At 38.2% G+C, this 72,089-nt stretch overlaps 4 protein-coding genes and 1 pseudogene across 4 annotated transcripts; 4 read left to right on the plus strand and 1 right to left on the minus strand.

The window, feature by feature from the left end:
- The first annotated feature begins 1,345 nt into the window (after positions 1-1,345).
- On the plus strand, positions 1,346-4,024 carry LOC113282802 (probable clathrin assembly protein At4g32285). The gene has a single exon (XM_026531899.1). The coding sequence runs from the start codon at positions 1,776-1,778 to the stop codon at positions 3,717-3,719; it is 1,944 nt and encodes a 647-aa protein (XP_026387684.1). The 5' UTR covers positions 1,346-1,775; the 3' UTR covers positions 3,720-4,024.
- Positions 4,025-21,317: 17,293 nt separating this feature from the next.
- On the plus strand, positions 21,318-26,036 carry LOC113282804 (phosphatidylcholine:diacylglycerol cholinephosphotransferase 1-like). Its single transcript, XM_026531901.1, has 3 exons — positions 21,318-22,058; positions 25,004-25,141; positions 25,576-26,036. Exons 1-3 carry the CDS (start codon positions 21,660-21,662, stop codon positions 25,870-25,872), a joined length of 834 nt encoding a protein of 277 aa, XP_026387686.1. The 5' UTR covers positions 21,318-21,659; the 3' UTR covers positions 25,873-26,036.
- A 151-nt stretch (positions 26,037-26,187) lies between these two features.
- On the minus strand, positions 26,188-36,423 carry LOC113282803 (WD repeat-containing protein 11-like). Its single transcript, XM_026531900.1, has 20 exons — positions 35,298-36,423; positions 34,628-35,099; positions 33,649-33,736; positions 33,336-33,517; positions 32,991-33,127; positions 32,227-32,293; positions 31,776-31,944; positions 31,526-31,640; positions 30,852-30,927; positions 30,581-30,763; positions 29,936-30,096; positions 29,631-29,736; positions 29,030-29,234; positions 28,633-28,916; positions 28,326-28,447; positions 27,889-28,033; positions 27,702-27,794; positions 27,520-27,593; positions 26,983-27,036; positions 26,188-26,757 (listed from the first exon to the last, which is right to left on the minus strand). Exons 1-20 carry the CDS (start codon positions 36,305-36,307, stop codon positions 26,439-26,441), a joined length of 4,062 nt encoding a protein of 1,353 aa, XP_026387685.1. The 5' UTR covers positions 36,308-36,423; the 3' UTR covers positions 26,188-26,438.
- A 1,908-nt stretch (positions 36,424-38,331) lies between these two features.
- LOC113277839 lies at positions 38,332-40,035 on the plus strand (annotated as a pseudogene).
- A 14,645-nt stretch (positions 40,036-54,680) lies between these two features.
- LOC113282805 (berberine bridge enzyme-like 8) lies at positions 54,681-56,500 on the plus strand. The gene has a single exon (XM_026531902.1). The coding sequence runs from the start codon at positions 54,746-54,748 to the stop codon at positions 56,339-56,341; it is 1,596 nt and encodes a 531-aa protein (XP_026387687.1). The 5' UTR covers positions 54,681-54,745; the 3' UTR covers positions 56,342-56,500.
- The last annotated feature ends 15,589 nt before the right edge of the window (positions 56,501-72,089 follow it).

The raw sequence follows: 72,089 nt of genomic DNA on the forward strand, positions 1-72,089 counted from the left end.
AAGATGAAACTGAACATTGAGGAGATAAGAAATATATATAGAAGATTATATGTAATACCATACTAGTACCGTATTTTTACGGAAATTTCATATATATCCTATGTAACAGGTCTGACGTATTTTTAAAATATGTTAAAGTTTGCGGGCATCCAACTCAAAATCAATCGGCAATGAGTGGAGTGACCCTTCCATATTATTAAGTTAATTATGAAGAATCTAGCGATGTAAGACTACGGTACTTTCACAAAACAACACCCACATACAATGTAAAATTCATTAGAACCTACCAATGGCATCCATGTCCAGTCCACTGATATGCGAGTCGCAGTCGCACGCACATCCACCAAAAAACCGCATGGGCGGCATCAGGATACATTTTGGTTCTACATTTCTAATCTGGTAGTCACCTGATTGCTGCTTATTCTAGGAACTAATCTGGTTCTGCAGTTCTGATCATGTTTGATACCAGGAATTAACAGGATGGAAAGTAACGCGAGGAAAAGCAGATTTAACGAATTAAACTGCTCAAACTAATAGTCAAATATTGTATCTGTACTTAAGTGCCCACCAACAAAAAACACTAAGATAATGATAATAATTCTACAGAAAAATGAATAAACAAGGTTAGCTCAACAACTTCACCAAGGCTACATTCCTCATGACATTCTACAAGCGCCCGTGACGTTATAGTTTATCCCCACCATCGTTTAACCGGGCTTGTTAATTTTCTACTCGTAACACCAAGAAGGAAAAAACATTGATCTACATCTGAGACTAGGGAAGATCAATGCGACATCTCCTCTCTTGTTGCCAAATGCACAGAATACGCCTATGCTCGTCTCCCATGGAATGTTTTCGTATTCATTTTTCAAACTATGCCACCACACAAGACTAATTGGAACTCAAATTCATGCATTATTTCTAAAATGAGGTCAAATAACATTTAAATCTTGCCTCTCTATTTTACCTCACGGGTAGTTTAGGAAAGATCTATATTTTCATATGCTCGAATATATAATGAACATGCAACACCGAGTCATCAAAAGATTTAATTACGCAACCGCATATAAAAACAGATATTTATAACTACTTAACCAATCAAACAAAAATGAATACTACTATGAATATCAGACTATCTCGAAGAAGAGTGATGTCATATTCAGTACATTTACTCACAATGTAACTCAATTCATGGTACATCTTAACCGACAGAACCCGACAATTTCTGGAACCAACTCAAGTACTTACACTTACAAATGTACGACTATGATTAAACAATTCAAACAACCACAACCGGATCTTAAGCTCTCGATATAATCCCATCAGATCCGCTTCTTACAACAAAATAACAGCCCAACAAGAAAAATTTAAAAAGCCGGCGCAGAACAAATCGGGAAAAAAACCCTTAAATAAATCCTCTGTATAACGCGTATTCTCTTCTTCATTTTATTTTCTTCTGCTGAATAGATCCAGCTCAGAGCTTGCTTTTGCCCTAGTTTCTTCAGCTCCGGTTTTCCCCGATCTGATCAATCAAAGGGTCTTCAATACAGATCCAGAGCTGTCAATCGGAGCGGTCGAGAACCGGAATCATCGGTAAAAGATCTGATTTTTTTTATTTTTTGAATTTTCCTGGTTTTTTTTAGGCTAATTTGAGCTGTTGAAGTCATAATCAGTGATAGAAAATGAATGGGTTATCTTGAATAATATAATTAAGAAGTGGGTGGTTGTTAATTAGATCTGAAATTAATAGTAGTGAGAATCACAGTAGTGAGAAAATGTCAATTAGGAAGGCACTTGGAGCTGTAAAAGATCAAACAAGTATTGGTATAGCAAAAGTAGCAAGTAATACAGCACCAGATCTAGAAGTAGCAATTGTCAAAGCAACAAGTCATGATGATGATCCAGCTTCTGAGAAATACATAAGAGAGATTTTGCATCTAACATCTTATTCAAGAGGTTATGTTAATGCTTGCGTAGCTACTGTATCTAAAAGATTAGGTAAAACTCGGGATTGGATCGTTGCGTTGAAAGCATTAACACTTGTTCATAGGTTATTAAGTGAGGGTGATCCTGTTTTCCAGCAAGAGATATTGTATGCGACAAGGAAAGGGACTAGGTTGTTGAATATGTCGGATTTTAGGGATGAGGCACATTCCAATTCGTGGGATCATTCCGCATTTGTCCGTACTTATGCACTTTATCTTGATCAGAAGCTTGAGTTTCTAATGTATGAGAAGAAACAAGGTGGTGGTGGTGGGGGTCGTGGGGAGGATGATAGGTTTGATCGAAGAGAGGATCGGTTCAGGTCACCACCGCCGAGGTCTTATCATGACTCTGGGTATGGTGATTTTAGAGATGATTCTGGTTATGGTGGTGGGTATGGGTCTGGGTCGAGACCGCCGCAGAGATCAAGGTCTTTTGGTGATGTAAATGAAGCTAGTCAGGGCAGAGGTGATAAGAAGCCAGTCACTCCACTTAGGGAAATGAAACCAGAAAGGGTTTTAGGTAAAATGAATCAGCTCCAAAGGCTTCTCGATCGCTTTTTAGCTTGTCGTCCTACTGGTACCGCCAAGAACAATAGAATGGTGTTGGTTGCAACTTACCAGATTGTTAAGGAAAGTTTTCAGCTTTATGCTGATATATGTGAGGTATTGGCTGTATTACTTGACAAATTCTTTGATATGGAGTACGCTGAATGTGTCAAGGCATTTGAATCTTATGCTAGTGCAGCAAAGCAGATTGACGAGCTAGTTTTGTTCTATGGTTGGTGTAAGGATACAGGTGTAGCTAGGTCTTCAGAGTACCCAGAAGTTCAGAGGATTACTGATAAACTCTTGGAGACTCTAGAAGAGTTCATGAGAGATAGAGCAAAGAGACCAAAGAGCCCTGAGAAACGAGAAGAAACTCCACCGCCTCCAGAGGAGGAACCTGTCCCTGACATGAATGAGATAAAGGCACTTCCAGCTCCAGAGACTTATACTCCGCCACCACCACCACCGCCTGAACCTAAACCAGAACCACCTCAGCCTAAAAAGCAGGACACAGGGGATCTGTTGAATTTAAGTGAGAATGCTATTTCAGCCGATGATCAATCAAATAGCTTAGCCCTAGCATTGTTCTCTGGACCAGCCACTACTAATGGAAACGGTTCCTGGGAAGCATTCCCATCAAATGGGCAATCTGAAGTAACCTCAGCGTGGCAAAACCCAGCAGCTGAGGCTGGTAAAGCAGATTGGGAATTAGCACTTGTTGAAACAGCTAGTGGTTTATCTAGACAGAAGGCAGCATTAGGCGGAGGGTTAGACCCGTTACTTTTAAACGGAATGTATGATCAGGGAGCAGTGAGACAACATGTGAGCACTTCTCAACTGACTGGAGGAAGTGCCAGTAGTGTGGCATTGCCGTTGCCTGCGAGGAATGGGACTCCTGTACTGGCTTTGCCTGCTCCAGATGGCACAGTGATGCCCGTTAACCAGGATCCGTTTGCAGCATCATTAGTTGTACCTCCACCATCATATGTGCAAATGGCAGATATAGAGAAGAAACAACACCTTCTACTGCAAGAACAGCAATTGTGGCAGAATTATGCGAAGAATGGAATGCAAGGTCAAGCTAGTTTGGCCAGGATGAATCCCGGTGTTGCTCCTGGTATGAATCCGTATGGGATGCCACCCACCAACGGAATGGGACAAGGTGGATACTACTACCCTCCATACTGATTTTTTTCCCCTTGTTTTTACATGTATGAATTATTAGTCGAAGATGATGCTGAAACTCTTTTACATTTTCATTTTTTTTGGTTTTCTTATGTTATATTTTTCTAAATCCCATTGTTCTTGATTTGTGCACTTCTTGTGTGTGAAATGTGAACTTTTGTAAGGGAAGGCATCTTTTCATATAAAGAATTAGAAAAGAAGAGGATGGTGAGTGAAGGGAGGAGGGGAGGATTTGTACTTTTGTTGTTTGTAATCTTAAAAATGTTTAGTTTTTTGAAATCATAATCTTCTACTGCATTTTTTTTTTACTTCTCCTGAATCTTCTTAGTTTGTTTTTGTTTCTTCTAAAATCTCTTTTAATTGATTTTGGATCATGATGAGACTTGGACAGGTAATTGGAGACTGTACTAGTGTGAGCCAGTACTTGGTTTTCCACTTAGAGAACAGCCTAGGTAAGAGTCTCACTTATAGAATAGGAACGCACTGCCAATCCAGCTCCAAATCATCCCTTCTGATATGCAACGTCAGGCTTGATTGGTTAAAGCTCTAGCAAGTACATAATAGCGATTCATCCAACTTTTCATTTTGGATTCATTGGTTTCAAATTTTGTGGGTAAGAAAAGGACGTTAAGATAGGATATTGCTCCACGTCATTGAAAATACCACTTCAATGAAAGACGAAGGGAGTAGTTTTTTTATTTGTTCTACGAAATAAGGAAGTATCGAGACTTCAACTCACGGTGGACACGATCGCGACTGCACGCAGTGACATTGACACGATGAGGGTATTTTTTGGAAGTTAGGGACAAAAAATCCTTAAATTAACACCGTCCTGTCCTGTGGCACAAATGCCACAAAATCTAAGAAAGTTTTATGAAATGGTTGGACCCTTTCGTATTAAGTTTAGTTCACAACAGCTATTTATTTTGGCCTGTATAGGAACAATAATAACTATATTATATCAAAGTACTACACGGTATAGAATACTAATTAAACACTAAAACTAACTGGAGAACGTGTTGAAGAGAAATGAAAACTTACTTTTGTGTTTTCATTTCTTAATTTAGTTTCTTACAGTACAAAATAAAAACGATCAATGGGCTATGTATATAGGCTGATATGTATGACTTGTTAAACACAAGAGCAACATGTGCTTGTCTATTAGGAACAAATCATTATCTTGTTGGAATGTTTATCTCGCTGGAATCTAGAGATATTAGATTTTTCTAATAATCACATTAGTGCCCAAGTAAATCCCATCAATAGTACCCCATGGGTTTTTACGGGCTACTGTGGAAACCCATGTACTACCAAAGATAAATTAATTCTTGGAAAATGTTTGAAAAACATTTTGGAAATTCTAAGCTACTTTAGCTCATAATGGTTGATTTTAACTTTGTTCTTCGTGATCATTGAAAATTTAGTAACCATTCTACTGATAACATTGAAGCTGACATATTTAATGGAAAAATTAATGAGATTGTCTTCACTGATCTATGCTACACTGCTTGTCCATTTACTTGTACAAACAGAAGAACTGGTGATCAGCTGACTGAACAGAGACTTGATAGAGGTCTAGATTCTGATAATTGGCTCACCTTGTGGCCTAATAGTACCATATCTAAATTGCTGGCTATTGGCTCTGATCATAACACCGTTCTTCTCAATACTAATCCAACTTTGAATCGTGGTCACATGCCCTTCAAATTTTTTGGTCCCTGGCTTGACTATAAAGATTGAAATCATTTATAAGTGATGGAAGCAAAACTATTCTGGATCATCTGCTTTCATAATTACCAGAAAGCTGAAGGATGTCAAGATTAAAGTGAGAATCTAAAACAAAGAGATTTATGGAAACATTAAATCTATTCTTGATGTGTGTAGAGCTAAGCTGGAGTGGATCACCAAAAACATCTTCAACAACACTAGAGGAGCTGCCATCAAAGAAGCCAATGGGGAGAGCAAACACTAGTATGACATTCAAGAAAGCATCTGGAAAACCAAAATTAGGGATCAAGCTATCAATTTGGGAGATATAAATACTAAATACTCCCATGATTCTGCTAGGAAAAGAATGAGGAGAAATAAAATTGATGTTATTCAAAATGACAAAGGGAATCGATCACTGAGAGTTCTGAGATATCCACTTGTTTCACAAACCACTTTGAAAAAATGGCCACAACTGAGAAAACAACCATAAACGCTTCCATAATCAACCTCATACTCTCTACCATTACCACTGCTGAAAATGACTATCTCCTGTTTGTCCCTGATGCTTTAGAAATTAAGAATATCCTTTTCAGCATGGAAGGTGATAAAACTCCTGGTCCTAATGGTTTCCCACTAAATTTCTTCCAAGCTAACTGGAGCACTGTAGGAGATGGTATTGTTCAAATGATCCAAAACTTCTTCAACTCTGGGTACATTCTGAAAGATATGAACTCCACTTTCATTTCTCTCATTCCAAAAAATGAAACCCCAACTACACCCTCTCACTCCAGACCCATTTCTTTATGCAATACCACCTACAAGCTCATAGATCAAAGATTAAAACATCTTCTCTCAAAACTCATTTCCCCTTTTCAATCAGCTATTATTCATGGAAGGCAAATCTTTGACAATGTTGTCATTACCCGTAAAATTATTCAAAACATGACCAAAAAATATGGTAAAAAGGGTAACAAAGGTCTCATGGGTATAAAAATTTATATGGCTAAGGCTTTTGATAATGTGGACTAGAATTTCTTACTTGCCATCATGAAACAGATGGGATTCAGTGACAAATGGTGTATTCGCATTCACCGGTGCATCTCCACTACAATCTTAGTTGTTCTGGTGAATGACTCTCCTTGAAAAAAATTAAACCTTTCAGGGGTCTCATGCAAGGAGATCCTTTATCTCCTTACCTTTTCCTCTTCTGCATGGAGGCTCTTTCTAGAAGTCTGACAAATGCTGAGAAACTTGGGCTGATTCATGGAACCCAATTATGTTCTGGAGCACCCCTATCAGCCACCTTCTCTTTGTTGATGACTACATGGTTTTTTGCAAAGCTAATATGGAATAGTGCAACAACTTAGTTAACATCTTCAACAATTTCAGTAACTCATATGGTCAGATGATTAACTTCTCCAAATCTGGCATCTTCTTCAGCAAAAATATTGATCCTAGCATTGCCAACAATATAAGCAGTTTCATGCAGGTCCAACATATTGATATCAAAGACAAATACTTAGGCTCACCTTTGTTCACCAAATAAAAGTAAAATACAAGCCTTCAAACCTTGTACTGATTGGATGAAGTTCATACTGGCTGGATGGAAGTGAATTTTTTTCCCCAAATGGCAGAGCAACTATGATAGCTCGTGTTAGTTCAACATCCAGTGTTTATCAGATGAATTGCTTCAACTTGCCAAAAAAAAACTTGTCAAGAGATTGATAAGATTTAGATAGATTTCTTCTGGAGTAAAGACCGTGAAAACCCTAAAGGTATCTATTTCATTGCTTGGAGCTCTGTCTACAAACCTAAAGAGTTAGAAGGGCTGGGGTTCAGGAACATGGAATACTTTAACAGTGCTATAATCACCAAAATAGCTTGGAGGCTTATTTCTGAACCAAACTCCTTATGGTACTCTACCATGAAAGTTAATCATTTCAATGATACTGAGGTGATAAGAATGAACACTGAACCAAAAAGGACTGATTCTTGGTTATGAAAATGAATTCTTGAAGGGGTGGATAACATCCAGAAAAATTACAAATAGGAAATAGGAAATGGTCATCATATCAAGATTTGGGATGACAGATGGATTCAAAACAAGGAAGAAATAATAGCTAAACCCCAACAATTCCCTCAGGATCTCAACCATTTCAGCCAGTTAATCTAACTCTGGGGAAGGGGATATGGTCCAAATCTCTCTTTTATTCAAAGATGAAGACCAAATTAGTATTCAGAACACCATCATGAACAATCAGTAAGAAGATAAAATTATTTGAGGCCTCACTGACAATGGTGACTTTACTGCCAAATCCCTCTATGATAGGAAGATTAATGATAAGTATAAGGATGACTCTCTAAACCAAGCCTGGAAGAAGATATGGGAAACTAACATCTCTTCTTCAGTCCAACTGTTTATCCGAAAGTGTGCTCATGATATCCTTCCTACAAATTCAAGAACTATTAGCATCCTCAGTTACATTGATCCTATCTGCAGTCTTTGCAAATGTGCTAAGGAAGACATAACTCACACTCTAATGTCTTGCCCTCATGTCTCTGATGTTTGGATAACTCTATTTGGTCCCCAACATCAATACTTTGGTGATGCTGCTAATTTTGATGATTGGCTAAATCACTGGTCTATGCAGCATTACCAGCTTGAGAACTGGATACCTATCTTTGCTGCCATTTGCTGGTTTAAGGTAGATTTGATCTAGTTTTCTAAGAAATCAAACCTTTGGCTTCTGTTATTGCTACAAGAATCAAGCAACACCTCTGCTTTTACAGAGAGAAAACATTAACTTCCAAGCACAAGATGATGCAACTCTGAAGGAAATAGAAGAGGAGTATAAATCTAAAGTCCAAGGAAGATTCAACCTGGGTTACCATCAAATGAAGGATGGAAATTTTGAAGCGGTCTCTTTTGTTATGGGAAAGCTGATAAAAATCACCAAGGAACAGAACATTATGAAACTTAATTTAGCTAGTTTATCTTCCTGCACTAGTCGTCTAGACAATTTCAATTGGAAAGGTCCAGACCTATCAAGTTTAATAAACTATTTAAGGTCTACTAACGAGTTAGAACAGGTTACCACTCAGCAGAATTATCAAACGTCCTTGCAAGATGCTGGAGACAGCTCTACAGGCCTATCTTATAATACCTGAGGTTCTGCCTTTTCTTTGGGTGGAAGTATCATTTTCTATTAAAAAAAATTAAAAAAAAAATTAAAAAAAATCAAAGAATTGAAAGTTCTTAACGGGTAAAATGATGGTCCAACATAAACGTCATGCTTACATAACATTTCCTTTTGGACTATCATTCTAAGAACATTGCCCCATTAAACCTTTGCTTGTAAAATCCAATGGGACAAAACCCGGCAAAAAGAAAAGAGTACAACTGAAAAGGCGAGGGTACCCAAATATACCTCAAGCTAAAACTTTTCCTTCCTATAAGTCCTTTCTCCGAAAGTGATTGTCTATGGACTGAATTGAGACAATACAACAAATCGGCTCATACTTTGTGTGATCATCTATGGATACGAGATCGAGATAATACAACAACGAAGTATGTTTACTTGATACAAAGGTTCGGACTTAACCAAACACAATAGGATTGCTTATCAAGTAAATAGAAATTAACGCTTGTGTAATTTACTTTAGTTATAATAAAACAATTATAATGCGGAAATATAAAGTAAATGACACAACAATATTTTGTTAACGAGGAAAATCGTAAATGCAGAAAAACCCCGGGACCTTGTCCAGAATTGAATACTCTCAGGATTAAGACGCTATACAAAATAAACCAACTTCGTATAGTTGAGACCAAGCAACTAAACCTATAGTTCACCTAGTTCCGTCTGTTTTCCCATGCCTCCGACCTGTAAACAAGTCACGTACTTGGACCAATTCCTTTGGTTCGTATTCCAAATAATAAAGGAACAACAAATCTGTTTGGTATCAACTCTCTTCAACCAAGTGATATGAGTTGGACAAAGGCTCTTCTGTTTATCTTAACATAAACTCCTTTTCCAGGTTCCAAGATCTATCTTATGTTCAATTACCAAAAGGTAATCGTTAAGATTTTGCAATCAATACCTTTAATCCCAAGGAAACGTATCGATTTCGATCTACATAACTATTCTATCAAAATACCACAAGGATAGATCGATTATAGTTGGATCATCTTTTACCGAAACAAGTATTGTGCACACCAAATATTTATATAACCAAGTCAGAAATCTTCTATCTCTTCTTTGTCTTCAAATCTTCTTAGAACTTCAATAAACACCTTCACACAACTACTTGAATATCTTGTGATCAATCACACACAGAACGGAGTCTGTAAACAATGGATTATCACAAGATCGTCGTTAGCACTAACAACAGTCTAAAGATCCCTGTCGAAACCTTGAACTAGTTTGAGTGAATCTTATATCAGAAGAGAATATTCTCAAGCATAAACAAACTAGGTGCAATCAAAGTTCAACCACCGTTAGTCAATCAAATCAGTATGAAAACAAAAGATAAACCGCAATTATCTAGTTTCCCACCAACGGTACGCGCTAGAGCTTCTCAATCCCAAAGAAGACTTTAAACTGAGTGGTCGTAAGAGATTTCGCCTAATTAGGTTACTCTCCTCTCCGAATAGGAGGCTTCACCAGTATAGTACAACAGAGGAAGTTTACTGTCACAAAGGATTAGTTTGCCCGAAATGCAAACTTCAAGTATTTATAGACAAGGAAGTTTGGACACCAAGGAATTTCCAAAACCGAAAATATTCTCAAGATATTCTATAATAATTTCCATATTCGGTTTTCATAATTCCTGAGAATGCTCTGCCCAATATAATGATCGAAAATCTCCTTGGAAAATCTTTAACTAGCAAATGCACATTACTAATTCTTATTTTCCATATATAATTAAAAACCTTAATTAAAAGATTCTTAACTTATTTAATTTTGATCCTGGGATTTACTTCCTTCTTAGCCGTTAAGGAATATCTTTGAACAATAAAAAAATATACGCATTATTGCATGTGTTCAAAGTGTGTCGACATCCTTTCTTTGTAAGTCCTTTTTCATACTTACTCACTTGAAACCGATTTACCACACTTCCAAACAAGTTTAGAATTGTTTCATCTGACATTCAAGAGCTATGTGATTGATTAAGAACTTCTCAATCACAAATCATGGGTTTAACGGTTCTACCAAAACAAGTTTCGGTTCTACCTCCATGTGAGTATTGTGCATAGTCACACTAGTTTCCCAAAATTCGGTTGACTAGGTACTAGGATCGGTTCCCCACATATATATGGTATCTAACTCATATGTGTTGCACATGTCCATAGGATAGGTTCCCCTTTGCCTAAAAACGTGTTGCACATGTCCATAGGATCGGTTCCCCTTTGTTCCGTGTTGCACCTCTTACTAGGATCGGTTCCCATTTACCCAGTGTTAGGCCTTACAAACTGCACAAACTCGATCATACCAACAGGTGATTACTTAAGATCGATTTCACTAATAAAAGTCATACCAATACAAAAGTCAGGCCTCATGTGAATAGTTTTACCAAGAACACAAACAAGTCATGAGCGGTTATACTAATCACATATATTGGTCGTTCATAAGATATGCAATGAAGAACAACCCCAATAACGCCTGGCGATTTCCTTTTGGGTTCACAAACAAAGTTCATGAACTTACTTCCTTAAAACACATGTAACAACATTGTTTCCTAGGATGAAATCCCCACCTCATACCCATACATAATCACAATAACATTCATACGATTATCTTGATGTCTTATCTACAAAGTTTAATTGTTAAGCAATAAACCTCGTATTGAATTCATTAATACTATGTCTATCTAGAGTGTTCATGCTTCGCAGTTTTGTTTTCAATATGCACGACTTGAAAGATACGTTAGGGAATGAAACAGTTCAAGTCAAATATCACTAACCTCAAGTGGAAGGATGATGTTGTGGTTGTAGCTTCGTACTTCTTCACTTCTTCAAGTCTTCGCAATACTTGTAATATCTCATATCCTAATACTTTCAATCTAACCTATACGAAGTTGACTCTAGTACATTTAATCAAGCGAATCTTAAATGAGTTTTGGTTCACTAAAATATGACAACCAAACTTGACATACCAACGCTTGGTGGGTTCAACCGAGCTATGCTCTAACAACAACAGAAAATCTTAAAACAGTGTTAGACACACAAATGCTGTCTCGTTAAACTTTGTCAAGGAAAACTGAGTGGGACAAAACCTTGGTGAAGGAAAAAAATACATCGTATTATTAGTCGATAACAAAACTCCCACTGAGTGAAACCTCCGTTAATATTTTATTGCTTGAACATGTGGCGCATTTCGATACCATAAACCGGCTTCTAAAATACCTTCGTCAGTAAGGACTTGGTGAATAAGTCAACATAATTCTCACAAGATTATTGTATATTCTGTATATCAGTCTCGTTGTTTTTCCGGAGATGGTGAGAGTAAAATAATCTCGACGGAATATGCTTCGTCCTATCACCCTTGATGTAGCCTTCTTTAATTTGTGTTATACATGCCGAGTTGCCTTCACAAATTATCGTTGGCGAACTGGTAATGGAGGTTATAACGAAAGAACTTATATTATGCTCAATCAATGACCGTAGCCACACACATTCTCTGCTTGCTCCTGAAGAGCAATTATTTCGGAGTGATTTGAAGAAGTAGTTGGTATGCTTTGCTTAAAAGAACGCCATGAAATTACAGCACCACTGCTAGTAAAAACGTACCCTTCCTGAGAGATTCCTCTATGCCGTTCTGACAGATATCCAACATCCGTATATCCTTTTATCTCGAATGAGCTAAAAAAAATCGAGTAAACAAACCCATACCAATAGTACCACGAAGGTAAAGAAAAATCTTTTTGACCCCTGTCCAATGTCGTTTCGTTGGCACAGAACTATACCTGATTAGAAAATTTACGGCAAAGGAAATGTCAGGCCTAGAACATTGAGCTAAATAAAACAAAGCTTCAATCGCACTCAAGTATGGTACTTCTGGATCAAGGAGTGTTTCATCCTCCTCTTAAGGACGAAATAGATCTCTTTTAGAGTCAAGATATCTAACAACCATTGGTATGATAAGCATATATGCTTTTTCCATCTTGAAACGCTTCAAGATTTTCTCTGTGTAAGTGGATTGGTGAACAAGAATTCCGCTCTCTTAATGATCAAGTTATAGGCCAAGATAAAATTTGTTTTACTGAGATCTTTCATCTCGAACTCATTATTTAAGCATTCAATTTCTTTGGAGAGTTTATCAGGAGTTCCAAGAAAATTGATTTCATCTACATATACAATTATTATTACAATTCCACATTGTGTATTTTTAGTGAAAACACAAGGGAAATTAGGATTGTTCACATATTCCTCTTTTATTAAGTATTCACTGAGGCGATTATACCACATACGCTCAGATTGTTTTAATCCATATAAAGATCTGTTTAATTTGGGTGAATACATATGACGTGCATGGTTTCTCTTCAAGTAACCTGAATCCTTCCGGAAGTTTTATATAAATGTCAGTATATAGCTTGTCATATAGATCCGCAATAACCACGTCCATTAGATGCATGTTAAACCTTTCAGAGACTGCCAGACTTATTAAATATCGAAATTTAATCGCACTCATAACAAGGGAATATGTCTCTTCATCGTCAATCCCAGGTTTTTGCAGCTTGCCACTAGTCGTGCTTTATAATGAACAACTTCATTCATCTCATTACGCTTTCTCACAAACACCCATTTGTAGTTTACAGGATTCACATTTTCTGGTGTTTGTATTTGGGGACAAAAAATTTGCGAGAGAGTCCAGTTGAATTATGATTTCCACTTTTCATTTTGGCCAATCGTCTATTTGTCCACAATCTTCTATAAAATTTGGTTCAATACTATCATTATATGTGGTAATTTCAGTAGCCACTGAGAATGAAAATATAATGTTTACAATTACTATATTACGATCCCACACTTCTCTGTTGCATGCGTAATTTATGAAAATTTCTTCATTCACATGTACCTGTGTCTCGGCCGAGACCTTATCCTTTTCAGGTTGTTCGTCAGAGAAAGTTGATCGTTCTTTGATAATCTCTTCAAGAGTATTATCTATAGCCTCTTCAGGAAAATTACTTTTGAATGAGACATATTAGGTCTTCCTCTTTCGACGGATAAAATCTTTTGAACCAACTGGTCTTCCATAATTTAGGCATGGCACTGATGACTCGTTTGCTTTTGTGCTCCCAACTTGTCTTGCCGGTATATCAATCTGAGATGGAGCATTTCTAGCTGGCACATACGATTTTATAATTCGACCAGTATCAGTAAATGTATCAGGCATTTGATTTGCAATATTTCATAGATGTATAATCTTTTACACCTAAATTTTAGATTGATTTGTGCAAGGGTCAAGATGACACAAACTTGGTGTGTACTAATATATTTCATGTCGTTCTTCTGACGACATACCTTCTCCCCCTAACAGCGGGAAAAGTGTCTCATCAAATTGACAATATCTATAAAGACATCATCACCTGTTAAAGGTTCTAAATACCTAATAATTAACAGACGGTGAATCAAAACCAATATAAATGCCAAGACGGTGTTTTGGACCAAATTTTTAGTTTGTTGTAGCGGTGCAATATGCATATAAACAACACAACCAAAAATACGTAAATGCGAAATATCTGGTTACTTCCCAGAACAAGTTGTGAAGGGGAATACTTATGGCTAGAAATTGGTCGAAGCCGGACTAAGGTCGATGCATGTAAAATAGCATGTCCCCAAGATGAAATTGGTCATTTAATCCTCATAAGCATTGGTCGAGCAATTCAATGAATATGTTTTGTAAAAGACTCAACTAAACCATTCTGAATATGCACATGATGCTTGACATCGATACCAAAGCCTTAGACGTAAATTCACTAGAGGAATCAGTTCGAATGAATTTAATAGGAAAGTCTGAAAAATGGGTACTCAAACGAATAATTTGGGAAAGCAGCTTGGCAAACACAACATTACGTGTTAATAGTGTTAAGGAATGTCAGAGTCTGTTTCTAGGTCAGCATCAATGTCAGCATCGATGTCAGAGTCAATGAATCTGACAGGGATTTGACGTAGCTGAAAAGAAGAGATTGCATCAGTCTATACATGTTGATGTACACTAGAATGGTCTTCATTGTCCACTTCATTTGCAGGCAGATTCCATTCAAAAGTAGTTCTTTCGAAATCCAAGGACATGTTAAAATCAAAACCTTGTTGATTATAACCCTCATGAGAATATTCACCATCACTGTGTTTTTTAATATTTATTTTGTGTTTGATATTGATTCTATTTTATTATTTGTTTTTTTTTTATAATTAGGCATAAAATCAAAATCGTTTATTTTGATTACTAAAAGAAAAATTGAATTAGTTGGAGATAATATAAAAAGGTTAAACTTTCTAAGAAAAATCCTTACTTGGTATTAACCGTTGAAGAAATATATGTAGGTGAAAATCCAAATATATAAGCATTTTAAGAGAATCCACAATCATGAATGAAATAAGTTATCTCAAAATGTGACATATGCTATTGCAAAAAGTGTCTCATGTATGGTTGGTGTTTTAAACACCTTCTCACACATCTTCTCATGTATGAGAAGAATTTTAATCGATGCACAATATTTTAAACACCTTTTCTATGGGTATGTTCAATGTGGAATAACTACCTCAAAATGTTCATATTCTTCTAGAATCCCAAAGTTACATCCATCCTCTCGTCACTCCAGCTCCGGATCAACCCTGGCTATGCACGGGCATATATTTCCCCCTCACCCGGATGCGAGAAAAGACTTTTGGAATGATTTTCCAACAATAATCTCTAACATCAACAATGCATCCTCATTGTATTAGTAGGATATTTCAATGAAGGTACAGACGAAGCTGAGAAAAAATGAGGAAGACAAGTAAGTTTTTTGGAAAAACACAACCATTCACTACAATTATCGATAACATGGATTTCCTACATCTCGGATTTAAAGGCGATCCATTTACATGGACAAATAACCAGCTAGGGCAAGATAACATAATAGAGTTATTCGATAGATTTATCTCCACCCAGCACTGGTGTTTGCCAATCCGCATGCATGTGTTACTTGTCTTCCAAGAATAACCTCTGACCACACTCCAATTCTACTACAACTAAAGCAACTGACTGGCAAGGAAATAAAAATTATAAATTTGAGCACATGTGGCTCACTCATCTGCATCTCAAACAGGTGGTTGATGCTGCTTGACTCAACAACATGACGTGGAGCCTGTTTTAGATCTCTAGCTAAATCTCATCACCGCTGGTCAAATTTTATTAGATTGGAATAACAAAACTTTTTGACACCTTCCAAACAAGATCAGGAAATCGAGGCTCAGATTAAAGTAGCAGAGTATCAATGTGCCACCAAAAAAGGCAACGAACTGGAATAATATATTCTTCAAGAAAGCAACTTATAAGCCACCACCTAAATCTCCTTTAACGCCATGCGACATACTGGAAACAAAGATCCAGAATTCAATGGGAACAATCGGGAGAGTGCGTTACCACATTTTCCACACAAAAGCAACCATCCATGGAAGCTGTAATAACATGCAACAACTACATGACCAGTAAAAAAAACTAAGTCAGTAATAAGAATGAAGTAATTCACATCATCCTTGATCATTATACTGACCAATACACAGCTCCAAACACATTAATAGATGAAACATTATTTGCGAAAATCGCATAAAGATTAACTTCCAGACAATGTGCCTCGCTCACCAAGGAAGTAACCCTGATAGAAATCAAGCAAACTCTTCTCCTTATTAGTTCTGAAAGTGCTCCCAGTCCAAATGAATATACTAGTAAGTTTTTCAAATTTTTCTGCGGTAACACCCATACTCAATTAATATCCATGGTCCGTAGTTTTTTTCATTTTTTTAAATGTTCACCCCTTCATGAACCATACAAATATTTTCATAATTCCAAAGGTTGATCACCCGTCAAAATCATCACAATTTAGACCATTCGACATGTGCAATGTTACCTATAAAATTATAGCTAAAATTCTGGAAAATTGCATCATACCGCTGCTCCCATTTTTGATAAGCCCACACAAAAACGCATTCATACCCTAAAGATCAGTACATGAATATATATCAATTGCTGGATAATTATTCCACCACATAAAATCTTTAAACCGTACTAAGGACCCCGAAAATCACATTTAAATCATATATTCAGAAAAGCGTAATATAGTTTAGATTGAGGCTTCACCAAAACAACATTTAAAAAATTAAGATTCCCAGCCATCTTTTTGGACTACATTATGCTCTGTATCACTAATGTCACATACTTAATCATCACTAATGGTACGTCACATGGTTATTGAATACGCAGGGGATACCAAATACACTCAACCTTTTAGTTCGAAAACCTGTATAGATAAAAATTAATACAATTGCAAGTATACCAACTTAATGATCGTTAACAATATGTATATAGAATTGATATCGCAACCTTTACTCAATCAATATGTATTAGACATGTACACAAGGTCCGTGAACCTGATTGTTAAGCAAAGTACTTGGACGATCTCAAAAATCATTATCCAAGTTCAATCTAGTCGTATCCAAATAATTTAATTGGAATTATGCCACGTGATTAAACTTGTTATCTATCTTTCAAGATACGAATTCTATAAGAAACTAACAGTCTCGTAATCGATTACAATTAACCCGACCTATCTAGTTAGATTGAAGACGTACAAAGACGTGTAAATCATATTATATAGGTAAACAATATAATGCGGAAAAGGAAAAACACAAGATACCAGAAATTTTGTTAACGAGGAAACCGAAATAATAGAAAAACCTCGGGACCTCGCCTAGATTGAACACCATACTGTATTAATCCGCTACCGACACTAGCCTAACTGAAATGCAATTGAGACTGAATCTATCCTCCAAGCGATTCAGTTACAGTCGCGTTCCTTACGTCTGTTGAACCTCGCAAGGTTCTATGCACTTGATTCCCTTAGCTGACATCTTTTACATCCTAAGAGTTGCTTCAGCCAAAATAAAGACTTTTGATACCAATCCGCCTCTAACAGATAAGCCTATTTGATTTTCGTTTAGATCAAAGATCAAGGTGCGGAAATATGTTTGCAATAGACAAGCTAGCAAACCTGATAAATCCAGAAATCACGACTCCCAAAGAACAGCCTATATTCTTAACCAACTCTCAAGAACAATGGTCGAAAGATCAACTAAGATCAGTCTTTAGATATCTATCTTGAGGAATCACAAAGTCTAAGACGAAGAGAAATTTGCGATTACTATCTATCTTTCCTGAAAGAGATTATGAAAACCTCGATAACAAAAAAGAAAGATCAGGATTCACGAACTATCAAGGTAAAGATAGTCAGGCATGACTTCACGAATCCCTAAGCGAAGTCTTTTTAGTTGTACACCTAAAAGGTCAATATAGGCGAATCTAGAATCAACTAGGACACAAGGTGTCAGGGATTCAATATCCAAGTTGACAGAGATGCTTAATTTATATTTTTTAAAGACCAGAGTTAGCTTAGAATTCAAGCTAAGATAACTTGAGAAGCAAGAAAACAATTAGGTCTTCAAACTACAATAGAATACTATACACACAGGTTTGATTACATAACCATGTATAATGACTGTTCGGTTTTGGAAAGTTAGCCAAAGAACTAAAAGATATTTGATGTTCATTTAAACACCTAAGAAATTAATCCTAATTCACATACATTACTGTTTAAGTGATCAATGAAGTCTTAAAAGTGTTTAAGAGAGTTCTAGCAATGCTAAACATATTAAAATAATAAGTCTTTAAGCATCTGCTAAACATTGTCGGGACAGTTAGTACAACGGTTTTCCAACTGTAGGGCTTGTTCACGAGTTAGAGTGCTACGGTTCTTGAACCGGGTTTGCCAACCCTACTAGACTACCAAAATTAGTTGACCACGGTTCGTGAACCGGGTTCGCCAACTGCTAGCCAATTTAACCAACTTATAAAATCAGTTCGCCAACCTGGTTCGTCAACAGTTCCCAACTGAACTTGTGGTTTGCAAACTGGTTCGCCAACCTTCCTGTATTTATTTGTCTTAGATATCTGTGGTTTGCAAACTGAATTCGCCAACCTACCCTGAGTAGAAGTTATAGTAAGTTCATATTTCTCTCTTATGATGTTTGAAATATTCCCAAGTGATATAATCATTTGCATGTGCAATTTTCAATTGATTCACAAATTAATTCATAGAACTAATATTGTTAAGGACCTTTGAACATCAAATCGCTAAAATTATATTTCGAGATTTTTAACAAGACAAGCTTGAATGGAAACATTTTCTTTGTGAATCTACTATAAGTCATACGACATAGTCTCAATAGATAGAATTATGGTATAATGAGCAAAATAGAATAGCTCTGTCTTCACATACCTGATACAGAAGTTCTCTAAATGTCTTCGTCGATCTTCAGTCTTCAAGGGTGATATATGATACTCAACTACAATTCTAACCTATCTGAAATCTGATTTAGTATACTGGAAATCAAGATATAGTTTTGATCACCTAACATTGGCAACAAGCTTGAGATAACAAAACTTGTGGGTTCAACCAAGCAATTCTCTAACAGTTATATCACGCCAACTAGAGGTATTAGGCAGATAAACCCACTATCATCCCATATCTTCATAATTTATTTATGGAAATCAGGTGAAATTCTTTCAAGGTCGGTAGATCAGGTCGAGGTATGTGCAGAAATTCTATCAACAATTTGGGAAACTTGGAAGCATGAAACATAATGAAGGACTACGTATATTTCATAAGGCACCTCCTACTTTACATATGATGTGTGCGGATGACCTCCTCATCACTCACAAGACTTCAGATAACAATCATCTAAAATATTTACTCCAAGCTTATAGCACTTCAGCGGGACAGGTAATTAATATAGAAAAATAGACAATTATCCACCGTCCGAGATTGGCTCAGCAAGTACTGGACAATATACATCAACTATTCAACATGCCAACCACCTCGACTCCGCCAATATATATAGGATTACAATTCAAGAAAGGGAGAATCTCTCGTCACATCTTCGCACCATTGCTACGACACGAAAGGCAAAAAGGGTGGATAATAAAATTCCTTATGCCTGCATGAAGGAAGTAATCTCATACCATCCTCATCCAACCCTCAAAGAAAGAAAATGGCTTCCCTCATACCTACCCTCCAGCAACACTTATTTCATCGCATTGGAAATGGGTTAACAACCCCTCTATAGGAAAATTGGATTCCTCAGTTTGAAACTCTCAATCACACTCAATGCTACCTGTTCCAAATAGTAGCTGATCTCATCGAGCCAAGTTCTCATTCCTGGAGGCAAGGTTTGCTAAATAACCTACCTCCCAGGAAGCCCAACGAATTTATGAATATCCACCTACATTTGGACAACCATCCAAACAGGGTCATTTGGCCGCATTATAAATCTAGAAAATACAGCACTACATCAGGCTACAAATGTCTGAATACCAACCAACATTATCTCAACCCACACTAGTTACCAAATTCTTGTGGATATTACCTTTCCCACCAAAAATACAATCTTTTTATGTGGAAATCAACCAACAAAGGATTACCAATCTTACACCGCATCAACCTCACTAACTCCAACCTTTGTCCTCGATGCAATGCCGAATCGGAATCAGCCAAGCACATCTTCCCTCACTGTCCAACTGTAACTGTAGCATGCAAGACTCTCCTCTCTTATCACTTAATCAACCCATCCATTAACCACATTTCACCAATCACCCTAAACCCCTAGAAAACCATTGCGTAAAAGCCGTAAGGAAATGCCCCAATATTTTCCATTTTTTTTTTTTTTTTTTTTTTTTTTTTTTTTGTATCTATGGATTTCCATAAACGAAGTCATATCCGGCAAACAAATACAACTCATGACGAAATCCTAATGAAGCCTTAAAGCAAAAGCAGAAATTCGAATGGGCAAAACAAATTTCTCCCCTAATCCTTCCTGGAGATCCACCGACATGAACATCATCAAAGAATCACTGAACAACAACAACCATATTGGATGGCCCAGGACGGACAAAGACTGGATCAAAATCAACACAAATGGAGCTACTGGAGGTCACCCTGGTTTCACTGGCGCAGATTTCATATGCCGAGATTCAGAAGCGAAAACAATATTGGCTATTGCGCAACCTTTGAGAATAACCACTACTTTAACAACAGAGACTTGGGCCACTCTAATGGCATTTAGAATCGCCAAAAGTTCTTTTTGAAATAGACTAGGAAAATCTCATGCGCTGCGTAAAATATACTATCTGAACCACCATGGTACTTATCTGAAATAATTGCCGAAATAATACAGAGAATGAGTCAGGTTCTATCCTGCGATATTCAACAATCAACATAACTGTAGAGAAGGAAACCAGACGGCGAACGACATAACAAATTATGCAGCGGATGAAAGCCAAACTGAAAAACATTCAATAACGATTTCGGACCAAGCAATCCCTATCCTCCATTTTTTATAGGTTAGAATAGAACAATGGTCCCTAAAACTGCATTATGATTTATGCTACTGTAGGGGTTCGATCCCCAACCTCCCGTATGAGAGGAAACTTGAAAACCATCCGTCTAATTGATGGTTCTCGTACCCTCCATCTTTAAGAAAAGAAAAAACACCTCTCTATGGGCGGTGGTGTTTTAAACACCTTCTCAAATATCTTCTTGAATGTGGACGGTGTTTTAAAGTGGGCTGGCTTCAAAAATGCTCACACTTTACTCGAAGAAAGTGACTTCACTATTCCCCATTCATTCATTCAGCAATAAATGAGAAACCAAAAGGAGTACTGTTTACAATCCTACACCCGAGAACACACAGAAACAGTCTTTTCCATAACAAGTTAAGATTTATTTCAGGTACACACTTGCAGAGAAGAGTCAGATCTCAAAATAAAAACAAAATCACCAAACCAAAACCCATACCTTTCTTTCTTTTTCTCTCCTTCATAGATAAATCCGCCACCAACCAACCACCACACAATCTCTTTTGTTATATACTGTACATCTCTCATCCATCCACAATGCCAAACTCTCCTACCCACTATGAATGGAACTGCAAAAACAACCTCACATCTCAATGGCAATAACAACCATTCTACCACAACTTCTGAATCCAATCTCATTAGAAAAAGACCCATTACAGGAACTCATCATTCAGGAGAAAACAATAACAAGATCAGTATGACTGTTAAGAAATCAATACTAAGTGATGCATACTTCATGAGTTGTTCAGTGAAAGATGGTTTGGATTTGTTCAGATATCATCCTATACCATGCATTTTTGGTTTGGCTTTACTTTTCTTCATGGGTGTTGAGTATACTCTGTTTATGATTCCTTCTACATCTCCACCGTTCGATCTAGGGTTTGTTATTACTGAACCACTTCATCAGATGCTTATCGCTCAACCTCTTCTCAACACCATTTTCGCAGCTCTCAATACGGTAAATATTACTTAATTTGACTTTCTTTATTCTTTATATCAGCTTTTGACTTTTAGGACTACGTGGCTAAGCTTTTAAATTTTTTATACCATGAGTCATGTGATTATCATATTTATCGAGTGATTTTGCACCGACTGCGAGCATGTTTAGACGTAACATTATGTTGGTTTCGAAAGTTATGTACCTAATAAATCGAAATGATGTAAACCAGCATTTTTGGACGGGTACAGGCTCCCGGTGCTGGTTTTATATTTTAGTGCCAGTGCTGTTAGATTATTAGCACATAATTTTTACATTCAATTTGAAGTCATGTCCTCAGAAAAACTTACTAGAATTTTTTATTTTGGATTTCTCCCCGGAGGATATAGAAGGATTCTTTAAGAAAATGAATAATCATAAACATTATAATCGTCACTAGCAAGCAAGTGACTATCAAATGAGTGGTTTCTATTATTTTTATTATATAAAATAGTTTTTTGGGGAGGAGAAAGCAATTGAAGTTCGAATATAGCATTGTCAACCATTAAGAAAATAGCTTTCTTATTCACTGTATTCAGCTTTATTATTTCTCGTAATTATCTTACTTGCTAGTTGTATATATATCTATCTAGAGTAAATGGGATTTTTTCGTAAATTTTTTTAGAACGTGGTGTTAAGTTGACTGTGAAAGTTATGTGTCCAGTAGAACCAATATTATATTAAAATTTGAGAGAGAAACCTTGTTAATTTTGATTCCGCAAATCTGACAGTTGATTATGAAATTTGGGATTACTGGTACATGATTTTCACAGTCAATTTAAAACCACGTCTTTAAAAAGTTCTACAGGAATTTTCTCCAGGATCTGTCTCTGCAGGTGTAACTTTTCTTTTATATTATGGACACATGATTATCATGTTTATCTCGAGTCCATTAGTTTTTCCTTAAAAGACGGTGATCTTAAATACAAGTATAGAAATGATTGAAAATATGATGTGTTGCAACGATACGCCTAAATTGTTTTTTCAGCCGTATCGATACGTATTTACACGGATACGTATTTACACGGATACACGTAGTAATATTCCGGATACTTCAAGATACAACTCAGTTAGAAAACTTTGACTAAATAATAGATATCAACAGCTGTCAAGATAAATGCTAAATCTCAGTACCTTAATATCAGAAAATTTAGATATTTTACTAGACTCTATGAGAAGTTTTAACTATAGTGACAAAATATGACAAAGTATTAGTTCCAAATTTGTTGGAACTACTGATAATATATTATAATTTAATATATATCCAGACCTTTTCTCTCTCCAGTGAGGTTAATCATACATATTATAATTTAATCATGCAAACACATATATAATATATTTATGTTGGACTACTGATCAATATTGAGTATGCCGTATCGCCGTATTTTAGATTTTCAAGTTGGCGTATCCGTATCGTTGCAACACAGAAAATATGTAACTTGATAGTTGGTGCTAGCGTGATAGATTTTCAAGCATATATTCTTTTTCAGTTATATGTATTTGGCTAGATGAGTTTTTCGCTCAATGGTGATTAAGGTGTCCAGTAAAAGTGTGTCTAACCATGGCCTCATAAAGACGTGCACTTTAACCATGTCTTGTTGGTGTTATGCAGTTACATTTGGGTGCCCTAATTTCTATTGAACTGAAGACCAGTTAGCTAGAAATTGATCCCACACAGAAATGGTATGAAAACAATTGGGAAACAACGGGCCACTTTTAAATTAGTTTGAGACCATTTAACATGGTTTCGAGCATTTTCAGTTGACCTTGTTTTTTTAAGGTGTTTAACCGTGGTTGAAAAACTCATAACAAATGAAGGTGGAAACAATCTTTTTCTTTTTGACAGGCAGTTCATTTGAATGGCCCTAAAAGTTGCAAATCTGAATTTGGACGAATAAGAATGTTTCTGAGAATGATCCCATATGAATGCTAGTGATCCACAAAAAGTAGCGCATATAAATTGGTTTTGGAAGAGTTTGTTTGGGCGGTATATTAAGAATTGTTGAGGTGGAAAACCTAACTACTCATTGATGGAAGTGCAAAAATAAACTAAAGAACAAAACTTTTTAACTACTGCCCAAATAAACTCTCCCAACAATGTCTCTTTCGTGACCAATTTCTTTTAGTAGGTTCTACAGTTTTTATATGGATCTCATCATTTCCCAAAAGGTTTTTTATTTGTCCAATTCAGGATACACAATTTTGGGGTTATTCAAATGAGCAGTCATTTAAAAATACCTAGTTGAAGACATATAAGATTTATCGGGAGCTTTTTACTAAGAACAGTAGAATATAATATGAGGTCAAATTCGTTAAATGGGCCATCTGTTAAAAATGACAAGTAGAAGATATATGCATTGCAGGTGAGTAGTTCTAAAATGCAAGTTCTGTGCAAGTTTTGTTCATTGGTGTTCGAGGTATAGAATTTGACGAATTTAACCTCATATTAATTTTATTGTTTTTAGTAAAATTCTCTAGAAAAGCTCTCTGCAATGATAGCAGAGATGGATGAAAAGAAAAATGAAGTATGACTTACTTACAGATATCTTTGACGTTTGATAACAATTTTGGGGTGGGGACGTGAAGTGCTCTTTTTGATGTGAACTAAAATGGAAAAACACAGTACTGAGTTACACTCTATAGACTTAAGAGGGTTTTTGTTTAAAAAAAGAAAGAAAAAAAAGACCGATGTGTTTGGGCAAGTGGCAACTTGAAGTAACAAGAGAGCTAGCTAGTAAAAGTTTTTTAGTGGAGGAAAAAGCAACTTAAGTTAATAATTAAAGCACTTCTCACTTTAAAAAAAAGTTTTCTTTGTTTTTTTTTGTTGGTTTTGCAGCTTTTGCTCTTTGTTTCTCTTTTCTTTAAAAAAGATTATGTATTTCTAATCTTATTATCCATTTTGTTGGGTTGCTGCGATGGTGGTCCAGGTGTTTGTACTGATGCAAACAACGTACATATTATGGACATGGCTAGTGGAAGGAAGGCCAAGATCTACCATTGCCACAGTGTTTATGTTCACCTGTAGAGGAATACTTGGCTACTGCACTCAACTTCCACTGCCTCAGGTACCCTAACTACCTTTCTTCCAGTGGTTTCTCATTTTCCTTCCAGAGTCCATGGTCCAAAGACTTTGCCTGTTTAGAATCTCATTGCAGTAAGTATGGATAGGAATCCGCTGACCATACCATTGCCCATAACCCTTCACTAAGCGCGCCAATGATGGGTGGCAGATGATTTATGTATATGTGACTAGGCAAAACCCTGTCATAAAAAAATTAATCTCTTCCTCCATCACTGCACAATTAACTGGTTGTGGCTGAATGTTGATCACGTCATTGTTACAACTCACAAGGCAAGGGTTTAAAGAGAAACCCATACATCGTGAATCAGTATTTTGGCGGTCCTTTTCGAGATATCAAATAACTCATATTTATTTTAATGGTCCTATGTTCCAATCCAATTCATAAATTATAACACAAGGTCAATTTTGATGGCACAGGGATTCTTAGGTTCGGGTGCAGATTTTCCAGTAGGAAACGTATCCTTCTTCCTGTTCTTCTCAGGACACGTTGCAGGTTCAGTTATTGCATCAATCGACATGCGAAGGATGAAGAGATGGGAGATGGCGTGGATGTTCGATACATTGAATGTACTTCAAGTGGTTAGATTACTTGTGACTAGAGGACATTATACAATAGATTTGGCTGTCGGTGTAGGTGCTGGTATGCTTTTTGATTCACTCGCCGGCAAGTATGAAGAGAGCAAAATCAAAAAAGTCGCTCATAATAAGGGATAGTTCTGTTCTGTCTTCTTAGATAAAATCAGGACCAACAAACTAGGGGGTTGAGCTAATGAAATGTTACTGCAAATTCATCTTTTTTACCATCTAATAAATTTATATGTTACTGCAAATCCTCTTTTATCGTATAAATGCGACCTACTCGTTCACAATTTCAACTATATCAAGGTCCATGTGTGTTGGTCGGATTGCATGTGCATTTGCATTGGTAGTTCAATTGCTATTTAAGAGGAAGACTTTTAAGAGAGGAGAATCACAGCTTTGAGTGGGGGGGACCTTGGACCTATGGTACATGTTCAAAATTCTCATAGCTGTTGAATGTGTTACTATAATTATTACACCTTCTTTCGAGGACAAGTAATCAAGCGATTTATGTTTACAAAAATTCAGCCCTTCTGTCCTCTTCATAACAATAATAAGCCCCCATGAGGGGTGTAAGTGGACTGTATACAATAATTTACAAGATTAAGAAAAAAAAAATAGTAGGCCCTAAATAATTGGGGTCGAAACGAATCTACACTGCTGGTACCAAATTATGGAAGACAACCGACTGCATACTATCATTAATTGAATAGTGGTTGGGAATCCATGCAAAGATGTACTAATTTTCTCTGATATTGCCCAAAATACTCACTGACAGCAATTACCTCTTCGTGGTCTGAACCCAATCGTGGCAAGACGAAGGACGGTTTCTCTCTGACAGGAGAAGGCGGGTTTGCCGATGGTTCGTCAGTAATCTCTTCTGACTTAGAGGACAGTAGTTCTGCATTGATCTCGTGGCATGCGAGTAAAAACATGGCGGCTGTATCTGCCTGTTGCCACTCACGAAGAGCTGCTAATGCCTCCTTCATGGCACCAGCTGCAACGTACAAAATTAAAGCCCTGCATTGTTTTGACAGGGTCAAAATGGTAGAGAGAGAAAAGGTTGGGCAATATAGAAGAAAATTTGTGATCATGTTGACCAACTTTAAATTGGGTATGATTGACATATGTGGACAACTCATTTCGCAGTCCTTTTATCCCAACTGTCATATTGTGGAGAATGCTTGACATGTTTGGTCTGGCCCGCACTATCAAACTAAGCAATATGACAAGAAGATTCTTTACCTCCAAATATTGTGTTCTACGTGGAGAACCTGATCTGCCCATCTCAGCAACACCCTGTGTAATTGAGAAACAAATAAGATGAATAGAAGAAGTTACCCAAAAATCACAGATTCAATCAATTAAAAATTAGCTCAGTGGCTTAGTTGTTGGTGGCGACTGCCATATGTATATTTAAGGATCGTGCTCTAACACAGCTAGAACTGCTTCTTGATTATTACCTATCGTGTTTATGAGTTTCATAAAGTACTTGGAAAGCTCGTGACTTGCAATTAACTGATTTTCATAGACCCAATGAAACCTACTTAATGCCTCTAAATCTATCAGTTGATACATACTTTTTTTCCTTTTTGCCCTTTAGAAGACCCTGGCACTCCTTGCCAAGCTTGTGCCATGCCCATGATAGACGTTGCCATGTTTATTGAATTTATTTCATCTCTTTTAGAGAAAAACACGAAGTACCCAGATAGTAGTAGACATAAACAAACATGGGATATAATGATGACAACTACGTGGTGTACAGAGTGAGCAGAACTGAACCTTGCATAATCTGATCCATGCAAATGTGTCGCAGCTAAAGTAGCTGCATCTGTCCAGCATCCAGCGTCTTGTAGCTACAGTTCCACATAAAAAATAAATAAAATTCAAAAGTGAAAGAGGAAGTCAAAGGTACACATGAAAGCTGCATGTTCCAGATAATGACTTGTCAGTCTGAACCCAACCTGCGAGCATGCTTCCTGATGCCTTCCAACGGCACAGAGAAGATGTGTTCCAGATAATGACTTGTCCGTCTGAACCATGTTAGCGGCAACAAACTGCACAATCACAGAGAACGATAAATGAGGAGAACCTTAAACTACCTCTAAAGTTACACAACTCTGGGAATATCTGTAGAGAATGAATGTTTACCTTCACAGCTAGTTCAAGTAGAGACCTCGACACAGCAGAGGATAGCACAACTGCACGGAGAGCATTCGCATAGAAATACGAACTTTCTGGAGGGGTGGAAAGTAGCAAACTAACTGCAGCTTCTAAGTCTCCAACTGAAACAAGCCTGATCATCAAAAATCGCCATCAGCAGCTGATCATTTTAACTTATATATTTTCAAATAAATATCAATTATAATATAATCAAATGCTTTTCAACAGCTCATCAGATCAATTAATAGTCTGAAAAATCATCAATCATAATACAAGAAAAAGAAAAACGAAGAGCACGCCAGAAACATAATGATCCACGGCATTTAAGTGCTTTACTACTGCAGAGTCGTACAAACAGATCTTATTAGATACATTTCAGGGAGGGGGACTACTTCCAAAGAAGCAATGAAAAGAAAGGGACTTACTCATGTACACGGTTCTGAATGGACTCTTCTCCCTCCAATTTTTCATGCCAAGGAATACGCTCATTAGCACATTCCCACAACTCCTCCTGCTCAAACGCCATCAACTTAAGTCGACCGTAACTCTGCTCAAATAGAAAAGCCAAGTCTTAGAAAATTGAATTTAGTTACAACAGAACAAAATCCTTGAGCATCAATGACTAGTTATAGGTCTATATGCAGCATACTGCTTAATTAATTACTAAGTAATTCTAAAACGCAGAACTAACATGAAGCAGCAATACTGGTAACTTGAGAAGCAGAGACGAACCATATTATTCTTCGTAGCCCTTCCTAATAATGATCTTCCTTTGGATGTTAACCTACTGAGCATAGAAAGGTCACCAAGATCTGGATTTGCCGACAAAGAGGGTTTCAGAGAGGACTTATTTGTTGATTTGTTAATTAAATGAGAAAGTGCTCGCGGTAACTGTAGCCAGAACAATGCTTCCGATGCTTCACCAAAGATTGCTGCAGCAAAGGCAAACCTCATAGCAGCACCTTTATGTACTACTGCAGCATACAGCCTTCCCCTCTCATCATCAAGTATGCAACCTTGATAAGAGAAAATATAAATTTACTCAGAAATTGGTCAGAATATTACAATAAACTGAAACACAATCTCTAATGAGAATAACCAGCATGTAAAAATACCAGAGAGAACCCACCTTCTTTTCTATATGGTTCTAGTACTTTGAGTAGTAATTCTGGCACCACGGCGTCACCAACAGTTGGAAGTTGCGACTCAATCATGTAACTGCGCAAGTCTCTGGAGGATGAACCAGCCCTTGGTACCGCAGAAGCACTCCCATCTATACAAGCTGCATTAAACCAAGTGGGCTTTACACCAAGTTGCAAAACCATTCGCAGGGCCTGCAGTGGACAAACAATAATAAACATGAAATTAGTAATGTTTAGACAGAGTTGTGTTCTAGCTAATATTATTTGATTTCTCCTCCATCAGATGCGTAGTTATAGAACATCAGACACAAGGAAACATGGTTACAGTGCAATCGAGTGGGGATTGGATTAGAGCCTAATGCAATACCATTTAACTTGTATCAGACACAAGGATACATGGTTACAGTACAATGGAGGAGGGATTAGATTAGAGCCTAATTGTTTTAAGAACACTCAATACAAATGCAATACTTTTAACTAGTATCCACTTCACTCCTCAGGTCCAAAACATCCCTGGTGAAGAAGAAGATATGACTAGTTACTAAAATTGCAATAAAGGAAGCAATCAAAAGGATAAAGAGATTTTACCAGAGCATGAGGGGTAGGTAGTAAAATAGGAGAGCACAGGGGAATAGGTCGAAATCTCTCTTTAATAGCTCTAGGCAAGGATAGCGGACCAGATCTTTTGTCATTACTGCATAAAAAAAAAACCATCAATCTGAATGTAACATTAATCAAGAGATCAAGAGATCATGACCTGCCAATACATCTCTTGCATCTTTCTCAAGAGATCATAGCACACACTTCTCCTCTCAACTCTTTCAAAAACTTTCTCAAATGATGAAGAAAGGGGAATAATTTAAAGGGAAAATAAGAGAAGATTCATAACGCACATATTGATCTCAATGAGACGAAGACTACTGTCAGCTCCAGCAATGCACAGTACCAGTGGTTCATTTTTCTCCGTTCGCAGAGGTAACCAGTCCAATTCCAGTACAAGGGTTCCAGGAAATTGAGGCTGTAAAAGCGAATTGGCTAATGGATCCTGTGAATCCTGTAAATTAAAACACGGATACCAGTAATCAGTTAAATTCATTCACAAGTGTGTGGAGGCAAAAAACCTAACTTGATTTCATCTAATTTTGCTTTATAACCAGTCAATCTCAAATATCAAATTAAAAGGCTGGGAATGCTTTGGCAAAGTTCACAAGACACAAGCCAAGGACCAACAGAAAACCAATCAACAGTTAAAAGGTGCACGGCCATCATTAGTGTTGTTATATATGATAAATCAAACCAATTCACTTATCTCAACTGAAAAAGCTAATCTCGTATATAAGATTTATGAACTAAATGAGGAACTGGCAAAACCAAACAGGCAACAGCTATTCAAGTTTATCAAATTTTCCTGTTTTACCAGTATAAAATCATTAACTTACAGTGTGTGTGATTTATTTCAAATATCAGTATGTATGATCGAAGATGATATTGAGCTAATACGGTTTCTACGAAGATGAAAGAAACATCAGTGCACTTACGAGATCAAATATGGAAAACGTGTTATCATAAAATAGTACAGCAATACGCCCTCGACTACGGTCACCAACAACAACAGGTGAGAATTTTATCCTTCGGATTCCTTCTCTGTGAGTGTTGAATGAGGAAGAAAACCCAGTTGTCACATCCCACCAACGTATGTTCCCCGACCTGTCCCCCATAACCTAAGAAGGAAAGAGCCGTTTCCATATAAAGACAAGCATCTAAATGAAAACCTTATCTTCCTGAGAATAGCAGAGACATGTTACGTACTACATGAGGAAGACGGTATGCCATCGCAGTAACTAATCCATCTGAGGGAACAAATGAGGAGGATGGCCATTTGGGTCTGAAACAATTGTTAGATCAATCTTCCATGAGATTCTATAACCAGATTCAAATTAAAAGCCCCAGAAACAATCTATCTGATTAACAAATTATAAACAGTACGGCGTCATCCCAGTCGAATGACGGTATTAAGCACGAGATATAACAAATTAGGAGTTTCCAGATCTTTTATCCAAACTCTAATTTTGAAGGCCTTCGACATTCAACCTATCATAAAATTAAACTTTCATGGGAGCTAATAGGTTTTCGATATCTCTCACACAAGCCTTAGGCTCCAAGAGCAGAGATAACCTTCAATGCTGCTTCAAATTATTCCAACACACATTCCTGGTTTACTATCATCAGGGAAAGAAACTGGAAAAAGAAACAGATGTTTCTTGCTTCCTTCTTTTGTCAAAAGTGAACAACAAATTTGCAAATGCCATATGAAAATGCGATATACTCTCCAGAATGGTAACTATCGTCAATGGGAATTAGTTGTTTACTGAGAGCGCAATTAACTTGTTAAACTAAGTATAGACCAATTCGTCAAAAACAAACGAGAAAATAGAAATATCTTTAGAAGCATATACAAGTGGTATTTTAGACAAACATTTCACCTGAAGTCTCGGATCCTTCGACCGTGAACCTCAAATACACCAAGTGCGCCATTGACTAGTGCAAATGAAAAACTTTCAGTAATTTCATCTGTAGATCCTTCTGAGCTCGTGGCCTCTGGAAATTTTTTTGAAAAACATTTCTTAATTTTTTATTTTTGGAAGGGGGCTCACAGGTGAAAAATTATGAAAAAGTAACACAAACAAAACCTAAGCAAACATATAAAAGAATACCACAGGCCAACAAACTCACTAGGATCTGCTGAAACTGCTTTTGTAGGGGAGGCTACAGCAGGTGAATCAGACACTGCACGATCTTTGGAGGAAAACGATGATTGTTTAACAGGCACATTTTGAACTGGCTTTGGAGCTGTTGGAAGTGTCCACTCTAATACTGTGAATGGAAGAGCTAATGATCTAAGCTACATGGAGAAATAAAGGATCATAAATTTCCCGAGGAAGATCTGGAAAGTTTCATGAGGTAGTTCATCGAAGTGAGAGAAAAACAACATTTTTTCATAACCAGATGTGGGATTCAAATAAAACACAACAAAATAGTAGTGATAAGTACAATAACAATAGCAGTAAATGCAATTCTTAAGCTACAAAGCATTCACATTTCCAAACAAATTGCCTTATTAACGAACGACGTTTAAATATAATGATTATAAAATAAAAAATTAGAAGGAACCAACTTCACGTACCATAATGGGGTTCTTTGTCATAGCCCAGACCTCCACAGGAGCATCACGAAACAAAATAAGAAGATACCTAAACAAGAATTTGAGTCATCTTGAGGTTATTTAATAGTTGCTCATGAAACTAAGGTTGAAAAAAATATCAAACATCAAAAAATCTAGCCAAATAGTTACGTAGCTAACTAAAAAAACCCATGAGATATTTACAAGTAAGCGAACTACGTGAGTGCAAAGCAACCAGTCATACGCTGGCAGTATTTGCCGACAGCACCAATTTCAAATAAAGGATACCCTATCTAGACTCCGAGATTTATTTTAAACACTTCTCCATGTCTAAGACTCATTTTTCTTTCTTCTGTTGGGTAATTGAAATATGTAAACAACATTCCGATGTCTTCTTTGTTGCATAAAACAATAGCCAGAAGTTTTAGTCCAAAACTATAGATAGCTGGGACCGTTAAAAATGAACTGCCGAAATAGCTGATCTATTGGACAATATGTACTTCAATTTTAAGTGAGATATATGGAGTAAATAGTCAATTAAGGAAAGGAACAGCCACTCAGAAATTAAGAAGCTACTCATTATTAATATCACGAAGACAGTTGATACTCTACAAGTCCAGGTAGAAACACAGTAGTCTCACTGTGTCTGACATAACCATACAGAAAACAGATAATATTGAGTGTCAGGGAGATAGTGTGATATTAATTAATCAATAGTTCAAAAGACATGAAGAATAAAAAAGAAAAATCATGGGTTCGTAGTCAACCTTCCTGATGAAGAAGCCCTCAAAGCTCTAATTGGAGCACGTTCAGGTTTTTGTAAGACACGAAATGGTCGATTAAGACCACTTCTAAGACATGTCACAACAAGTCTATTTGTATAGCCACCAGCTTTTTCACTCACCTGAATAGGCAATGATGCATATCAGCACAAGAACATAAATGAACTAAGAGGAAACACAGTACATGCAGACCTAGAAAGAAGTGAAAACATAAAGCATTTAAAAGGGAGTATGTCACGAGAGAGCATCAGAGAATTGAGTCATTAACAGGGGAGAAAAACGGCTCTGTCCCGTTCACGGATATTTACAGCTTAACTGAACTGCATGTACCTGAAAATATGAGAATGAAACAAGACGAGAATTTCCAAGCCACCTTAATCCCCTAATTATAGTATTATGAACAGAAAAGCTTGCTGCTACAGCGTTGGCAGAAACATCAATGACATCAATGCTCCCATTTTGAGTTCCTAACGCAACCAGTGGAACTGCTATAGCAGGACTATTACCACCACCTTCATGTAAAACAATCTCATTTAATTAACTGATTTGTCTTTTATATATTTTTAAAATGACAATGTAGAAGAAGACAAATATCAACAGAACGTAAAAGCGAGAGTGAGAGAGAGACAGATGCAATACTTACGAGCCAAAGTAGCTGTTAAAGAAGGGGATGGTACGGCAAGCACTGTAACCGTTGAAGACAGAAAATGGAGTTGACCAACTAAACTAACCTGCACCAGTGACTGACACTTCAGAATTGACAAGTTAAACAAAAAGAATTAAAGACATGAAATGAGCTACGAAGTCGAATACGCTAGCCAGTAAGAACAAGAGCTTGAGATGTAAAGATGGGGACGACTGTTTTGCACGACTATCCGAGGAGGAAGAAAACCATACCAAGGGTGACTTAAATTATTGCCAGGTGGACTCACAGAGCTCTGAAATACGTAGTTAGTAATAGCAGGTTTACACAATGGGTTGACCCCGAGATTGCACTACATCCACTGGCCTTGATGATACTTAGTACTTCTATCAAAACTTCCTTTAGATGCATGTTTTCCAAATGCAGATATCATTAGGCTCAAAGCAGGGACATACTTACGAGTTTGCTGAGAAATTATTAATACGAAAAGAAAAGAATCCCAAACTTCATAGTCTTCATTGTATATAGAGGAGTTTAGTAAAGGGAACGATTCGCTAGGAACAAGATGGAGAGGGTATTCCAATCAGTGTTTATATCTACATGGCTCAAATGGAAATTTGCTTCTACTGACCAAAAAAAAAAAAAAGTTGGGATGATGGTAAAGGGCATGATAAATTCTCTAAGAAGACATACTAATGGAGGAGCATCTACTGTTGTACAAATACATGTTACACGAAAAAAACATTGCTTCATTTATGCAGGATCAATATCCAGAGAAAATTTTATAGTAGAAGGAATTAAAAGACATATTGAGAGTTTATAGTTTGTACAATAAGTGTCAGTTACATGGAATGTTATTAGCAAAAAAAGCAATTTGTCATGCCACTCAGTTTGTGCTATATACTATCTTATGTTGGGGAACCTTTAACAATATCGAGTGATGCCAAAGTGATGATGTATGGGAAACTGAATGACTAACCTTGATTAACAAATCTTCAATGTAAAATTTTGAGTTGAATCGACGACTAAAAGTGCTATTTGCAGACTCAGATTGTTTAACTTCATCGAGTAGAGGTCCTGAGACGGACGAATCTGTCTCGTTGTTTGTCTCCGGATCTACCACCACGTTGTTATCAGTAATCCTACCCAAGTTAAGAGTATCTACAGTACCTTCAAGTGTCAGGCGCCAATCCCATACTTTCCCATCATCAGTAATGGAGATCAAATGGGTGTTAGAACCAAGATATGATTCACTGTAGGAATCCAAGGGAATCTCAGAATCCATAGCAGGCGAAGAGGCAGTAGGTACACCAGAATAAAGATTTGCGAGACCTCGGAGTGTAGATTCTGATAGGCAAACTACGACAGAAAGAACGGCAGGTGAAGGAACAGATGTGCCAATTGATGGCAACAATTCTTCTGATGCACACATGGTGTACGCCTGCTCTTCTCTGCAATAATAAGTGAGTAAGTTTTGCTTCGTCTAAGTTCCGAAATATGCCAAAATGATGAGTGTGACAAAGTTTTAGTTCCCATGAATAATGAAAAGATGTATGTGTTTGTGATATAGGCTTGCCAAGGTTTAGTATATACACTGAAAAGTAATTGAAAAGAATCGAAACGAACAGTGCAGGTTGAGATACACTTACTGTTTCCTTCTCCAAGTACTAAGTTTCCCATCAAGGTGAGAACAGTACAATAAATCATCGTCTGGATCAGGTGCAACATCCATAAACTTCCCATGTCCACGAGGCAACCCAATCGAAAACAATGTAGCTTTATACTTCAAATCAAACACTAAGAACTCTTTGGGAAATGTTACAAACACAATATGTCTCCACTGAGGAGAAAAACAAAATTTCACATTATGAAGTGGAAAAACAGCCAATGCAGGTGAAGCAGCCGAAGAAGAAGTCTCTTTCTCTAATCTCTGTAACTCACTAAAATCATTAAACGTAGGAATCTGAAACTCATTAATCACAATATCATCTTCCAAATCACCCAAAATTTTCACAGACAGTAAAAAACCTTTCAAACCTAAAACACAAAAATGCCTAAAATCAAACGGATCACGACGAATACAAGAAAGAAACTCAGGAGAAGCATCATATTTCCAAATACATCTCCCAGTACTGGTATTCCACAACGAAACAAGTGAAGGACCATTAATAGAAGCTAAAATCCAAGTATCAGGTTTAGAACGAATCCAACAAAGATCTTGAATCCCTAATTTCTTATTATCAGAATCAAAATCTAACCAGAGAAGAATTTGATGAAGTCGAAAATCCCACAATGCAATCCTCCCTTGTCGATCACCAACAGCCAAAATCAGATGAGAATTGTTAGGTTCATGAGTTAATAGATCACGACGTAAAGGCTGTGGAGTCCAACGAATTGATGAAACAAATGGAGTCAGGGTTAATGGATTAGTAGATGGTGGTGGCATTGGTAAAACTGTAATAAGCTGCATTGATTTAGTATCAACGATAGTGATACTACTACCAGCACCATATGCGAGAAGACCACTTGAACTACAATCTGCAGATCCGCCATTGTTACGACTTGGTGGACCTGGTAACATACAATCCCATGAACCTTGTGGTGGTAATCGAGGTGCTGTAACACCTGAAGAAGATGAAGAAGAAGATGCAGAAGACATTCTTTATGTCTGAGCTGGGGAAGAATTAGAAAGAGAAGGAAAATGGAGTTTTTTCGAGGTGAATCATTTTCTGATGGATGGATGTTCTCTGTCTGTGGGTACTGTCAGTTTCTGTAAATGCGTTGAACGTTATTAGGAAGATATGTGTTATGGGCTTATTTGTTTTGGATTTAGGCTACCATGTTCGATGTAAGCCCCATCCATCCCGGTGCGAGACGTGACTCAAAGCTAAAGCTAGCCAGAGGCATATATGCCAATAACGCCTCCGGATGGTTCAAGACAAATGTTCTCCAATCTAAAATTTTAAGGAAAAGATTTATGCCTCCAGTCCAGTGTGAATGGCAAGATGCAGGACTTCCACGGCCGAAGAAGAAGAAGCTTTAGCTTTGTTGAAAACAACGGATGACCATTACAAAGGAACTACAAAATCTGGTCATTGAGGGAGACAATAAAGCAACTATTAATCATCTACAAGGACAAGACACATCTATCAGCCGGCAGAGTAAGGCAATATTAGAAGAAGTTAGAAAGCAAGCTTCACAACTGGTTTTTTTTGGAGGTTTTCAGCTTGTCAACAAAAAAGGAAACAAAGTAGCAGATCTTTTGGCCAAGAAAAGGAGAACAAAAGCCTCTACAGATTTAAGTTTTTCTGAAACACCAATGTTTTTAACTCCCGCAACAGCTTATGACACTGTCAAAGCTTTAGAATTATGTAATATAAATGCAAACTCTGTACCCTTTTCAGTGGATGCTTATCACTGATTCAGTCATCGGCCGGACTGCTCAAACAGAGCTTGTTCCAAATGAGACTGAATCTGCAGATTAGTCTTCCCTGCAGTAATGTATCCTTTTATCTTCAAAAAAAAACGTCCAGTGTGAAACCCCTCTCCTTGAAATGGGCTTGCGTGCCTCTCAAGCATTTTTCATCAAACACCATCCGTAATTCTGAAGCACTTGGAGTTGGATGTGATATTGCTAGACAAAAAATGACTTAGATTCCTGAGCTCATTTGAGACTCCAAATTGAAGCGATAATGATTCTGACAGTAAAAAACAAAAAATCATCATCCCTTCAAAAATCGAATAGTTTAAGATTTATAATAAAATAGCTTCGCATTTTCCGTCACACATTGAAAAATCACCTCCCACTTTGGAAAAAACTGAAAAAATACAGGTAACTTTAATAGCTTGTTTGGATATTATTTAAAAATTAGTTTTCGATTTTTAAAATCAAAAAATCTAATATTTGTGAAACAAAATATTTTTACTTCTAATTTCTTTGATTGAATTGTGTTTCTGGAGAAGCATAAGCATTTTTGCTCCTAATATCCAAACACCCACTTAATTTTACATTCACTTCCTTCTCTAAATTCTTGCATGACATCTGTTTTGAAATTACGATTTATATGGGCTGATACCAGATTACTAGGAGCTGATACCATTTTATATAGGACGAAAAAATCTTAAACGATCCTGATCGTTGGATCGGCTAAATGGTATCAGCCCATATAAATCATGTTTTGAAATGGAATCCTTTTCCAACCATGGGGTCTGCTCTAAAGCGCTTTAGTCAATATATTGCTAGCTTAAACAAATTTTTTTTCCTGCCAAAGAATCAATCAGTTTAATAAAATATAAAATATACTAATAACACTTTTAATCCATCCAAGTTTTCAAAGTTCATGCATGCACCGCTAGGAAATTATGACATTAGATTAGTATTTTATATTTGCTTGATCAGTATATATAACATTAGTGATTGTAAACTTACTTGCCCAACAAATTTTGTTCTTTGAAAAGATAACGATCAAAATTCAACAATCAAAACTACCTTTAAAAATACTTAATAGTTTTGGACGGATAGAATATTGTTGTGTCACTATACTTGCTTAAGATCCGGCATATGATAGTTTGTTGCCTACGTTTCGGGCCTGTACTTCAAATTTCTAAATGCAATGCCAAGTTATTCACACTATATATACACTACAAGTGTATATGATCTCCTTTCATACGAACAACAAAGAGCAAATATGAGTACCACTTCAGTAAGATCATCCGTTCTCTTAATATTGCTATCTTTCTTTAACTTGGCAATTTCCATGGGAGCTTCAAGCTTAACTAATATGGAGATTTCATCAAGTGTCTTTCGGATCACTCTAATACTTCCATCCCAGTCTACACCCCGGAAAATTCTAATTACTCATTCATCTTGCAATCCACTATGGCAAGCCTGAAATACAATACATCCACGACTCCTAAACCATTTCTTATACTAACACCTTTAAAAGAATCTCATGTTCAAACAGCTGTGGTTTGTTCGAGAAAACATGGAATTCAAATCAAAGTTCGCAGTGGAGGTCATGACTTTGAAGGACTTTCGTATATATCAGATGTTCCATTTATTATTGTTGATTTGTTCAACCTCAAAAAGATCGACGTTGACGTAAACAATAAAGTAGCATGGGTTCAGTCTGGAGCAACAACGGGTGAAATCTATTACAAAATCGCCAAGAAAAGCAAGACTCTCGGTTTTCCTGCAGCAATATGCACTACTGTTGGTGTCGGTGGGCACTTCAGTGGAGGGGGGTATGGGTTCATGTTAAGAAAATATGGCACTGCAGCGGATAATGTCATTGATGCACGGATAGTGGATTCTCACGGTACAATACTCAACAGAAAATCCATGGGGAAAGGATTGTTTTGGGCCATTAGAGGAGGTGGTGGAGGTAGTTTTGGTATCGTCATTTCGTGGAAGATCAAATTAGTACCGGTTCCTCCTGTAGTAACTGTTTTTTCCGTGAGCAAAACCTTGGCAGAGGGTGCAACTTCACTTGTTCACAAGTGGCAACAAGTTGCACACAAACTTCCTCACGAACTCTTCATAATGCTCGGGTTAGGTATAGTGGATGCTACTCCAAAAGGAGAAAAAACAATCATCGCAACATTCGACTCCATGTATTTAGGTGATGCCAAGAAGCTTCAAACTATAATGCAAGAAAGATTCCCTGAGTTGGGTTTGGAGAGTAAAGACTATACTGAAATGAGCTGGATTCAATCTGTATGTACTCTTATTCGATGGATTTCCTACAAACAGTTCTATAGATGTCTTAGTGAATAGGCCTCAACCAAAGTCACTGGCCAAGGTAAAATCTGATTATGTGAAACAAGTCATTCCATTAATTGAGCTAGAAAATATATGGAAAAGAATACTAAAAGATGAGCAAACTGGAATGCTGTTTATGCCTTATGGTGGCAAGATGAGTGAGATTGCAGAAACTGAAACTCCTATCCCACATAGAAATGGAACCTTATTTAAGATTATATACTTAGTTTACTGGACAGAAGAACAAGTTGGGATATCTAAGAAGTATTTGAATCAGATCAGAAGAATGTATGAGTTCATGACTCCTTATGTTTCTAAGTCTCCAAGAGAAGCATATGCCAATTATAGAGATCTTGATTTGGGTCAAACAAGTAAAAATGGCACAGCCAGTTATGCACAAGCTAAGGTTTGGGGTAGCAAATACTTCAAGGGTAACTTCGACAAATTAGTATACGTGAAGAGTAAAGTTGATCCAGACAATTTCTTTAGAAATGAACAAAGCATCCCAAGTATTCCTATATTCAGAGAATATTTCAACACTACTGGCTAAGATTTTGATGACTATTGATACCTTGTGAAAATACGTGTAATTTATGTTCAAGTATTATAGGTACTTAAAATGTAATTTTCTTCCAAGAGATTGTAACATGCTGCATATCACTTAGCCGCATGACTTGGAGAAATAAATGTGATAGTAAATGTTTTGGACTTCCCTCCTGTATGCCTGTCCTTCTATCCAACCTTAAGTGCGAGCTGGTTTAATGAAACTCTGTTTGTCTAAAAAAGACAACTACGCATGGCACTACGAGTAACTCGATGCTCATGCTTAAAAAAAAAGATTGATGCTAAAATGTTAAAGCCAAGGCCATATACCCTGTAACTTTGGCTTCTTAGCAGTTTACGGCCATGAAAGGTTTACTGCTAATTTTAGTCAATGCAAAACAACGTGTGAACACATAAATCACGAAGCCATCCACGTGTTCAGAAACAATATTCACATACATTCTGATTCTAAAATTGTACGTCGTATGCGTAAAGGGGATGATTATATCGATTCATCGACTCAAAGCCTTCGAGCTTGTCCTTGTCTAGTCGAATATTATCATAAATAATGTTCGTATAAAGGAATAAACAGAGAATTAAGTACAAATGTAAAGCACATGTAATTCAACGCTGAATGTAAGGTGCTGAAATGTAAATAAGACAAAGATTTACGTGGTTCGGCACTAAGGCCTACATCCACGGGGCTGGTGTTTCACTATGTATTGAATGATTACAAAGATAGTCGAATGACTTTAGAGTATACATAGGTCTGCGGAAGTAGGGGGATTACTTACTCTTCCTATTTATCTCTCCTATATTCTCCTATAATTGCCCTGGATTGGTCGACCCCTTCTCTCTTAGTGGAGAAGGGTATTTATAGGGTTGGAACGTGGGTCCTACTTTTGAGGTGCCGTTGTAATCTTATCTTCTTGTGCTTTGTGCCCATCACGCAGAGGTCTTCGGCATATGCTGCGGCCTGAGCTTGAATACGAAGGATTATCCTCGCCTCTTCCACGAGCTTATTGACACGTGTATATCTCTTTGGTATTTAATGCGGGTAGATGGATGTCTGCTCGTGTCAGGAAAGTGTCTCTTTGTCTGGTCACATCTGTGTCAGTCAAACTTCCTCTCAGCCGTTGATCTGGGATCTTCTTTGGGATTGGGTGTATTAACACCCAAGGGGCATTATCTGGTGCTCCTCTGAGTCATCGTACCTCTGTGATCCTCTTTCCCTGACCGTCAGATCTGCTGACCGGTGGCATCTTCTGATGAGATGCTTGCTATCGTGTTTTGATATCTTGTTTTGCATGCCTTCCACGTGTCTCTTTTTGTACACGTGATGGATGATGAAAGGTGTACATACAATTTTCCCCTCTTCTTCTGACTTGGGCGTATTTTGCAATTTAGAAGAAGAAAGGTCGTCCTACACGTTTCCCACTTTGCATTAACTTTCCCCATAACTGCTCCTTGGTACGAGGAACGGTTATTGTATTCTATAGCTTCATAAATAGGAAAGAGAATGTGAAAAAAAAACTTTTATCCTCTTCTTGTTTTCTATTCTTGTTCTTTAGTCATTTATTATCGTCATTCTTGTGAGGAAGATAACAACATTCAATTTTCTGTCTCTTTCGCTCTCGATTGTTGTTGCCCCTGTATCAGCATTCAATTTTGATATCTCCGATCCTCCTTTCTTCAACTGTGGTTGCTGCTTGTCGTCCTCTTCTATACAGGTATGGGGTTTTTCATTAACTGCTCATCATTGATTTATCTATGTATCTACCCGTTTGTTTCCTGCTGCTGTATTCTTGTCTTTGTGATGAAGAACACACATGTCGAAGCATATATGCTTGCCCCTTTTCTTTGTTACAAAGTCTGTGAGTCTGTATCTAAGTATTATCCCTGGAGTTGTATGGAGTATTTCTGGTTATTTTTGGTTGTTAGGGTTTTCAACGTTTATCAGGATGAACCATCAATTATGGGTTTTTTGATCTTTAGTGATCTCCTCGTATTATTCTCTAAACTGTTTTTGTGTTTCCTTGTAGATATGTCTGATCGTCCGCGGGCTCCTTACCAAACCCCGCCGTCTAGTCCGCCAAGATCCCCCCCGCGTCGAGATTCTGACATATCTCCACTTGAGGAAGGTCCTTACAAGTTTTCGCAATCGGATCCTCGGGGTCATAGGGTTTCGTCTTCCTCTGGTGCGAAGGTTGTGCCTACTAAGAAAGGGGATGTGCCGAAGGGTCCTTCTGGATCTAGGTATGCTGTTAACCGGGCCCCTTCTCGTCCTCGTGAAGATTCTAAGAGTACGCAGGCTCCTCCTCGTGATGACTCTAGGAGTGCGCGGGCTCCTCCTTCTAGTACCGAAACACTGGATGTTCCGCCCCTTCGTTCAATGGCTCCTCCTTTAGTGCCTCCGCAGAAATCTTTGCCGCCTCCTCCCGCGGTTTCTTTCAAAGGGAAGTAATCCAAGGGTACTATGTCGAGAGGTGATCCGTCTAAAAATCTTCTTTCTAAAAGGAAAGCTTCGGAATTGAGTCCTACTTCTGATTCCGCAGACGAAGAAGAAACTGTCCCCGTGATACGCAACATTTCCGTTGGTAAGAAGAAGGTCACTTTCAAGCATATTGATCTTGATATGTTCAAGGAAAAACATGAGCTTCAAGCTTTTGAGGTTCACTTCTATGCCCCTGGCGATGATATCACTTACGAGCTCCTTGCTAAGTATCAGTTTGACGAGTTTCATCTGTTGACTACGGCTGGAGCCTTCGAGGAGGGCCTCATGTTGCCCCTATATAATTCGGGTGACTCCTTTTATTATGACGTGTTGGCTAGTCGCGAAGGCTCTTCTACGAACACTCATAATCGTTCCGTGTCACAACTATCTGGGAATTATCTTCGTTCACTGAAGGAATGTTACCTGCGAAGCAAGGGGGAGACTATGATGACCTGCTATGTTCCAAATCCTGATGAGAGAGAGTGGTACACTCCTCAGAATTTTAACAGTTCCTTTGGGGATTATGTCAACAGTAGAAACCGTAAGCCGTGAAGTGTTAGTCTTCGTAATATCGCTGCTCCTCGTGGTGAAATTCGTCTTTTGAGTGAGGTGAGTGATGTCAAGCTGAAGTATGTTGCTGGTACTGAGGGATCTGCTAAACGGAAACTCTTTCCTGCTCGTGAAAGGATTAAGCGTGACCATGATTATGAATGGCATGCTACTGTTATTGAGGTAGTTGGTCCTTGGGCTTATGGTTGGATTCCTGGTCCGCGCGGCTGGCGTCCTTATGAAAACAGCAAGCCTCGTGAAACTCCTCCTGCTCGTTATGGAGATTTCTGTCCTTGGCGTCCGAATTTCGCGGGCATGAATTTTTCTTACGCTCTTGATGTTGTTGATGGAGATTAGGAGGAGGGTTCTGGTTCTACCCATCCACCGAAGAGTGCTGCTGCTGCCAAGGTATAGTTTCTTCTTATATTCTATATTCTATTTGCCCCTTTTTCCTTGCTTGAAATAATTTTCATTTTTGAAGTGAGGGAAAAAATGAGCCTTTGTGGGTATGTGTACTGGTTTGTAGGTGTCGAAGAAGAAGAAACTTGGACCCAAACAATCTTCTACCGTGGTTACCGGTGAGGCTGAGGTTTATGAGGAGGTTACGAGTCCTGTAAATGAAGGGTATGCTGAGGATGAAGAAATGTCCGATGGGGAGGAGCGTACCGACACTTCTCACCCTGATGACGAAGGTGGTAATAGTGAAGAAGAAGTTGCCGTGGGTGGTGATGGTGAAGAAGGAATTGCCGCGGGTGGTGATGGTGAGTCTGAGAGCAATATTACCGTTGGTGGTACTGGCGGGGGTGGATCTGCCCCTGTTGGCGATAATACCGTGGGTACTCTGCCCGTTATTTCCCATGAATTTTCTTTCGGTAAGATATATTCCGCGGGGGAATCCTTTGATGTGAATGCTGCCATGGGTCTTGCCGAAGACTTCTCATTGCTTTCCCCAAATGATGATTGGGATGTGCTTGGGGATATTGGTAAAGAAGATGCCACCGGTCAGTAGGCTGAAAACGCTGGTGGTCATACTGAGGCTGATGATGTCGAGACTTGCGTGAGTGAGGGGAGAACAGCCAAAGGGAAGTCTGCGGTTGAATCTCCCTCAGAAGATTTCCCTTACTCGCTAATGCCTGAAGGCGAAGATGCCATTTTGGCTTGGCTTAAGAAGAAAAATCTGATGTTCGTCCCCAACCCTGCCCCAGTGGTCCCCGGTGAGAAGAATTCTGACGCTTATACTCGTCAGATGATGCAAGTGTCTTCTGAAGTACGCGTTGCTGAGATGTGGGAGAAGAATCTGAGAGCTTCAGAAGCTGACCTAGTGGTTGACCCTCCCTCCTCCGTTGCTGATATGATGGCCATAGCTGATGGGTATCAATACGGGTTTCCCCAGCAGCGTGTCTTAGAGGTAAATCCTTGTACTGATTCCCTCATGATGTACGAACATTGTATTCTTCGCGATATCCGATCCCTTGGGTATAATAATGTTTGTCGTTTGTGACATAGATAATGAAGAGCGAACATTGTAACCATGTTCTATACCAGTTCTTTAAAACAAAGTCTTTAAAATTGAAGGCTAAGCTTCGTCATAGAGAAGAAGGACTATCTGCGGCTGAGATGGAAATAAGTGAACTGAAGGATCGCCTGAAGGAAAAGGAGCGGCTGGGTAATGCCGAGGAGAGTCTCCGTTCGGAACTTGCTATAGTACGCAACGAATTGGAGCAAGCTCGCAGAAATGTATCGTCCCTCACAGGTTCGTATTTTTTATTGGTCTTTTACTCCTCGTGATTCCCTATTTGTACTTTGGTGTTCTATCTCAGTCTCCCCACCCTATCTTCAGTGGGTGGAGTCCCCGAGCTCATATGGCTTCGGAAAGAAAGGGAACGATAGAAATCCCGCATTGCAGAGTTGGTGGGTAAGTTGAAAAGCGAAGCCGTAAATTGGAATGCTCGTGCTGATGAGCACAACGCCTTAACAACTGAGTGGCGTGAAAAGAGAACACTGATGGTTGATATGCAAAATAAGTACAATCATGACCGTTGTCTGTTTAATGGTACGCTGCTATGGACGCGTGACAACCTGCGTGATGCTCGAGGACATGCTTCGGACCTAGAGGCTAGAGTGCACTTTTTGGAAGGAGAGTTACAACAGGCTCGTTCTTTCTTAGGCCCCGGGGTTAGGGATAGTATGCTGCGTCTTTCCGAGGAAAGAAATAATGCTAGGGCTGAGGTTGGTGCTCTAAGTAAAGCCCTAGCAGCGTCTCGAGCTGATGTTGCTCACCAAGTGGAATCTGAAAGAGATCTTGAAGTGAATGTGTATCGACTCCATAAAAGGATGGGGGAGATGAATGACGAAGTCAACCATCTTCGTTACTTGGATTCAATGAAGCAGGTAGACTTAGACGCGAGTCAATTTGCTTTTACGAACCTTCAAACGGATTATAAGAAACTATCCGACGAATATGACTTTCTTGATGAGGCTCGGGACGCAGTTGTTAATGAGTATGAAGAGGCTTCCGTTAATGTCGAAGGTATAACCTCGTTTTATCGAGTGTGATTTTGTTATTTCTTCGTTTTAACCCCTTGGTATATCTTGTTTTCAGCACTCGAGGGACAGCTTCACGCAGCAAATGATGAGCTTAAAAAAACTCAATCTGCCTTAGTGCAGCAGTAAGGACAAGCCAACTATTTCAAAGGGTTGGCCGCGTCTTGTGAGGAAGCAGCGGAGATTGCCTCCAAAGAGACGGAACGCTTATCTGCATTACTGTCTCGGGCCAACCAGCGGACCGCTGTTATCACTTATAAATCTCGATGTCAGTTGGCTGAAGAGACCAACAAAGTCCTAGATAATATCTAACTTGATCTTAAAGTCGAACATGGTCTAGTCAAGAATTATCCGCGTCGTCCCCTTCCCGCGCCCTTGCCTGGTTCTTCTGGGCCTTCTTCAGGTGGTAGCGTACCCTCATCTCGCAGAGACAACCCTGTTGACGGAGTTGTATCGTCCAAGTAGATTTCTTTTATTAGTCATAGAAAGTTGATCCTTGTTGATTATATAATTTCAGATCATTTTTTGATGTGTTTCCTGCTTTATCTAATTTGCTGAATCTTGTAATCAACTCTTTATGAAATGGATCATCCTTTTGGTATACCTGCATTATCAATTCATCTTTATTTTAAGTATTGTGAAGTGTTAAACTAGAAATAACTTGCTTTGTAAAAAGTTGAGAGTGTTTGGGTGAGACACCGAGCTGGTGAATCCTGGGCCAGAGGATTCCCAAACGGTGGGGGCTGAGGCAGCGTTCTAGGATATGGAATGCTTATTTGAAATATTTACATGCACCCATTCCGTCGACCCGCTGCCTTAAAATTGATTGGGTATCTCTTTCTGCTGGGTGCCTTCCCCTGGTCTTACACTCATAGACACTGATAGGGGAGCCCTGAGAGATTGTAGATTAACTACTTTCACCAATATTATTAATTTATTATGTAATGTACATGCGTTTACCCAGCGGGACTTTTGACCATTTCGTTTGCTTGAAGATTTCCCAAAAAGTTTATTTGATGGATAGGTTGAGGCTTGCTACTCCTCGTCCAGAGATAGAAACATGTAAAGCGGTTACGCTGCCTTCTTCTTCTGGTATTCTTCACGCAGATGCAAAGCTGCGCTGTTCCTATGGGTAGTACAGTTTGAGCCATTTAACATTCCAAGGGTGCCGGAGGACCTCTCCTTTCAGATTGCGAAGATAGTAGGAACCGTTTCCCGCAATGTCGTGTATTATAAAAGGTCCTCCCCGTGTAGGTGCTAACTTTCCCCATTTCTTCTCTCGTTGATACTGCGGGATTGTTCTTAGCACATACTGCCCTTCTACAAAATTTCGAAGCTTAACCTTTTTGTTGTACTCTCTCGCTAGTCTCCGTTGATAATTTTCCATCTTTTGCAATGCTGCTTCCCTCCTTTCTTCCAGGTCGTCCAGTATCTATAACATCATGTCTGTTGTGAGATTTTTCTCCCATGCTCCGGTCTTTGTGGTTAGCATGAGGATCTCTGTTGGGATGACTGCTTCAGCTCCATAAGTGAGGAGAAATGGGGACTCCCCAGTGGCAGATCTTCGTGTTGTTCTGTATGCCCATAATACATTGTGTAGCTGTTCACACCATCACCCCTTGTGTTCGTCTAATTGCTTTTTGAGGATAAGGGCGAGGGTCTTGTTAGTAGCTTCCGCTTGTCCGTTGCTTTGATGGTATATGGGGGTGGACTTGTTTTTCCTTATTTTGAAAGTGTCGAAGAGCATGTCTATGTTTTTCCCCTGTAATTGTTTACCATTATCAGACACGATTTCCGCTGGTATGCCAAACCTGCAAATAATGTTTTGGAATATGAAAGTAAACACGTCCACGTCTCTGATCCTGGCTAAGGCTTTGGCTTCCACCCATTTACTGAAGTAGTCCGTGGATACTATCAAAAATCGTCTTTTCCCCGATCCTTCGATGAAAGGCCCAACGATATCTATGCCCCATTTTGCAAATGAACACGGGCTATCCACAGAATTCAACGTTGTTGCTGGTGCGTGTATCTTTTTGGCGAAATGCTGAAATTCTTCGCATCGTCGGGACATTCTTGCAGCATCTTGTATCATTGTGGGCTAGTAATATCCTTGCGTTTTTGCTTTGTCGGCTAGTGATCTCATGCCGCTATGATTCCCTGCGTCACCATAATGGATGTCATTTAGAATTCGATGCCTCTCTTTCCTGGATAAGCAACGTAGTAACCGTCCGAGGAAAGATTTCTTGTACACGATCCCATCCCGAAGATCATATCTTCCTACTTTGGAGAGTATTTTCCTGGATTGTTTGTGATCCGCGGGCAAGGTTCCATCTTTGAGAAACGCATGGATCATCATTCTCCAATCATCTTCGTTGTTGAAATCTTCGTCTTGATTTGCTCTTAACAGGATATCTTCTTCATCAAAATCGTCACGGATGTCTTCTCCCACCTGATCTTCGATATTTTCTTCCACTGTATCTTGATTTGTAGCAAGGGAAAATTGTGATGCAATCGAAGGCTCGTATACCCTTGTTATTTTGATAGCTTCGATACTCTTTTCCTTCAGCATGGATGATATATATGCTAGGGCATCCGCGTGCCTGAGATCCCTTCTGCATAAGTGTCGGAACTTGATGTTCGGAATTTGTGATGCCAATGTTTGGACCAAGGCCATGTACGCTGAGAGGGTGTCGTCGTACACATTGTATTCGAGCCCTATTTGTCGTATGAAAAGCTGCGAATCACTTGTCAGTCTTACATCAGTTACCCCCATCTCTATTATTAAGCATAGGGCATGTACGACTGCCTCGTATTCGAAGATGTTGTTAGTATGCTCTTTGAATTCTAACCTGACTGCCTGTACGATCCTTTCTCCGGTTGGGGTGGTGATGACAATGCCTATTCCTGCCCCTTCCTTATTTTTGGAACCATCAACGAAGACTTCCCATTGTCTTTGACTCGCGGGTTCGAGGACATCAACTGGATCCTTGCTTTCCTCGTCGGCTTCTGGTATTCCCCTAATCTCTTCATCGTTGTCCAGGGGGAGATCTGCTAAGAAATCCGCCAAAACTTGGGATTTTTGGGAATGTTGAATTTCATGAATGATGTTGAACTGGTCCAGGTGGGTGTTCCACTTGGCTATTCTACTTACTTTTCCCGCGCTTTTGAGGACTGCTTCCAGTGGTGCTTTGCATGGGACGCGGATGAATTGAGTTAGGAAATAGGTTCTCAGATTTTGAGTAGCCCATATTAATGCCAGGATGAGTTGTTCGATCTTCGTGTAATTCTTTTCCGCAGAATTGAGGGTCTTGCTGACATAATAAATAAGTTGTTCTATCTTCGTATTGGTTTTGACCAACACTGCGCTAACTGCGTCTTCTGTCGCTGCTATGTACAATGCCAAAACCTCATCGGGATCAGGCTTCTGCAGGATTGGAATTGAAGCCAGGTGTTCCTTGATTCTTTGGAAGGCTTCTTCGCATTCTGCGGTCCATTCAAACTTACTCCCTTTTTTGAGAATATTGAAAAAATGTTTGCATTTGTCCGAGGATCGGGCAATAAATCTGCCCAAGGATGCTAAGGACCCATTGAGCTTTTGCACTTCTTTTAAATTCTTCGGAGATGGCATTTCCACTATGGCCTGAATCTTCGCGGGGTATACCTCAATACCCCTTTTTGTTACTAGATATCCGAGGAATTTCCCTGAGGTGACACCGAAGGTGCATTTTTCTGGATTTACTTTCATGTGATGTTTCCTCATTGCTTCGAAAATATCTCTCAGGTCCTGGTGGTGATCTTTGCGCAACCTACTTTTGACGAGCATGTCATCTACGTAGACTTCTAGGGTACTACCAATCCATGGCCTGAAGTTAGCATCGACCATTCTCTGGTAAGTTGCCTTTGTGTTTCGAAGTCCAAATGGCATTCTAGTGTAGCAATAAAGGCCATGCAGGGTGTAGAATGCTGTGTGTAGTTGATCTTCTTCTGCCAGGGCTACTTGGTTGTAACCAGAATATCCGTCCATGAATGACAACTCTTCGTACCCTTCCACTGCTTCAACCAGTTGATCTATGCTCGGTAGGGGATAGCTGTCTTTTGGACATGCCTTGTTGAGGTTAGTAAAGTCGATACATATCCTAACCCCTCCATTATTCTTAGGAACGACGACCATGTTGGAGATCCATGTAGGGTATTTGACTTCCTTGATGAAGCCTGCTTCTAGTAGTTTCCGAAGTTTTTTTTCTACTGCCTTATGATACTCTGGTGCAACTTTTCTTATTTTCTGCCTGAAAGGTGGCGTGCCTGGTTTGATGCGCAGCTCGTGTTGGATTATTTTTGGATCAATCCCCGGCATGTCTCCTAACTTCCAGGCGAATACATCCGCGTATTCTTTAAGTAATTTGGTTAAGGAATCTTCTCTTTCTTCGTCCATTATGGTCCCTACTTTGATCATCTTCGGGTTTTCTTCCGTTCCTATGTTGATTTCTTTTACGGGCTCCACTGGTGTGAACATCGGCTTCGGGTCCCCAAGGACTGAGACGTTCTTTAATTGCTATTTGGTATGTTCTTGTCCTTCGTTGGCTGATGAAGTACTTGCCTCTGTGTTAAGGACATTATCATCCTTTTCCAAGCCCTTCCCTGTGGTTTCCTTGAGGAACAAGTCTATGGTTTTTTCTTTCGGAGCTTCTTTATTTTTGATCCTTCGGGTTTTTCGCTTCTCTTCCTGTTTGTTGTTGATACGATCCTGAGTGGTCTGGCACTCTTTTGCAAAGACCCGATCTCCCTTGATTTCCATCACTCCCTCGGGTGTAGGGAACCTTAGATATTGGTAGTAAGTTGCTGCCACTCCCTTGAGTTTATGTACCCACTTTCGTCCAATAGTGGCGTTATAAGGGGATGCAGCGTCTACCACGCTGAATCATGTTTCTACTTTCATGGGCCCGACATTCACCTGCAACACGATGTCTCCCAATGGCTTTGTGGGCGCTCTGTTGAACCCGTAGATGGTGTAATAAGAGGTCATCAGTTGTTCATCATAGATCTCCATCCGTTTGAAGGTGTCGTATAATAGAACGCTCACTGATCTTCCCCCGTCGATGAGGATCTTTTTGAGGTTACATCCGGCCACTGGTAGTGTGAGGACCAAGGGATCGTTATGGTCTCACATATCTTCTTCGATATCTTCAGTATCGAAGATGATAGGTGCGTCCATCCACTCTTCGTGCTCGTCCACCTCTACGCCATCAATCTTATATAATTCGCAGTGGTCTTCGAATTGCTTTCGTAGCCTCTTTCCTATCTGCGCTGTAAGTGAGGGCCCTGCGGCTTCGGAACACGAGATGGTGTTGATTGTGCAGTTTCCCTCTAGAAGTTGGACTTGCTTGGTTCGTTTGGATCTGTCCTCGGTGACCTCCTTTCGTATGTATTGCTTGAGTTCGCCAGCATCAATCAATTTTTGGATCATTATTTTGAGGTTTTTGCATTTCTCGGTCTGGTGTCCATTGAAGCAATGATACTCACAGTAATCTTTAGACTTCTCGGTTCTTGGGGGATGTTTTCCCTTAGACCACGGCCACTCCAAATTTTCCCTTCCTTTGATCTCTCGCAAGATCCGAGCGTAGATAGCATTGAGCTTCGTGTAAACCTGATCTTCGAATTTTCGATCGTCTTTTCGTCGTTCATCTCTTCGTTCCTTCCTATCTTCGTGAGGTCGTTCCACTGAGCTATTTCTTTTGGCCCCGCTGGTTTGTTCTGCGGAATTGGTACGGTGAGACCTCTGCGTTTGTGCCCTCGGGTTCTCACGCTGGATTTCTTCAAGACGAGCATACTTATCAATAATTATTCGAAGATCTCCTTCTGTTTTAGGTACGCTTCCGTGGATCTCAAAAAATAGTGGACTCGTTCGGTCTAATCCCCACTTGTAGCAGTTGATGCTTACTACGGGATCCACACTCCCTATGGCTTGGCAGATCTTGTGCCATCTGTTAGTGTATTCCCTCGTGTTCTCCTTGTAACCAATTGCCAGAGAAAATTTTTTATCCATTCCGGTGTTGACAGCTTTGTTGTACATGTAGGTTCTCAAGAATTTCTCTGCGAGTTGATCGTAGGAGTTGATGGAATCAGGTGGCAGGTTGTCAAACCAAGACAAAGCCGATCCCTTCAGACTTGATGGGAAATACCTACAGAGGACGGCGTCGTTTTGACTCCATCGGGCTAAGATACGATTATAATACCGGATATGTGTCGCGGGGTCACTGGATTCGTCATAGCATTCAAAAGTTGGGACAGAGCACTTTAACGGAATGGGGGTATTTGCCAGGCGATGAGTTAGGGGCGTGGAGTTAGCTTCTTTCGTCACCTCTTCAAGCCTTCCTCCGCCTTGTCTGGCTTTTAACTGCCTGATCTCAGCCATCATCTCATCACGCAGCTCCTCCATTGCGCGATAATATCCCACGTTCTCATGCTCAGTTGAGCGTTTCTTTCTTCGAACTTCACTGTCATAATAGTCTAAGTCTTCGGCGGCATATTCCGGATCGGATGCACTGCTTCCCCTGGCGGCGTTTGCTAGGATGATTCTTCGGTCTCTATTAGGATCTGGTGCTTTAGAGTTTTCTTCGTCCAGTTGTTGGCTAGTCTTTGTGCTTTGGGCAATCCTATCTTTTAAGTCTTGGTTCTCCCTGGCCAGAAGAGCTACGGCATCTGCGTAGACCTGTTGGCTCTTTTTCAATTCTTCGAGCTCTACCATCAGTCAGTGGGACTGGTTTGATCCCTGATTGGGAGTTCCGGCTTGTACCCCTACGTCCATAGTTCCCCCTTCGTCTATTGTGTGTATTAAGGGTGGCAGAGGATCAGCTTCAATTGTTGGTATCTCCAAGTTTGGTCCCCTCGGTTGAGCTTCCACCCGCGGTACTAAAACCACTGGTATGGTTTGATTCTGACCGTTGGTTGACGGCATTCCGAAGACTGGTGGATGTGCGGGCTGGTGTGTCATAGATTCTGCCACCCCTTCTCTTTGTTGATGGATTTGGTTTGAAACCAAAGTCTTGTTAGCTTCTGTAGCCTGGAGGGCCGCAACAATTGCGTTGTTCTTTGTGGCTGCTGCTTTGAGAGCCGCGGCTGCAATGGAGTTAGTGTTCATAGGTGAGGTGATTTCCGCAGCATCCTGCCTCTGAGTAGCTGTTTTAGCTTTGTCTCCTTTCTGCTTGCTTCGGGTCATGACCGGGGTAATCCTCGGTGTCTCCTTTGATGAGGCTTTGGTTTTTCCTGCCTCTAGTATCTTTTCCATTTTTAATCTTTTTTTCTGCATAGGGGAATAAATAGAGAGAACCAAAGATATCCACGAGGATCGGGTTAGTGCCATTCGTATCCGCAAAATTATTGGAATAGAAGGAAATGAGCTGCCCAAGGGCCTTAATAAAAGAGAAACGTAAAGACTCCATCGGTCTAGTTTTCGCAATACAAATCCTCTAATAAACAATCATAGACCTTGTTTTCAGACTAGTTTTCGCGAGAACTCAGGAATCTGGATTATTAAGTCTTAGTTTTAAAATAAAAAACGCCTCACGTGCAAATATGCGATAGATAGCCGTGGATTTGTCTGCTTTGAAATGGTGTTTGTGAAAATGAAGACCATGAAAACCATGAACCCAGAATAAAAAAGGTTTTGAAAGCACGCTGAACCCAGAATAGGGCACAACCATAATGCGCGTTTAAGGTGAAATCACAGGATAAGATAAATCTTTTACCGGGAGAAAGTCCCTGTTTCTAGCACCATATTGTGAACACATAAATCACGAAGCCATCCACGTGTTCACAAACAATATTTGCATACATTCTGATTCTAGAATTGTACGTCGTATGCGTACAGGGGATGATTATATCGATTCATCGACTCGAAGCCTTCGAGCTTATCCTTGTCTAGTCGAATATTATCATAAATAATGTTCGTATAAAGGAATAAACAGATAATTAAGTACAAATGTAAAGCACATGTAGTTCAACGCTGAATGTAAGGTGCTGAAATGTAAATAAGACAAAGATTTACGTTGTTCGGCACTAAGGCCTACATCCACGGGGCTGGTGTTTCACTATGTATTGAATGATTACAAAGATAGTCGAATGACTTTAGAGTATACATAGGTCTGCGGAAGTAGGGGGATTACTTACTCTTCCTATTTATCTCTCCTATATTCTCCTATAATTGCCCTGGATTGGTCGACCCCTTCTCTCTTAGTGGAGAAGGGTATTTATAGGGTTGGAACGTGGGTCCTACTTCTGAGGTGCCGTTGTAATCTTATCTTCTTGTGCTTTGTGCCCATCACGCAGAGGTCTTCGGCATATGCTGCGGCCTGAGCTTGAATACGAAGGATTATCCTCGCCTCTTCCACGAGCTGATTGACACGTGTATATCTCTTTGGTATTTAATGCGGGTAGATGGATGTCTGCTCGTGTCAGGAAAGTGTCTCTTTGTCTGGTCACATCTGTGTCAGTCAAACTTCCTCTCAACCGTTGATCTGGGATCTTCTTTGGGATTGGGTGTATTAACACCCAAGGGGCATTATCTGGTGCTCCTCTGAGTCATCGTACCTCTGTGATCCTCTGTCCCTGACCGTCAGATCTGCTGACCGGTGGCATCTTCTGATGAGATGCTTGCTATCATGTTTTGATATCTTGTTTTGCATGTCTTCCACGTGTCTCTTTCTATACACGTGGTGGATGATGAAAGGTGTACATACACAACGTGTTTCTAGCTTAAGCAATCTTTTTCAGTCAATGAGTCCCCCTTATTATGCAAACGTACACTGATTATAACACTTTTAATTCATTCAAGTTTTCAAAGTTCAAACGTACACATTACAGTAGATTATAATTTATATTCCTATCCTAATGCATTTTATTCTTTGTTACGTATTTGCTCGATAAGGCATATATAGTCGTTGTTAACTTACTTGCCCTATAAAATAATTACTTTCAAGAGATAAAGATCAAAAATTCAACATTCAAATCATCTACAAGTTAAAAAAAATTGGGATTATTTTCAAATGATATACTCTATGACGCATAAAAAATATTGTTGTGTCACTATGATGGCTGAGCTGCTAAAGGTTAGGCATCCAATAGTTTGTTGGCGTAGTTTAGTATTTGAATATTTGAAATTTGTACTATATACATTACAAGCTTACAGGATCTCCTTCATATGAACAAATATGATCGGTACCATTTCATCAAGATCACCCTTGCTCCTAGTTTTAGTATTGCTCTCTTGGTTTGCCTTGGAAATTTCCCTAGGAGCTTCAAGCTTAACTCATCATGGAGACTTTCTCAAGTGTCTTTCGCTTCCTTCTAAAGCTTCCATCCCGGTCCACACCCCACAAAGTTCTAATTATTCATCCATCTTGGAATCCACTATGGGAAACTTGAGATTCAATACATCCTCCACTGCTAAACCCTTTCTTATACTAACACCTTTGAAAGAATCCCATGTTCAAACAATTGTGGTTTGTTCAAGAAAGCATGGAATTCAAATTAAAGTCCGAAGTGGAGGTCATGACTTCGAAGGACTTTCATATATGTCAGATGTTCCATTCATTATTCTTGATTTATTCAACCTTCGGGAAATTGACGTTGATGTAAATGGGAAAGTAGCATGGGTTCAATCTGGTGCGACCACAGGTGAAGTTTATTACAAAATTGCCGAGAAAAGCAACACTCTCGGCTTTCCTGCAGCGACTTGCACAACTGTGGGCATCGGTGGGCTATTTAGTGGAGGTGGGTATGGGTTCATGTTAAGGAAATATAGTCTTGCAGCGGATAATATCATTGATGCGCGGATAGTGGATGTTCACGGTAGGATACTCAACAGAAAATCCATGGAAAAAGGCTTGTTTTGGGCCATTCGAGGAGGTGGAGGAGGTAGCTTTGGTATTGTAGTTTCATGGAAGATCAAATTAGTAACTGTTCCTCCTGTAGTAACTATTTTTTCCGTGAGCAAAACCTTAGCAGAGGGTGCAACTTCACTTGTTCACAAGTGGCAACAAGTTGCACACAAGCTTCCTCACGACCTCTTCTTACAGGTCGGGTTAAGTGTGGTGGATGCTACTCCAGAAGGAGAGAAAACAATCCTAGCAACATTTGACTCCATGTATTTAGGTGATGCCAAGAAGCTTCAAACTGTGATGCAAGACAAATTTCCTGAGTTGGGTTTGGAGAGTCAAGACTATATCGAAATGAGCTGGATTCAATCCGTGTTCTTATTCGATGGAATTCCTACCAACAGTTCTATTGATATCTTGGTGAATCGGCCCCAAGCAAAGTCAATGGGTAAGGGAAAATCTGATTATGTGAAACAAGTTATATCAAAAATTGAGCTAGAAAAGATATGGGAAAGAATGCTGAAAGACGAGCAAAATGGTATGGTTTTTATACCTTACGGTGGCAATATGAATGAGATTGCAGAATCTGAAACTCCTTTCCCACATAGAAATGGAACTTTATTTATGATTTTTCACTTTGTTTTTTGGGACGAAAAACAAGTTCCAGAAAAGTATACTAATCAGATCAGAAGAATGTATGAATTCATGACTCCTTATGTCTCCAAGTCTCCCAGAGGAGCATATGTCAATTATAGAGACCTTGATTTGGGTCAAACAAGTATTAATGGCACAGCCAGTTATGCACAAGCTAAGATTTGGGGAAGCAAATACTTCAAGGGTAACTTTGATAAATTAGTATACGTGAAGAGCAAAGTTGATCCAGATAATTTCTTTAGAAATGAACAAAGTATCCCAAGTATTGCATATTAAGGATTTTATTGTAAAGGGAATATTCCAATATTACTACCACCTCCGTTCAAAAAAGATAGGCTTGTTTCATATACAAATAAGCCTAATTTTTCAAAAACGATAGACTTGTTTCATGTACAAAGTTGATCCAGATAATTTCTTTAGAAATTACACATAAAATAAGCCTAATTTTTTGAAACGGATGAAATATATACGTACGCTTCTAGCTCTCTCCAAATTCTCTGTTTAATAAAATGTCGTTGATTCTTGTCCAGTTTAATAAAATAAAGATGGAATGAATTATCTCTATTTTCTCTTAAATGATGTTATGAATCAGCTGATTGATAACTTGATAGCTAGTAAAACTTCATAAGACCAAGCCACCAGAGGGTCGTTTTGCAGCAAAGTGCAAGAATCAGCTGCAAGAAGTTTGCGTCCTTGTCTCTCGCAATAACTGCTGTAGCTGTTAAAGAGGTGCCGCATGTGGCCAGAATGTGATGCAAATGAGGAGTGAAAATGTGTGATTCAGGATGAAGCCTCATGTGGTCCTAAATTAGTATGGCGCAATATACATGCGTGCAGTTATTCTTGCGGTATTAATGACGCGAAACAAGTTTCTTGCAAGTAGCTCCAGTAAATTTTAAATAGACCACATACATATAGGACGGAGCGCTGTATTCCTTTAATGCAGTCCAACCTACATCTATATCTACCTATCTATCTCTATATTCGTTGGAATATTTCAAACTCCTGGACATGGACAAGAGAAATATATTGTCCCCTACTAGGACTATGACCTTCGGAAAAGACAAATATCATTAATTTATTTTCTTCTTCTTGACTCTATGTTATTCTTCGGTATATTTTTGAAGAAAATCCACATCTATTTTCTTCTAGGTTATCAGATAGCCACCACGGGAGCGCATTCAGAGAAAGCTACCGTATAGAACATTAGACACTAACAGATAAGCAGGTAAATACAAAAAAGAAAAGAACAGTAATGCTTTCAAACAAAAAGGATTTTACTTTGTCCGGTCACGATTGTCAAACTCTCTTCCTTTGACATATTCAGAGATGATATTCAGATTTTTCTATCTAAAAACATGCTTGAATAGTACTCCAGAAGTTAAAAAGCAATTTCTGGAAGAAAAAATGTCAAAAATTAGTTGGGAACTCAATTTTAGAATGACTTCTGGAAAGAAACAAAAACATTTTATTTCTGGAAAGAAGCAAAAACATTTTATTTCTGCCTTCTACTTGTGGTATCCAAACACGCTACAAAGGCAATATCATTCTCAAAACATTTCTTCTTTTCTATTTGATAGAAAATCAAGATTCATTGGAGCTGTAGTGGTTCATAAGAGACTGGCCATATGTACGGCAAAAGATACAGGTACTCCATCTAAAGTCGAAATGGAGTATCAAATCAATTTCCACCACAAAAGAGATTTCGTATAAAATTCCAAATTAACGGCTTTTAGTCCATGGCTGGGTACTGCTTATGTTTGTCCACTGCCGGTCTTTATGGTCTCAAATTCCACGGGTACGTCGTGAGGAAGAAAGTAATGTTGAAAATAAGACAATTTTGTCTTTTGCAAGTAGTTACTCTTCTGGTTCTTTCATCTCCTTATAGTTGTATAATTATTCGCCCCATGGAAACTTCGTGAAAATTTCCAAAATATGTCTCAAATATTTCGCCCACTTGCACAGATACCCTTCCATCTAATATTATATTTACGAACTTTTAGTTCTGTTTAGATCTTTATTTAAGAGATATGATGAAGATCTTGGCAATTTCTAGATAAATGAGGGTTAAATCCGATAATACTGTCTCTAGTTTCATAAAAGAATGAAGAAGGAGAAAAAACGGTTGTGCATAGCAAAAATCATGAGAAAAGTCCTACTACGCAAGGGCGAAATCACATGGTACGGTGGCTGTGAAATTTCCCACCCGGCCTAATTGGTTCCCGATCCCATTTTTTATTATTTGAGCCAAATTTTAGACATTTTAGCCCATTTGCACTCCTGAAAACGCGACGATATAGACATTTTAGCCCATTTGTACCTCTGAAAACGCGACGATCAACAAATTGCTCACCCATTTTTTAAAACCTGGCTCCGTCCCCGCTACTATGTGTTCAGTTATTAGCCAATTCACTTAAAGAAATTCCAAGCAGTGAGAAGTATGACAAGGTTTATATGAGTCGGATTTTATGTCTGGCGAGTATATACTTGACATTTCATATAGTTCAATCATACTCTTTTTGTTGTTACCAAATATGATAAATTTGACAAAAATACTGCTGTCTCCATTTAACAAAGATGTATTTATCCAGACTTTGAACGGATTTTATAAAGTTAGACAAAGATATTATTGTCTCCATTTAACAAAGATGTATTTATCTAGATTTTGAACAGATTTTATAAAATGCAGTTCACCTAACTATTTTTTCCCAACCTTTTCTATCGTCTACTCTTAAAAAAAGAATACCTATGTTTTTTACTATACTCGAACTAGCGAACGTAAATATAGACAAAACACCAATCTTTACCTCGGCCTTGCAATTTTGACCACCAGCATAGGCGATTAGGGTTCCTCTCATTGGCAGCAATGGATACTTCTCCTCTAGATCCAGGTATCAGTGTTAGGAATGCTTCTTTTCCCCCTCTCCCTCCTGGTTTAGGTTTGATCGGGGATAAGCATGATCAAAATCTTTCCCCAAATTAACTCTTCATCTAATTGGAGTGGAATTGTGAATAACTCTCAATCATTTCTGCCTAGTTCTTCAGTGGATTTGTGTTATCGTCCACCAAATATGGTTGATGGTGAATGTATAGCTTCAATTAAGGATTCCGATATATCTATTCACGTGTCTGAGTGTGAAAAGATTGTGGTGGTAGGGTTTGTTGGGCATCGTCTCCCTTATCATTTGGTTAAGAACACTGTGGAAAGAGCATGGAAGATTAAGGGAAACATGGAGATGATAATTCACGGTGATCAGGCCTACCTTATGAAGTTTTCTTTAGAAGCGGATCGTATTTCAGCACTTGAGTATAGTCATGTGTTTGTTTCTCAAACTCCTTTCTTTGTCCGATCTTGGGAACCATTCATTGAGAAAGAATTGGAGAACATCCAATCAGTTCCTGTTTGGTTGAAGCTTCGCAAGGTACCAGTGCATGCCTCAACCCTAATGGATTGAGCATCATTGCTAGTGTTATTGGAAAACCCCTTCTTCTAGATGGTCCAACTGCAGCCAGAACTAGAATGGCATACGCGCGAGTTTGTGTTGAAATCAATCCAAAATCATAACTGAAGACCATCATCCCTGTGGTGTTTGAAGATGAGAGAAGATGCACTGTTGATGTTGAATATGTGTGGAAGCCCCCTAGTGTTCTACATGTTCGACCTTTTTCCATAATGAGAAGATGTGTCCTAAGAGGGTTCCTCCACCACCACTCAAGCAAATATTCGTTCAGAAGACTAAGGCAATGGTTACTCCTGATGTGGGTAGCTCTCAGCCCATTGATCAAGCAATGTATAATTGCACTGGTATTAGAGAGAATTGGATACGAGTCTCGCACAAAAAGAAAGATAGAAAGCCAAATTTTTAGGAGGTTGCAGTGGTGCCATCTCTAGGGATTCAGATTACCCCAAAATATCCTCCGGGCTCTGAGCCTATCACCCCTCAAACTGCAAGTGGCTATCACTGAGCATCCAAGCACGGTGCAGAACACTTTTTCTCCCTTAATGGATATTGCAACTGATGGTAGTAGAGTTGATGAGGGACTGGAAGGCATTGGCGATCAAGCTATGAAGGAGTCAGAAGTGGGAAAAGGAGATGAGAATATCAATGGTCTAAATGGGGGTGGCTCTGTTTTTCAAGGTAGCAAAGCCAACTCTCATCACATAGGAGTTAGAAGTACTGAGATGAAGAAAGGTGTCGGATTAGACAATCCTCCACCAGACTTTCTTTTAATGATTAATATCGGATGCTGGAATGTTGGAGGGTTCAACGACCCTCTAAAACAGGTTGAGGTAAGAAATTTAATAAACAATAATAACATCAAGTTATGTGGCTTAGTGGAAACTCGCGTCCAACAAACAAATAAGGACAGGATTAGAAATAATATACATCCTTCTTGGATGTTCTTAGATAATTGTAATTATCATGAGCTTGGTAGGATATGTATTATGTGGGATCCCTCCTTTGTCAGAGTTAATCATCTATTTAGTTCCGATCAATATATTTTTGCTAGAGTCTCCTTTCAAAATGTCCCTTGGTTTATTTAACTATTTTCTATGGACATAACTCAGCTGATTTACGAGGTAATATATGGAACAAGTTAACTGATTTTGCTAGCTAAAATGGTCTGCCATGGTGCGTTTTGGGTGACTTCAACGCTTACTTATACTCTCATGAAAAAGAAGGTGGTTCTCTGGTCACTTCTGCTGACCTATCTGGTATTCAAGAATGTATGAAGACTCCCATCTCATCGACTTCCCTTTTATAGGTTGTTTTTATACTTGGTCTAACAAACAAGATGCTGATTATAGAATTGCTTGCAAGCTAGATAGAGTCTTGATCAATCTAGCTTGGTTAAGTTGATTCCCTGACTCCATCACTGAGTTTATCACAAGTGGCATTTCAGACCACTCCCCTATGGTTATCAGTGTTCATGCCGGGAGATGTATGGTGCCAAAAGCTTACAGATACTTCAACACTTGGGATGAAAAACCTAACTTTCTTAGTGTGGTTGAGGAGGCTTGGAACATCCCTGTTCAAGGGACTCCAATGTACATGTTTATTACAAGACTGAAGAATATCAAGCAACATCTCATAAATTGGATGAAAAGTATATTCACAAATTATAGTGCTCAGGTGGAAGCTGCCAAGGACCATCTTATCTATGTTCAAAAATCCCTACAAAGAATCCCCCTGTGCACTACTACCATCACGGAAGAAAGAGAGGCAGTGAAGGACTTCTCCAAGAAGGCTAGACATGAAGAATCAATGAAAAAGTAGCAATCTAGAGTTAGATGGCTCAACTTGGGAGACAATAATACTTCTTTTTTTCACAAGACTATAATTGAAAGGAGGGCCAGAAATAAAATCCTTGTTTTATACGGTGCTGATGGAACAACATATACTACTGACGAGGACATTACTAGTGAGTGTTTATCTTATTATTCTGGTTTGTTTGTCCGCCAAGATGATATTCCTTTCGATGCTGCTACTTGGGAGCAAATTGATCTCAACAACTACATATATGAAGTGGAGGCTAGCATGCTAACCACACAGGTAACTAGTGACGATATTATTTTTGCCATGTCCATAATTAACTCTGATAGAGCGCCGGGACAAGATGGATTCTCCTCCCACTTCTTCAAGTGTTGTTGGCGAATAATTTGCCCTGATTTTATTAAAGTTATCAAAAGTTGTTTCTCAAGTAGTAAACTGATGGGTGAGGTAAACGCTACTCTCCTCACTCTTGTTCCTAAAATCGCTAATGCTACTACTTTGAATGACTACAGACCTATAGCATGTTGCAACGTCATGTATAAATATATCACTAAGATCCTGACCATCATACTTAAGCATGTCGTCAAGAAACTTGTTAGCCATGTCAGTCTGCTTTCATCACCGACATAAGCATCCAAGACAACATCATGCTAGCCCATGAGCTTCTCAGAAACTATCACCGGCAAGATGGTGCCCCAAAGTGTGCTCTCAAAATAGATATGCGGAAAATATTTGACTGCATCAGATGGGATGCTCTGCTCACTGCTCTCAGCAAGTTTAAGCTCCCCCAAAAGTTTATCCATTGGATTCGTATGTGCATAACCACTCCAAAATTCTTCATCATGGTCAATGGTTCAGCGTATGGCTATATTGAGGGAAAGAGAGGAATTAGGCAAGGAATTCCCTCTCTCTCCCTACCTTTTTGTTTTGCTGATGGAGGTATTCAACTCCCTTATGCATAAACAAGTAAGTATGGGTTTCTTTTCTCTCCACCCTAAATGCAAAAATCCAATGGTTACCCGTTTATGCTTCGTTGACGACCTAATGGTGTTTATGAAAGGAGACATACAATCATCTAAGTCTCTTGCCACCACTTTCACCACTTTTTCCAGCAGGACAGGGCTGATGGTCAATAGTAGGAAGAGTAATATATTTATCTCATCTCTCGACAGCTCAACTGCTCTTATCATCAGATCTTTGTTGGGTTTTAAAGTTGGTAATCTCCCTGTCAGGTATTTGGGACTTCCCCTTCTCTCTACTCGTCTTTCATACTTCGACTGTATCCCCCTTATCGATCACATCATTGCTAGAATCAAGTCTTGGAAAGCTATGGACCTCTCTTTTGCAGGCAGAGTGGTATTAATAAAGGTTATTTTGAGCAACATGCTGGTGTTTTGGACTTCTTGTTTCGTCTTACCCCAAAAGAACTGTTGAAAAGGTGGGGGTCTAACAACACCACCCAATATTTCGCCTAGAAATCTGTATGGACTAATTCCGAAATACTTTGCTAGAGAATCAACTAGACAGTCAGACTCAATCTAGATAAAAGTATCTCAAGGAGTTAATATCTCTCTCTTGATTTAATTTTTACTCAAGCTAAAATCAATAGCGAGTCTTTATCAAATACAAGGAATAACTTGGACGGTACCAAAGACCAATGTCCAAGGATCAATCAATATCATCAACAACCAAAGGTTGGATTTCCAATTGATGATCACAAACGCACAACCTGTATTATTTACATTATATAAAATATAATGCGGAAAAGAAATAACACAGACACCAGAAATTTTGTTAACGAGGAAACCGCAAATGCGGAAAAACCCCTGGACCTAGTACAGATTGAATACACACCGTATTAAGCCTCTACAGACAATAGCCTACTCCAAGCTAACTTCGGACCGGACTATAGTTGAACCCCAATCAGTCTCCCACCGATCCAAGGTACAGTTGTACTCCTACGCCTATGATTCCAGCAGGATACTGCGCACTTGATTCCCTTAGCTGATCTCACCCACAACCAAGAGTTGCTGCAACCCAAAATCGCAGACTTGATAATAAACAAATCTGTCTCACACAGAAAAGTATATCAAAGAATAAATCTGTCTCCCACAGATAAACCCTAGGTTTTGTTCCGTCTTAAGATATGAAATCAAGGTGAACAAGAACCAATTGATAATCCGGTCTTATATTCCCGAAGAACAACCTAGATTAATCAATCACCTCTCTACAATCCTTCCTGACTACACAGGCGGTTTGTCGAGGAATTACAAACAGTGAGACGAAGATGTTTGTGACTTCTTTATCTTGCCTATCGGAGAACTCTCACGATCTCAATCCAATCAAAGATTGTACTCGTACGATAGAAGATGCAAGATCATATCACACAAGTACGATAAAAGTAGTGTCGGTCTGGCTTCACAATCCCAATGAAGTCTTTAAGTCGTTAACCTGGTTTTAGAGAAGAAAACCAAAGGTTAAAGGAGAATCGACTCTAGCGAGCGCACTAGTATCACACAGACGTGTGGGGATTAGTTTTGCACAATGATAGATGTCTCCTTTATATAGCCTTCAAATTAGGGTTTTGCCTTAATTACAAAGCAATCCATATTCACCATTAGATGAAAACCTGATTTAGATTCAAGCTAATATTTCTCAACCGTTAGATCGAAAACTTAGCTTGTCACACACACTTGGGTAGACGTTTACTTGGTTTATGAAAACCATGCCCAAACGTGTACGTGTATGTTGGTTCAACATAGTAACCCAAAAGGTTAACCATATGAGCATTTCATATTAACCTTGTTCTTCTTCACCATAACTAGTTCAATTGACTCAAATGAACTAGTTAGTGAGTTGTTCAATTGCTATGAGATCTTATGTAACTACACAAGACACAATTGAAACAAAGATGATTCGATTCGATTGAATCGGCTCATGAACTTTATAACCACGGTTTGCATAAAACATTCCTTAGTAATTTAAGTTTCATGTTCATAACCACTTGAGCTCACAAACAAGTTCTCGAACTTAAGACAACCGGTGGAGTTTTCCAAACTCAGCAGAAAATCTCGACAAGGAGACTTTCGCTAGTTCGCGGACTAGGTTCGCGGACTGAGCTCGAGGACTTGCACGCAAACGAGTTTTTGGAAAATCCCAGCAGAAATTCTCGGTACAAGAACTTCCGTCAGTTCGCGGACTTGGCAAAGACAATTACTCTGGTTTCTCTCAATCAACAAATTCCGAAAACTTCGTATTAAGGAATACATGGTTATGTAATCTAAACTCTCATTCCAATCATTGAGACATTCTCAGAGGACGTTATGTAGCCGTTATTCACAGACCGTTTCGCGTCAGAGTAATTCTCAAAGTAATTGAAACTTTTCATGACTTTTGTAACTAGGTGAAGATAAACTTGATCAAAGCGGAACGCTTTACCAACACATGATTTCGAGATATAGATAGGCGAGATATACTCGGCTCGAAATATCAAATGTGTATGATCCAGTCTATATAGCATACGACTTTTGTCTCATAAGAAGTCGGGGATAGAAGAGATAGACTTTTGAGTGATAGATAAGTTCAAGTCTCCACATACCTTTTTGTTGATGAAGTTCCACGGTTCCTTGAGTAGATCTTCGTCGTTGTATGATGAATCTCCATGAAGTCCTTGATCTCAACTACACTTTTCTATCCTAGTCTGAGACTTAGCTATGTAGGCTAGAAATCAAGACTTATATTTTTGATCACTAACATTGATAAACATGCTTGAGATAGCAACACATGCGAGGTCGACCGAGATATGCTCTAACAACTGTTAGCACTCTTAATTCTCTATTTAGAAAGTTCCTTTGGGCATGTATTGAATTAACTAATAAGCAATCGGAAGTTAGATGGTCTATTGTTTGCCTCCCCTGTAAGGAATGAGGTCTTGGAATCAGATGCATTGAGGCCACCAACATTGCCTCCAACCTCTATAGTAAGCAATAAAGATACCATATGGGTTACTTGGGTCAAGAACAATCTCCTCAACAATAGAGATTTTTGGCTTATCAAGATTCCAACTGATTGCTCTTGGTGCTGGAGTCATATCTTGGACCACCGGGATATTGCTTCTCAATTTATTCTTCATTTGATACTAAGCTTTGGAAAGATAAATGGCTTCCAAAAGGTAACCTCATATAATTATTCCCTCAACACCTTCTCTACGACTCAGTTCATCATCTAGATGCTAGGGTTAGTACTTGTTTGTCAAACGGTGAATGATCCTTCACTCCCAACTTGGAGAATGTTTTAGGCTCCACTATAGATGAAATCCGGAGAACTAATTCATATAGCATGATTACCGATAGAATAGTTTGGACTGCTGGAAGTAGTGGAGCTTATACTCTCAAGGACACTTATAACGCTCTCAGGAAGCGTGCTCCCAAAAAAATTTGGCACCCTCTTGTGTGGTCTCCCACTGTATTCCGAGACATTGCTTTATCACTTGGATGGCCCTTCACAGGGGGTTGAAGACAAGATATAAACTGATATCATGAGGAATGAGTGTCGATCCTATTTGTGTGATGTGTAATTTGATGCTTGGGGATGACGAACACCTGCTCTTTAAATGCAACTATGCAGTAAGAGTATGGCGTAAACTAATGTAGATTTTAGGATTGAATTGTGTTACTTTCTTTGACTGGGATGATCATATTCAGTGGTGTGCTACCCACATTAAAGGTATAAGAGCAGTTGGGACCATTCGCAAGTTCACGTTCAATGCCTTTATCTACCACATTTGGGGGGAGTGTAACAGAAGAAATTTTTACTCAGAAATCCATGTCAGCTGATTGTTTATACCAAAGAATTGTTGAAGAAGTTCGTCTTCAGATGGCTTCCATTAACTTTTCAATGGGGGACACCAATGAGAACCGTGATCTCTCTACATGCTGGAGAAGTGATAAAAGATTCACTTTAACTAGGCTGGTAGCTCTTACTTGGCCTAAGCCAGACAATAAAGAGGTAGCAGTTAACACAGATGGTTTGTATAGAGAGGACAGAGCTGGGTTTGGTGCCATCTTAAGAGGTGAAAATGACTCTCCAATTGGATCTGTGAAAGGAGGCTCTACACCTGTTTCTATAAACCTACATGAATTGCATGGTGTGGAAGCTTGCCTCAATCTAACTAGCAAAAAGGGATGAAATATCTCTTCGGTTTGATTCTAAGACGGCGGTTGCTTACCTCACTGATTCATAGCCCTCTCCTCCTTGGACTTGCCACCACATCTGGGAGTCCATCAAAAAGCTTTGTGTCAACTTCCAAGGTTTTAATGCAATACACTCATTCAGAGAAATCAACAGCGCAGCTGATTGATTGGATAACTCCTCTCATACTGGTGCATACCTTGAAATTGAACCTAATTCCTTTGATGTAGACTTGAAAAAGATTGTTGCGAAGGATGCAGCTGGTAAAATCTATTTTAGAGCCCAAAGCCATGTTGGCTAGTTTTGATGGGTCTCTGTGTGTTTATTTTCCTTTGTGTCTCTTTGTTGCTTTTGTTCTTTCTTTTTCTTTCTTATAGGTTGGAGTTCCCTTAACCCTTCTCCTTTCAGGAAAAAAAAAAGAACAAGAAAAAAGCACAGGTATATACATTCTTAAAAGGGAATATGCATTTGTAAGCTTGGGAAGCTTTTAATTTGCGTATTGCTAAAGAGGTTGCGCATATGTCGATCAACAGTGATTATGTCACGTCTTCTTTGGGATTACCACAGGTAGGTGCGGTGAATGTAGTGTCCATGTTAATTAGATGGGATGTGAGCATGTCCTCTTTAACATGTAGGCGTAAAAGGCTAGGATCTTTGATACTTCATCTTATTATATGAACAATATGAAATGAATGAAATAAGTGAAAACTACAGGGAGGCCCATTCTCCCAGATTTTTCCACTGTCAAATCTACGGACAGAAAAGTTCAGGCGCGCACCCATTTTACCGTCAAAAATTCGTAGCAGACCCATAATTTATGAAATTCTGCTTCTCAATTTTTAAAAGGCCAAACTACCCTTTTCTTCGAGCGACGAACAGAGAGAAGCGAGAAGAAAACAATGGTGAATTTCGATTCTTCGTTTTTAACATTTGGATTTTTCCCTTTGTCAAATCTTTTCCCAAATCCTTTTCTGAATAATCTTCTCAATAAAACTAGGGTTTCTGTTTCAAAATCTGCGGTTTAAATCTGGGGATTTTGGGTTTCTGTTGTCTTTGATTATTCGAGAAGTAAAAAGAAATTAAAATTGAAGTTGAAAAGGGTAAGAAGTGTGTTGCAGTATTTCGATATCAACTGAATTGGAAATTTTCATACCTTATTTGTCTCCATGTTTTTGATCTCAATCGGAAATTTATGATTAGATTTGAATTAAAGATGTTATGCATAATGTCTTATGCATAACATCAGTTTTGTTAAATAATGCATAAAACATTATGCATTATTTTGTTTTAGCTGCATAATGTCTTATGCATTACTTTTTCACTTTTCTGGTTATGCATCAGTTTTGTTTAGATGTATAAGACATTATGCATTATTTTGTTTTAGCTGCATAATGTCTTATGCATTACTTTTTCACTTTTCTGGTTATGCATCAGTTTTTTTAGATGCATAATACATTATGCATTATTTTTGTTTTAGCTGCATAATGTCTTATGCATTACTTTTTTTCACTTTTCTGGTTATGCATCAGTTTTTTTTAGATGCATAAGACATTATGCATTATTTTGTTTTAGCTGCATAATGTCTTATGCATTACTTTTCTCACTTTTCTGGTTATGCATCAGTTTTTTTTTAGATGCATAAGACATTATGCATTATTTTGTTTTAGCTGCATATTGTCTTATGCATTACTTTTTTCACTTTTTTGATTTATGGATTTTTATGTACGTGCATAATGTCTTCTGCATCATTTTGTTTAGTGCATAAGACATTATCCCATTATTATTTCTGCATAAAACATTATGCATTATTTTTGTTTTAGCTGCATAATGTCTTATGCATTACTTTTTTCATTTTTCTGGTTATGCATCAGTTTTGTTTAGATGCATAAGACATTACGCATTATTTTGTTTTAGCTGCATAATGTCTTATGCATTACTTTTTCACTTTTCTGGTTATGCATCAGTTCAGGCGCGCACCCATTTTCCCGTCAAAAATTCGTAGCAGACCCATAATTTATGAAATTATGCTTCTCAGTTTTTAAAAGGCCAAACTACCCTTTTCTTCGAGCGACGAACAGAGAGAAGCGAGAAGAAAACAATGGTGAACTCCGATTCTTCGTTTTTAACATTTGGATTTTTCCCTTTGTCAAATCTTTTCCCAAATCCTTTTCTGAATAATCTTCTCAATAAAACTAGAGTTTCTGTTTCAAAATCTGCGGTTTAAATCTGGGGATTTTGGGTTTCTGTTGTCTTTGATTATTCGAGAAGTAAAAAGAAATTAAAATTGAAGTTGAAAAGGGTAAGAAGTGTGTTGCAGTATTTCGATATCAACTGAATTGGAAATTTTCATACCTTATTTGTCTCCATGTTTTTGATCTCAATCGGAAATTTATGATTAGATTTGAATTAAAGATGTTACGCATAATATCTTATGCATAATATCAGTTTTGTTTAGATGCATAAGACATTATGCATTATTTTGTTTTAGCTGCATAATGTCTTATGCATTACTTTTTCACTTTTCTGGTTATGCATCAGTTTTTTTTAGATGCATAATACATTATGCATTATTTTTGTTTTAGCTGCATAATGTCTTATGCATTACTTTTTTTCACTTTTCTGGTTATGCATCAGTTTTTTTTAGATGCATAAGACATTATGCATTATTTTGTTTTAACTGCATAATGTCTTATGCATTACTTTTCTCACTTTTCTGGTTATGCATCAGTTTTTTTTTAGATGCATAAGACATTATGCATTATTTTGTTTTAGCTGCATATTGTCTTATGCATTACTTTTTTCACTTTTCTGATTTATGGATTTTTATGCACGTGCATAATGTCTTCTGCATCATTTTGTTTAGTGCATAAGACATTATGCCATTATTATTTCTGCATAAAACATTATACATTATTTTTGTTTTAGCTGCATAATGTCTTATGCATTACTTTTTTCATTTTTCTGGTTATACATCAGTTTTTTTAGATGCATAATACATTATGCATTATTTTTGTTTTAGCTGCATAATGTCTTATGCATTACTTTTTTTCACTTTTCTGGTTATGCATCAGTTTTTTTTAGATGCATAAGACATTATGCATTATTTTGTTTTAGCTGCATAATGTCTTATGCATTACTTTTCTCACTTTTCTGGTTATGCATCAGTTTTTTTTAGATGCATAAGACATTATGCATTATTTTGTTTTAGCTGCATATTGTCTTATGCATTACTTTTTTCACTTTTTTGATTTATGGATTTTTATGCACGTGCATAATGTCTTCTGCATCATTTTGTTTAGTGCATAAGACATTATTCCATTATTATTTCTGCATAAAACATTATGCATTATTTTTGTTTTAGCTGCATAATGTCTTATGCATTACTTTTTTTATTTTTCTGGTTATGCATCAGTTTTGTTTAGATGCATAAGACATTATGCATTATTTCGTTTTAGCTGCATAATGTCTTATGCATTACTTTTTTTCACTTTTCTGGTTATGCATCAGTTTTTTTTAGATGCATAAGACATTATGCATTATTTTGTTTTAGCTGCATAATGTCTTATGCATTACTTTTCTCACTTTTTCTGGTTATGCATCAGTTTTTTTAGATGCATAAGACATTATGCATTATTTTGTTTTAGCTGCATATTGGCTTATGTATTAATTTTTTCACTTTTATGATTTATGGATTTTTATGCACGTGCATAATGTCTTCTGCATCATTTTGTTTGGTACATAAGACAATATAAGGGAAAATTTAGCTGCATAACTTTTTTTCTGTTTCTTCTACTTGATTTTTTCTTCTTCGTCTGTTTCATCCATTTTTGTTGAAATGTATTCTAGGGTTTAGTCAAAAATGATTTACTTCTTTGAATCATCGATTTTAAATGATTTATTTCTTTAAATGATGGAGAAAAAATCTTTGCAGATCCGTTATAGAGATTAATGGAGGAATAGGGAAAGAAACCGGCGAAGAAGAAAAAATATTATGCCCAAAAACGATGAAGGGTAATAGAGTCTTTCAGTACGTTTTAAATATTTTTAAATAATTATGGGTGCGACTGTATCAGAAATTAATTGTGGGTCTGGCGGTAAGAATTTTTTTTTGGGCCTGCGCCTAAGTTCCCCATAAATAATTGAGTTCACGGCAGTGACGGGCCTACCAAGAGGCTAACTCGGGCTATATATTTTTAGGTTAATAAAAATTTTGGTATAGAAAAATTTCTAAAAATTAGTAATTAGCCCACCCCTTTTAGTGTTCAGTCCTTGTAATTGTAGTATTAATAATTTTCAGCCCAAAATAATGTTTAAAACATAGAACTTTTCTTGTCACATCCATTTTTTCCCTTTTTTTTTTATAAAACATAAATTCCTTTCTACAATCTTTTTTCATAATTAAAATTTGTATATTTATCTATTTATTTAGTATTTTATAGGCAAATTCCAATTAATCACTAATTACAAAATTCATTCTAAAAAATTTGCCGCGGCCTTCAGCCGCACTGGCAGCTAGGGATATTATAGCCCTACCCTTAAAACATTTCTGAGTCCGTCCCTGGTTCACGGAGGTAGGAATTAAAAGTTTGGACGCATTATAGCTTATAGCTTGTTTGAATTTCAGAAGTAGAAGTCAAAAATAAAAATATTTTGTTTTACGTAAAACAAAACTGGTCATAAAAACCCAAGGTGACCAAACTTGTGGTACAAAAATCCCAATCAAATGTTGGGATCCATTAAAACTCCATCGTAAATAAAATTGATACAAAAATCCAAAATTTTAAAAAATGATACAAAAACTTCAAATGTATATAAAATTGATATTTTTTTGTTTTGTTTTTAGAAAATCCTCGGAAATTTTGTACCAAGAGTAACTTCTACCTTTTTAAAACTTCTAAAAATCGAAAAGCTATTTTTGGATGACAATCTCGTTGGTCAAGAACTACTGTTACACAAATTTCCAAAATTTTAGTTGAAATCAGTCATAGAATCGCCACCCCACAAGTGAGAAGTACATCGGGTATCGACACTCTTTTTGTCAACGAAAAATGATATCGCTGTCAACGTGGATGGACGTCTTTGCTTTGCCTTCCATTTTCTTTTGGAAAAGCTTCTAATTCATATTCTTACCGTCTGCTAAAGCTCCTACCAAATTTTGCTAAAGATCTGTTGTTTTGAAAAAGTTATTACTGTTGTGGTCTTTCTCATTGAACTTTCTGAACAGACATTCTAGTGGAGCTCTCAAAATGACGACGTGGGATGTGCTCCAATTAGAAAATGGAAATATCAGTCTTTTGATAAAGTACGGTAGTTTTCACGGAAAATGGGTTATTTGTCTAAATATTTTTAAATCACGGTTCAAATGGACGAGTAAAAAATAGTTTGGGTGAAATGGCCAAAAAAAAATTTAGCAAGGATCAAATTGGATTCATTGTAGCTTAAATTTAAAAAATAGCAAAGATGAAACTGGATACGTCCTGTGTAAATTAAAAATAAGAAAAAATATTTAAAAATGGGCACGATGAAACTGGTTACATCCTGCCTATTTTTACATTTTT

Source organism: Papaver somniferum, chromosome 5 (assembly GCF_003573695.1).
Source record: "Papaver somniferum cultivar HN1 chromosome 5, ASM357369v1, whole genome shotgun sequence".
Lineage (NCBI taxonomy): Eukaryota > Viridiplantae > Streptophyta > Magnoliopsida > Ranunculales > Papaveraceae > Papaver > Papaver somniferum.

Bases quoted from the DNA above. Each gene is read 5' to 3' on its own strand.
- LOC113282802 (XM_026531899.1), top strand. From the start codon at position 1,776: ATGTCAATTAGGAAGGCACTTGGAGCTGTAAAAGATCAAACAAGTATT.
- LOC113282803 (XM_026531900.1), bottom strand. From the start codon at position 36,307: ATGTCTTCTGCATCTTCTTCTTCATCTTCTTCAGGTGTTACAGCACCT. The intron at 31,945-32,226 runs GTACGTGAAGTT...TTCTCCATGTAG, and splicing joins TGACAAAGAACCCCATTATG to CTTAGATCATTAGCTCTTCC. The intron at 29,235-29,630 runs GTAAAATCTCTT...TGTCCACTGCAG, and splicing joins TACCTACCCCTCATGCTCTG to GCCCTGCGAATGGTTTTGCA.
- LOC113282804 (XM_026531901.1), top strand. From the start codon at position 21,660: ATGAATGGAACTGCAAAAACAACCTCACATCTCAATGGCAATAACAAC. The intron at 22,059-25,003 runs GTAAATATTACT...ATGGTGGTCCAG, and splicing joins TTTTCGCAGCTCTCAATACG to GTGTTTGTACTGATGCAAAC. The intron at 25,142-25,575 runs GTACCCTAACTA...TTGATGGCACAG, and splicing joins CTCAACTTCCACTGCCTCAG to GGATTCTTAGGTTCGGGTGC.
- LOC113282805 (XM_026531902.1), top strand. From the start codon at position 54,746: ATGATCGGTACCATTTCATCAAGATCACCCTTGCTCCTAGTTTTAGTA.